General features: G+C 43.1%; 2 protein-coding genes across 2 annotated transcripts in view; one reads left to right on the plus strand and one right to left on the minus strand.

Moving 5' to 3' along the window:
- Window positions 1-1,946: 1,946 nt before the first annotated feature.
- nedd9 (neural precursor cell expressed, developmentally down-regulated 9) lies at window positions 1,947-30,310 on the minus strand. The gene is made up of 7 exons (XM_022757401.1): window positions 30,105-30,310; window positions 15,684-16,037; window positions 7,434-7,532; window positions 6,805-6,942; window positions 4,558-5,733; window positions 3,878-3,967; window positions 1,947-2,532 (listed from the first exon to the last, which is right to left on the minus strand). The coding sequence occupies exons 1-7, from the start codon at window positions 30,114-30,116 to the stop codon at window positions 1,990-1,992; spliced, it is 2,412 nt and encodes an 803-aa protein (XP_022613122.1). The 5' UTR covers window positions 30,117-30,310; the 3' UTR covers window positions 1,947-1,989.
- A 34,383-nt stretch (window positions 30,311-64,693) lies between these two features.
- Window positions 64,694-72,089, plus strand: part of tmem170b (transmembrane protein 170B) — an 11,074-nt gene continuing 3,678 nt past the window's right edge. The window contains exons 1-2 of the mRNA XM_022757322.1: window positions 64,694-65,077; window positions 70,399-70,569. Coding sequence (XP_022613043.1) covers window positions 64,906-65,077; window positions 70,399-70,569 — 343 coding nt within the window. The 5' untranslated portion in view covers window positions 64,694-64,905. The remainder of the gene's footprint in view (window positions 65,078-70,398; window positions 70,570-72,089) is intronic.

Raw genomic sequence — 72,089 nt, forward strand, 5'->3', positions numbered from 1 at the left:
GCTATACTATGACATTTTTATGACATATTATACTGTGCCATTTTTTTACATACTATACTATGATATTTTTATGACATAATATACTATGACATTTTTATGACACTTTATGACTTACTATACTTAACATCTCTATGGCATACTATACTATGAATTTTTTTGACATACGATACTGTGATATTTTTATGACACTACATGACTTACTATACTTGACATTTTTTGACATGCTATACTATGATATTTTTATAACATTTTTATGACATGCTATACTATGTCCTTTATTTGACATACAATACTATGATATTTTTATGACATTTTTATGGCATACTATACTATGATATTTTTATGACATTTTTATGACATGCTATACTATGAACTTTATTTGACATAAAATACTATGATATTTTTATGACATTTTTATGACATGTTTTATGATGGTAGTTTTTCAAAATTTTTATGACATTTTCATGGCATACAATAACATATATAATATAATATAACATGTTATACTATGATCTTTCTACATTTTTTATGGCATATGATAGTATGACTTTTTTTGACATACTATAATATGACATTTTTATGACATATTATACTGTGACATTTTTATGACACTTTATGACTTACTATACTTAACATTTTTATGGCATATGATACTATGATAGTTTTATGACATTTTTATGTCATACTATACTATCACATTTTTATGACATGCTTTTTGATGTTAGTTTTAAGACATTTTCATGACAGTTTTATGTCTTAATATACTATGACATTTTATTGACATACTATACTATGATAGTTTTTATGATATTTTTATGATATGCTATACGATGATAGTTTCATGACACTTTTAAGGCATACTATACTATGACTTTTTTTTACATTTTATGACATACTATACTACGATACTTTTATGACATGCTATACGATGATATTTTTACGACTTTTTATGGCATACTATACTTGATATTTTAATCACATGCTATACTACGATAGTTTTAAGACATTTTTATGACATGCTATATGATGATTTTTTTTGTTTAAGTATATTTTTTTGGGCTTTTTTATGCCTTTATTCAATAGTACAGTAGAGAGACAGGAAATGGGGAGGCAGAGAGAGGGGGAATGACATGCAGCAAAGGCCGTCCGATGCAGGATTCGAACCGGGGCTGACTGCAGCGAGGACTGTAGCCTCTACACATGGGGCGCCTGCTTAGACCACTACGCCACATGACGCCCCACGATGATATTTTTAAGACATTTTTATGAAATTTTGATGGCATAATATACTATGAAACATATCCATATCATATGTGAATACTGTAGTATTAGTTCCTTGCCTTTATTGATCCTTTTCTGGTTCTTCTGTATCTTTTTCTGTGTGGTATCAGTTAAGTTCATAGTTATAATCACTCGTTTAAACTCTGCATGTGCAGCTTGTTTCAGATGAAAGTCTATTTTCTTTGAAGAAAATATTCACTTCAATTCCCTCTTCACACCGTCCATCTTCCTCTGCCTGTAGTTACAGACCATTGTGCTCTGTGGGACATTTCTCTTTCACTATAACAAATCAGTTCTATCGGAAAAATGAAAGACACAGTCACGTGATTAAGAACAGTCCTTTACTTTGTGGAGATCCACACACATCGACATGAATGTGATTTACAGGAGATTTACTGTCACAGCAGTAACAGACATTAACATGAAACAGAAGGTGCTTCTTAATATGCAACAGGAATGTTACGAAAAATGTCCACAGAACCTACAGAGACACCGACGCTGCATCTACATATATATTCATAACATAATATAAAACAATCTACACAAAAATATAGCAAATATTTACAGAACAGACTATTTACAACGTCCAGAACAGACTTAAAGATAAAGACAAACTATACACACACCATCACCACATATATATATATATATATATATATATATACACATTTCTACTGATGAGTGTACACAGTGAGTCTGTGGTGGAGATCAGGACTGTGCCATCTGCAGTAACTGTTCTTTGAACTGCTGCGAGTGGTGAGACAAGTCCGTGACCCTGTCCACCATGTCCTGGATGGCGGCCGTGTTCGGGTAGTTCAGAGCGGCCGTTTTAGTCGCAGCCACCACCGTCTTTAACAAGTCACACAGCACGTTACTGGAGTTCATCACCCTGTTGGCCACCTCGGGGGCCGAGGCCTGTCTGGACAGAGTGTCTCCGATGAAGACCAGTTTGTGGGCGCTGAGGATGACGAACTTGCTGTGCGCCACAAAGATGCGAGGAGGCTGGCCGGCGCCGACGCAGCCGAAGAAGGCATCGACGGCGCTGAGCAGTGTGACGAAGTGCTGCTCGCACTGCTCCGAGTAGAAGCCGAGCAGCTGTCGGTCCCGAGTGCACACGTGAGCGGAGGGGGTGGAGAAGGAGTCCGAGGGGGGGGCCGAGGTTACACCTGAGTGCTGGTGTGACGTCCACTGTGTGATGTCATTCTCCACGGGTTTGATCACTTCCTGCTCCAGCTTCTTTAACTGATTGATCTGTGAAGGGTGACAGGTTCAGATTTGACTGTTAATATGGATCATATCTATAGTTAATCAATATTCAAAAGAATGATAATCAGCAGATGTTAATTGATTCATTCAGATAATTTATTCAGTTTTCAAGCAAAAACACCAAATATTTGCTGCAATTTAAAGACGTCACTTTGGGATGTTTTCTTTACGTTGGGACGAGCTGGTTCTTTCATAAGGAACTGACTGAATAAACAATTAGTCAATTAATCAAGATTAAAGCCTCTTACACATGGTTTCAGATTTGTATTTCTATAAAACATTAAATATTAATGATTAAATAAGCAACAAGCAAAATTATTATTATTATTATTATTAGTTTAATCCTCAAAACTCTGAAACCAACAACAACAGCTTTTCATTTGATTTGAATATCTAAGATATTTTCTCTGTGTAAGACTCAGAGCTGCTGGTCAGGTTATTGGTCTGGTCACTGGTCTGGTCACTGGTCAGGTTACTGGTCTGGTTACTGGTCTGGTCACTGGTCAGGTTACTGGTCTGGTCACTGGTCTGGTCACTGGTCAGGTTACTGGTCTGGTTACTGGTCTGGTCACTGGTCTAGTCTGGTTACTGGTCAGGTTACTGGTCAGGTTACTGGTCTGGTTACTGGTCTGGTTACTGGTCTGGTCACTGGTCTGGTCACTGGTCTGGCCACTGGACTGGTCACTGGTCTAGTCTGGTTACTGGTCTGGTTACTGGTCAGGTTACTGGTCTGGTCACTGGTCTGGTCTGGTCACTGGTCTGGTTACTGGTCAGGTTACTGGTCTGGTTACTGGTCTGGTCACTGGTCTGGTCACTGGTCTGGTTACTGGTCTGGTCACTGGTCTGGTCACTGGTCTGGTTACTGGTCTGGTCACTGGTCTGGTTACTGGTCTGGTTACTGGTCTGGTCACTGGTCTGGTTACTGGTCTGGTTACTGGTCTGGTCACTGGTCTGGTCACTGGTCTGGTTACTGGTCTGGTTACTGGTCTGGTCACTGGTCTGGTTACTGGTCAGGTTACTGGTCTGGTCACTGGTCTAGTCTGGTTACTGGTCTGGTTACTGGTCTGGTCACTGGTCTGGTTACTGGTCTGGTTACTGGTCTGGTCACTGGTCTGGTTACTGGTCTGGTCACTGGTCTGGTTACTGGTCTGGTTACTGGTCTGGTTACTGGTCTGGTCACTGGTCTGGTTACTGGTCTGGTTACTGGTCTGGTCACTGGTCTGGTCACTGGTCTGGTCACTGGTCTTGAGAAGGTCAGCAGCTGTGAGTGTCTGATGAATTAATTAATATTGATGATTGATCACAGAGAATCACTCAGAAGCTCCATCACCTGATCTGGACCCAACTGGACCGGACTCTGCTTGATGATGTTCTCTTTCTCCAGCAGCTCCTTCTGCTGACGCTCAAAGTCCTCTTTACCCTGAGGAGGAGGAGGAAGAGGAAGAGGAGGAGGAAGAGGAGGAGGAAGAAGAAGAGGAGGAGGAGGGGGAGAGGAAGAGGAGGGGGGGGAGGGGGAAGGGGAAGAGGAAGAGGAGAGGAGGGGGAAGAAGAAGAGGAGGAGGAGGAGGAGGAAGAGGAAGAGGAAGAGGAGGAGGAAGAGGACGGGGAGGAGGAGGAAGAGGAGGACGAAGAGGAAGAGGAGGGGGAAGAAGAAGAGGAGGAGGAGGAGGAGGAGGAAGAGGAGGAGGAAGAAGAAGAAGAGGAGGAGGAGAAAGAGGAAGAGGAAGAGGAGGAGGAAGAAGAAGAGGAGGAGGAGGAGGAGGAAGAGGAGGAAGAAGAAGAAGAGGAGGAGGAGGAAGAGGAAGAGAAAGAGGAGGGGGAAGAAGAAGAGGAGGAGGAGGAAGAGGAGGAGGAGGAAGAGGAAGAGGAAGAAGAAGAGGAGGAGGAGGAAGAGGAGCAGAGAGAAGGTATTACGGTTTGACCTTTGACCCATGGGTCAGCCTCACTGACACAGCTGTGGTATAAATGAGCTGCTGACTGTAACTGAGTTTCTGACTGTGGATCTTTTACCTGCAGATGGACGTAGTCGTAATCCTCCATCCAGCTCTTCACACACTTCTCGCTGGTGTTCATGTTGTCTTTGTTTTGGCTGGGGGGCACGGGGAAAGGTTTGGTCTGCTCGCCGTAGCTGTCGTTGTCGGACGAGGGGGAGGTGAGCGAGTGAATCGTGTTCTCATTGGGTGTGCTGCCGTTGGACGACAACCCGTCCGGGTGCGTCCGCCTGAACAGCAGCTCCGCGTTGCCGCCAACCGTGGAGGCAAACTGCTTGGCGTCGTCGGGGACGGTCCTGGAAACCATGACGAAGCGGTCCAGGTCGTCACTCTTGTTGTGGAGCTTCCCAGAAGAGGTGAGGACGTTCAGAGCCCAGCTGCAGCTCTCCAGGACTTGGTATATCTGCAGCAGGATCTGCTGCGAGTCCTCCAGGCGTCCCAGCTGCCGCCTCAGCTTACTGTGCAGGCCGGAGTCCGACAAAGACACGGCGTTGGCCGTGGCCCCTCGACCAAACACCACAAAGTCTCCCAGAGCGGCCCGGACCCGGTCCAGCACGGTGCGGACGTCGTTAGCGTGGCGCTCCATGAAGGGAAACGTCCTCCAGTGAGGGGAAGCCGCCAATGAATGCAGTGCCCAGACTGAGGCGTCCACGGCTTGCTGCAGGCGGAACAGCCTCTGGACAGCGGTGTCCATGTCCAGAGCGAGGCGCCCCTCAGAGCCGGAGCCCGTGGAGGATGAGGACGTGGACATGCTGCTACGTGTGCTGCCGGTGCTGGAGAAGGACAAACGGTTCACGCCGTCCATCACGTCCCCCAGCGCTCGAGCGTCCTGAGCCGGGATGTCGTAGATGCCTTTACCTCCGTCTCTGTCGGCAGGTGAGGTTCTCTGCTGGGGGGGCTGCTTGCACCGGGGGATGTCGTATATGTCCCTCTGAGACCCCGCCCCTGAGTTAAGGACGGGGGGAGGCACGTCGTAGATGCCTTCGTTGCCGTTGGTATTGGGGTGTTGATGGTGGGCAGTGGGCTCCACAGTGGGGGGGAAGTCATAGTGCGACTGGGGGCTCTGAGCGGGTTTGGTGAGGACGGGGGGCGGGACGTCGTAGATCCCCTCCTGCTTGTGTTTGAGAGGCTGCGGAAAGTCGTAGTTTCCCTCCTGGAGGACAGGGTTGGTCCTGCAGGGGGGCACCGAGTAGACCTGAGGAGGAGGAAGAAGATCATCAGCTTCGTTTGCTGTTCAAGTTCACAACCAACCAGTGCGTTTGTTTATTTACTGTGTTTATCTCAGACCCTGAACCAGGGTCCACAGACTCAGAGAATCCTGGTCTCAGTGTCTCAGTCTGACTCGTGCTTGAGAGAACATGTCCTTTAGTCCCGCCTCTCTTCAGTCTGTGTAGGAACCTTTAAACCAGCTCAGTGCTGATGACAGAAACCAGTTCTGTCGTTGACGATGAAGAAATCATCTTTACTGGAAACTGACTGTGTTCGAGCTGAATGTGGTTTTTCACCGGATGCACTTCAGCAGCGAGAGAGAGGAAGTGAAACAGCTTCTGGTTTGTGTTGATTCTATATCTTTTTGCTTCTGATTCCTTCCTCTAAACTGACTGTGCGTCCTGACATACATGACACAAAGCATGCTGGGAGTGCAGCGGGGTGAATAAAATGGTGGCCTGTAGCTGATTTCCATCAGCCTTGAAACAGACTGTAATTAGAACGGACACAAATAACAGGTCCTGGCATATTTCAGGTTATTACATACAAACGGGAGCTCTGAGCCCGGTCCGGTCTGAGCTCTGAGCTCGGTCCGGTCTGAGCTCTGAGCCCGGTCCGGTCTGAGCTCTGAGCCCGGTCCGGTCTGAGCTCTGAGCTCGGTCCGGTCTGAGCTCTGAGCCCGGTCCGGTCTGAGCTCTGAGCCCGGTCCGGTCTGAGCTCTGCTGAAACCTGAGAGGGTCTGGAACTAACTCAGTTATGTCCTTGACTTTCCTCAGAGTTCAGACACAGAACCAAAGTGATGGAGGTTTGGTTAAACCCTCCTGGCAGGCAGATCCTTCATTTAGTGCAGCCACAGGAATGTCATAAATATGACATCTGACGTATTATTCATTTATTACAGACAATTAAAGAGAAATTCTAGGAACCGTATCAACAAACATAAAAAAACTTTTCCCGCTTCCTGAACTCAGCTTTATTTGACTGAAGTAAGCGGATCGTCTGAACCATCTGCTCTTTAATCATGGTAGAAGATCGACTGTCGCTGAAATGTTCTTACCCCTTGTGAGGAGGGAGGTACGTCGTAAACACCTTGAGTACTGTGGTCCAGCTGAGGGGGGGGGACGTCGTAGACTCCCTGGTTTCTGGCAGCGCCGTGCTGACCAGGAAACATCTGACCAGGTGGAACATCGTACACCTGAGACACGAGAACAAGGTGAAATAAAGAGATGAACAAGGTGACAACTCCAAATGACACCACCTGTTCACCCTCCTGCCTCTGGTGGGCGCTACAGGACTATAACAGACTAAAGAACACGTTCTTCCCCTGGGCCATCAGAACTCATAACTGTCATCTGGTGGTCTGTTTTAATCATCACTGTATTTTAATATTCACTGTTAATAATTAGCTACTCAGCAGTTTCTATTTCTAGAAATTTGTCTCTTTAGCTGCTAAATGCTAGTGATCAGCGCAGCGGCCAATCATTACAAAGAGCTGACACTCAGAGTCAGTAATGATTTTACCACCATTACATTTATCATCATTAAAATCTCAATCAAAGACTCTTTCCATAATGTAACAAACTAAGACTAGTTTCATTAAACTGACACCAGCAGAGCCGTTCATCAGCTGAATACCAGATGACAGGATACATATACATTTATATATATTATATATGAGAAACTCACCCCCTGTGATCTGCTGGGGGGGATGTCATAGAGGTCTTGCTGGTTGTGTTGGCCTGGGCTGTAGGTGTAGGACTGTCCCACTCTGGTCGGGGTCACCACCTGTCCAATCACAGCAGGGGGAGGGAAAAACAATCAGAGCTGCTGAACACCCTCCTCTGACTCCTGTGTGTCCTCTGATGTCCTCAGAGACCCAGAGATAAAGAGACAGAGAGGGAGAGAGAGAGACAGAGACAGAGAGAGAGAGAGAGAGAGAGAGGGAGAGAGAGAGAGAGACAGAGAGAGAGAGAGAGAGAGAGAGGGAGAGAGAGAGAGAGACAGAGAGAGAGAGAGAGAGAGAGAGGGAGAGAGAGAGAGAGACAGAGAGAGAGAGAGAGAGAGAGAGGGAGAGAGAGAGAGAGACAGAGAGAGAGAGAGAGAGAGAGAGGGAGAGAGAGAGAGAGACAGAGAGAGAGAGAGAGAGAGAGAGGGAGAGAGAGAGAGAGACAGAGAGAGAGAGAGAGAGAGAGAGGGAGAGAGAGAGAGAGACAGAGAGAGAGAGAGAGAGAGAGAGGGAGAGAGAGAGAGAGACAGAGAGAGAGAGAGAGAGAGAGAGGGAGAGAGAGAGAGAGACAGAGAGAGAGAGAGAGAGAGAGAGGGAGAGAGAGAGAGAGACAGAGAGAGAGAGACAGAGAGAGAGACAGACAGAGAGACAGAGAGAGAGAGAGACACAGACCCCCCACCCCAGAGCTGCAGACCTCCTTGCTGCGTCAGACAGACAGAGGAATTCTGGGAATGTCCCCCCCCCCTTCTGCCCCCACCACACTGGAACGAGCAGGGTTCATTAACAGGCCGGGAAAATAGGAACCATACGCAGAGGACAAGTCTCCAGGGACGGGTCGGACTGGTCCCAGTTTAGTCCCGGTACCCTGACCTGAGTCTCTGCACACACCAATGAATGTCCTGGTCCATCTCCGGTCCTGTGGACACTTTCGTCTGAGCAGCATCAGGAGCCTCAGACTCTAGCAGGATTAATGTTTAGGGGGGGGGGGGGTCTAGGTCTCCTAGTATGGAAAGGAATGCCATTCATCTGACCAACAGAGTCCATCTGGTTCTCATGAGTCCAGCCTGAACCAGGTCCTGAAGATTTCTCCATTGTTGGAATTCCTGTCTGTGCATACATCATCCAACAGGGTCTACAGAGTCCACTACAGGGTCTACAGGGTCCACTACAGGGTCTACAGAGTCCACTACAGGGTCTACAGGGTCTACAGAGTCCACTACAGGGTCTACAGAGTCGTCTACAGGGTCCACTACAGGGTCTACAGAGTCCACTACAGGGTCTACAGGGTCCACTACAGGGTCTACAGGGTCCACTACAGGGTCTACAGGGTCTACAGAGCCTGTGGGTGGAGCCTGTGGCTGGAGCCTGTGGGTGGAGCCTGTGGGTGGAGCCTGTGGGTGGAGCCTGTGTGCTGATGACTCAGCTGTCACACACAGATGGCGGCGAAGTGTCAGTCAAAGACCTCGCTGACCTTTTCCTCAGGTACGTGTCTTCGCTCTGAGCTGCTGCCAGATGCACACTGCTCATTTATTTCCCATCACTCCCTCTGTTTACCCAGCAGGCCGCGGCTGCACGGCTGCGAGGCTGCGAGGCTGCGAGGCTGCGAGGCACCTAAACGCTGCCATAATTGCCGCTGGGTAAATATTTACCTCATCCAATGAGGTTGGCTCTTGAATGGCGGCAGAGGCCAGTCCTTTTACAGAGCGATGACATCACTAAGAGCTGAGGCCACCGAGCAAACACTTGTTCACTCAGTGATGGATTCCTTCATGGAGACTCAGGGACTGAAGAGGTTTAAACTCACAGCTCTGTCAGCCACTCTGTGTTTACTCTGTGTTTACTCAGCATCATGGCGGCTCAGGTGTTGGCAGGTAAGACTTTACTTCCTTTGTGAGGTGTCGTCATGTCAACAACTGCCCCATGAGACTGTTACAGACTCACTCTGACCTGATGGAGGCTCAACATGTGTCTGTGGCTCTGGAGATCAATCATTCAATCATATTATGACAATATGAATAAAGATAAAACTGATGTTAATGTTGTTATTATTATTATTACTGACAAACACCTCTGTGTATAAAATAATCAATCAACAGCAGCACAAACTACATCATCATCATCATCATCACCACCTAATGGGGGGACATCTTCTGGCAGAATGTGTTCCAGTTAAAGCTGTTAACAGAGACATGATGAACAATTACAATAAACTGAATGTTGGTTTTTCCTTCATCATGATATTTTCAGACCGGGTTCATTTCTACACACCAACAGATTACAGCTGCTGTGTGACGACATTCACAGGAAATCATCATTTCACACCTTTTCATTGGCCACACACACACACACACACACACACACACACACACAGCTAATGACCTGCAGACACAAATCAATGACCCTGACGAGGCTCTTCACCAGACTTCAGGTTACAGACGGTGACGAACTGAACTCCTCCTCCTCTCCTCTCTTTTCCTCCTCTCCACCAATCAGGTGAGCTGTTTCTACCTCTGTTCACCTGTTGATGAGGGTCACTGTAGGACACTGAGATCTCAGACTGACCCCTCCATCAGTCACATGTGAGGCGACTCTGGTGTTTTCAATGTGGGTGTGTTTGTGCTCTGTAATGACCCGTCCTCCTCTGCTCTGCTGAATCATGGCACAGAGACGTTTTCCTCCATCATGTCCCCTCCCCGCTCCGAGCTGCAGCAGCCTATTAAAGAGCCAAACTAATTAATGCAGGTAATTAAGTGCTGAATCCTGCGAGGCCTTCGGCCGTCTCCATGACACTAAAGCCAAACAGACAGGAGCTTAATGAGAACGCACTGATTTTAGCTCCAATAAGGATCATGGCTCATCAAACAGCTTCTTCTTCTGCGTGTGATGATGTGACGACTCAGAGCTCAGACTGCGAGGAAACAACACGAGATAAACCTCTGACAAAGAAGAAGAACTACCCTTCAAAATAAAACTGAACAGGGAACAAGAGGAAGAGTCACAGTCGCTCTGTGAGGTTCAGACACAGTTAATGTTAGCATTTAGCTTTAAGCTAAATGCTAACATTAACTCTGTTCACCATCTTAGTTTAACATGGCATCATGCTAACGTGCTTATTACCAACTGACAGATGGGTGTGTTTGGTCATAAACAAACTGGTTCAACCCTCAATGGAAAGTCATGTGATCACCAGAGTTACTTCAAAGAATCCTGAGGGGAACATTAAAACCAGAACCAAAGTTCAACAGAAATCCTTTTCATAGTTCTTGACATATTTCAATGAAACCCACAAATGTCGACCACGTGTTGGCACCACGTGAAAACTCAGTAGGAACGTCTGAACATCATTCAGTAATCGTTGAGATATTTCATCTACACAGCTGCTGCTGGTCTTCTGTATGAAACGAGTCTCTGGGTTTTTACAGCTGGTTTGATAAAAAGAAAAGAAAATGTGTGTCAGTAGCTGAAATGTGAACTTTCAGAGAAGCATTTCCTGTTTCGCCTTACTCAACAGGAGAAACTTCCTTCAGCTCTCACACCTACAGCAGACACTGTTTTACAGCTGATTTATGGCCCTGCCCCCTCCGTCAAATCTTCTGGGCCGGCGATTCATCACAACCGTGACAATGGCGAGCAGACAAGAATGTGAAGGAGCCAACCTGCTGCAGGAAGAAATCAGTCACTAATCTGGAGCTGGGATCAGTGCTGCTGATCAGACAGAGAAAATATGGCCGAAGAAACAAACAGGCCTTTCATTCCAGAAGGCTTATCAAGGTGGATGACCCATAAACAGTTATCAGAGCACTTCCTGGAGTTGTGTGGGAGTTTATTAAACCTTTTGTTGCCACCCCCACCATCTCTTAAGGGCACCAATGAGCAGATTGGGTCTATGGCTATGACACAGTGAACAGAGAAAATGCCCATAGAAGGAGCAGAGCTCATGAAAGCAGGAAGTGAGGAATGAAAAGGCGTCTGGTGGGAGTAGATAAGATCCTCGGCACAGGTCTTTGAACTCTGAACCCAACACGCCTCTGAACGCCGTGACCTCAGTGCCTGAGTCACAGGAAACTGAGGAGAGACTGACGGAGTGAGACAGACACTCCTTAAAATAAAGACAAGCAGAGAAATGGAAAGCAGGTCTCAAACAACAGAATGATAGATGGAGGTACAAGGTCTCTCCTGGTCTCAGCTTCCAGCTTTATCTTCCTGTTAAAACAGTTCTTTCCTTTGGGACTACATTTCCTCAGCTGCTGAACTACCGTATTTCTACGCTCTGATCACTGTATCGTGCTGCAGCTGCAGGTCAGCTGAGTGAAAGAGCTGAACTTCACTGTGTTTTGACGGGAGATGAAAATATTCTACATGAGGCTCCCTCCCCCCAGGAGGGTCACTCAAGGACAAGACCACAGCATGAAACTAAAGAGCCAGAGAGAGAGAGCCAAACCTCAATGAGAGCGCCCCCCCCCCCCCCCCCCCACAGAGAGAAAATAACCAGTCGCCAATCTCGATCTGCACTGGGGGGGTTGGCTGCAAACCCCAGGATGCAGCAACAGGAGAGTATGACTCTGTGTGTGTGTGTGTGTGTGTGTGTGTGTGTGTGTGTGTGTGTGTGTGTTTGTGGTGGTTTCAGCTCACGCAGCCTGAGTCAGTGAGTCAACACTCGCAGCCTGTCATCAACAAACTGTCACAAACAACAACAGCAGTAAACAAGACTCAGTTTGGTGTTTTGAAGACCAAAGGTCAAAGGTCAGGGTTTAGACTCCACATCAACAACAACCATCTTTTTCCTCAACGTAGAAACACAAGTCTCCTGATAATTCTAACATTTATATCATCAGTCCGAATAATTCTGTCTCTGGTTTTCTCTGTAATTTTAATGTGACTAACTTTAAATATTGAATTTCAGCTGCTGTTTCTATAAAGAAACTTGTTCTCTGTCATTGGTTGTAAACTTGAACTGAATTCATTTATTCGTCAGATATTTTTATTTGAAATGAATTCTAGTTCCAGAGGAATGTGTTGAGGTCAAAAGATTTGAGTTTCTGTGATTTTATGTTGAAAGAGTAAAATTTGTCATTTTGTGTTGAAGACAGTCAAAACATCTGGGGAATAAAGTGTGGTGTGTTGGAGAAGACTTGTGTCATTTTATTCAACATTTATGAACTAGTTGAATTTATCTTTGACTTCTTACCAAAGAGACAAATTAACATACAAAATTCAACCCAGAGTTTCACGTCCATCCAGTCAAAATGAAGGGACTTTTACTTTGTGAACCTTGAGCGCCTGAAATAACTTTCTCCACTACAACAATACTTCACTTTCACCAAAAGGAAACTACAGCGAACAGTGAAAATCTTTCTGTGTAACAGGAACAACTGCAGAAAATTGCAGCACTTTGATAACCACAGATTGAAGGGAAAGTTAATTTAATCTCTCCAATAACATGATTACACTCATTAGAAGCACATTTCATTTTCCATGTTATCACCAAAGCCTTTTTCATAGCGTTCCTCAGCTGAGCCTTCAGGCCTGTTGGTGGAGAAGAGGTGTTGGTCAACATGGCTGCTGCTGTGTGGATATATGTGTGTTCAGGGTGATTGACAGGCCTCTCCTCTCAGCCTCCGGCTCTGACTCACTTTATCACTCCCTCCTGTGCAGTGAACCGCACAGTCCTCTAAGCTCCTGGCGCCTGCTGCCTATTTACCTACTAAAATGCACCTTAGCTCATTTCTGTGATGGCTGGAGCTGATGTGTCAGAAAAAAACACCTCAAGGTATCAAAGGCTCATCCAGCATATAATTACTCTCTGTCTCCTGCAGGGATGATCTGGTCTGAGATGCTGGAACCAGTTAAACAGCTGAATAAACAGGAACATTTTCCCTCCTGTATCAGGTCACGGAGACTTCATTTAATGAAGCATCACTCTGTTTAAATGGTAAATTAATGAAATAAAAAGGAAGCTCATGTGATCTTTACAGAAAATGGCCAAAATCACAACCTCTGGATTAACAGAGAACAGTTCAAGTCAGCAAATTGCCTCAGTAATGTCTGTAAGCAATATGTAGCCCTACGCTACCATAAGCTAATGTGGCTAATGTTAGCCAATTTTATGGCTAAAGTTGGATAACATCAGCTAACATTAACTACCATGACTTCTGTTAGGGTTAGGGTAACATTCATGTTTGTAGCTAGCTAATATCAGATAACATTAGCTAACTAAGGTCAGTTGCTTGTACTGGCTAAAATTAGCTAACATCAGCTATCATTAGCACAATATGTTAGCCACTGTTAACCAACATCTAGCTTCTTATCATACCTTAGCTGATGTCAGCTAACATCCAGTTGCTTATGTTAACTAAAGTCACAAGTAGAGAAGAGTTAGCAAAACTGAAGCAAAATATATCTTCGTTTAGCTAACATCAGGTACCCTAATTTAATGTGGCTGCCATGCCGATCTCAGTCAGTTATAGTAGCTAATGTGAGCTAATATCCAGTTACTTGTGGTAGCTTATGTTAGCCAACAGACCCTTATGTTAGCTAATGTTAGCTAAAATACAGTCGCTTATAGTAGTTAATATTCACTGATGTTAGCTAATGTTAGCCAACAGTAACTTATGTTAGATAATGTCAGTTGGCATTCAGTTGGTTATGGTAACTTATGTTAGCTAATGGTAGCTAATGTTATCCAATTGTCGCATTATGTTAGCTAATGTTTGCTAACTCAGCTAACATGTTTGCACCTAAACCACCTGTTTAAAAGACTGTGACAGTCTTTGAGCCCTGAAACATTTATGCTAAGGTAAGTTATTCCTCCATTTTGTAAATGAATAAATGATCAATAAAGATAATTTATCCAGATAATTCTTCTGTATGTATCAGAGTTAAAGACTCACTAGGAAACTGGTTCTTTCTTCTATTGTAGGCTTTATTTACTAGGGCAGTCTGAGATCCTTTAACTGATCTAGACAATAAATAACACACACAAACACACACACACATATATATATATATATATATGGTATATACATACACACATAAATAGCCATTATATATATAACAGACTCATAGCTTGGAGGATTGTACATTACTGTAAATGACCAAAGCCAAGTGCAATGGTTTAGTCAGTGACTGTGTGCAGCATTTAAATGGAGAAAAACAACTTTGCGCTGGGCTCCACCAAAATTTAAAAAACAGCTCTGTGCTTTTTTCTGTTTGCTTTTCCACAAGTTGTTCCCACATTCACATTCGCTGCCCTTCTGTGGCTTAGACTGGCTCTGCTACACACAATGTGCCAATATACAAGTAATATGGGAGCTCTGCACAAAAACACTACCCTGCTCTGTGGTGAGCGCCAGGCCCGGCACACCCTGTCCTCCTTTCACATCACAGACCCACAATCTCTCTGATGAGAGTCGTGGCAGACTGCAGGATAACAGCTCACCGTGTAAATGCATAAATGTCACGTCCTATCACATCTAATACCCATACTCCCCAGTGCAGGACACGCCCACCAGAGCTGATGTTACGTTTTAAATCTGCTCTGAGCCCAAAGAACCGTTTCCAGAGGTCAGGACCGGTCTCCATTTTCTGTCTTTGTATAAACTCACTACATTTTCTGCCCCTCTATCTGTTCTCTACCTCAGTATCTGGAGAGTATTACTGTGTGTCGATATGTAAATCACCAGTAATGAGAGTTTTCAGTGAGACTTTATCAGTTTATCAGGAATCAGTCTGAAACTCTAATCACATAAAAGATGGAGGCCAAAATCCTTTGAGAAATGTAGAAATGTAGGACTGGAACATTTAGTCCCTTAATCATCTATTATTAAACCAAACATTTGCTTCTTCCAGCCTCTCAAATGTGAGGATTTGCTGCATTTTCTATTTTATATCTTTGTAAACAGAATCTTTTGAGGTTGTAGACTATGGCTCAGACATAACACCCAACCGTGAGATGTCACAGTGACCTGTCACAACGTCTTTTTCTTTTTTTTACATGTTATCGACCAAAAAGGGACGAGTCGTGTCCCACAGAGAGTCAACTGTCCACAGTCAGTCCTCAAGTCCTAAAAGAGTTCATCCTCTCTACTGAAGGAATCAGTGAAATCAGCTGCTGCAGCCTTTGCTTGTAATGTGACCTGATCGCTCTGCATGGATCACTCACTGAGACTCACTGGTACTAAAAGCAGGTAGCTGTGTCTGGTGTTCCTCACCTTGCTTGGTGTGCTGTCAGCAGATAGAGAACTCCTCGGTGGGACTTGGTAGACCTCTTGTCCAGGAGGAACCTGGTACAGCCCCTGAGACCCTGATCCAATCTTCTGCTGATAGCTCTGAGGAGGAGACTGGGCGGCGGCAGCGGCCGGCGACTGAGCGTCGAACATAGGTCCGATCAGCAGTTTGAGGCGGTTGCCAGGGGCGATGCCTTGGCGGCCGTGCAGGGAGCAGAGCCACCAGCCCTCCAGGCCTCCGGTGTTCTGCTCGATCACCGTCAGGATGTCTCCTTTACGGAAGGCCAGCTCCTCCGGAGACTCCGGCACGTTGTCGTACAAAGCTTTGGCCATCAGGTTCTGCAGAGAGAGAGCGGGGGGGTGGGAGTGTTATAATTACTGAATAAAAACAAACAACTTTTACTTTCTGTCGTATTCTGTTTTTCAGGTTGGAGTAAATCTTATGGAAGGAACAGGTTCATTTTATAAAACTCTCTTGTCTGAGGGAGTTCAGGGTCTGAAGCTCGTCCTCTGACCTGCTGACAGAAACATTCGCTCTTTTTAATTGTTTAATTCCTCCGTTAATTCACTGCTGCTTATTTGGATGGATTATGAGAAAATGGGCCCCTGGACGTAGACAAGTAAAAGGCCCCCAGTTATTTTGTCAGTCTTTAACTGGTATGAAGTATTAAATTGTATTTTTTATTTTATTTATGATTTTACTGAATTGAATTCTTTGTAGTATGAAACGTGTTTTAAATGTCTTAAATTGAATTTGGGGGACACTGTAGAAACCCTGGAGTTAAACTGATACCATTTTCATGTCTTTACGCTGAAAATGAAGCTCAGCGATTAGCTTAGCTTATTTTAGCAGACTGGAAAAAGGAAGCAGGAGCCTGGCTTTATGCTTAGCTAAGCTAACTCCGCTGCTGCTGCAGGGCTCAGTTTTCTAAAGAGAGGCCGAGGGATAATGACTCCAACCACAGATTGTGGAGATAGAAAAGCCCTGGAGTGTGGCACTTGTGTGTCTGAGCGGGGCATTTAAGACTAATTGCCTCAGTAAATGCATCAGTCTTTTCCTGTTAGCCTTCAGTTAGTTAACTGAGCATGAATTCTCCTTTTCAGCAGCTTGATGCTCCCACAGCTTTAACTCCTGGGAGCAGTTCTGCACCCTCAGCCATGCATGCTCTATAAACACAATTAGGCAATAAGTGCCTTGCTCAAGGGCACCTTCAAACTGGGTGCTGCGACAGAGGACAGTGTTTGTTGTTCAGTTTTCTCATCTTGTCTTTGTTTCATGTGAATGACCTTGTTTCATTTATTTCTGCAGCAGCAGCAGCCGAACGAGCCTCGTCAAGAAAAATCTGTTTGTTCAGTTACTGAGTCTGTTTAATAATGAAGCTACAGACACTGAACCAGTTAAACACTGATATGAAACATTAAGACATTGAAGTAAATATCCTCAGTTATTTATTAACTTAACTTCATTAATAATATGACTAGATTTATTATTATTACTATTTATTCTTTTGCCTTCTTCTATTTGTATTATTTATATTTTATCTTCGTTTGTCTTTAAGGTTTCCTGTTTAATTTAATTCCATAAGTAACTAAAGCAAATTTCACTCTTCATGTTCTTTACCATTGAACATTTCTTCTAAATAATAATAATAATAATGATAATAATAAAGAGATTGTTGTCCTGTCACTCATGTTCTGAGTTTCAGATGGAGTTTAAAACAGAAAACAGGATTTCAGCTTCACTGCAGCTGATTTTTATCTTCATGTGATCCTGCAGCATCGGACTGAACTCTGATATCTGATGGAATGAGCTGAAGATCAAACTGGATTTTAATCAGGCGACACAACGTGCTCATGTTGATCAAACTGAAATCTTTCCTACAGACTGAGGATGATCAGAAACAAGAGCAGAAAAATGGGAAAGAGACATAAACGTAAACTGTAGTGTAGTAGTGAGGTGTGCATCTCTATCTGCTGTTAGAAAGAACTCAAAGCAGCAGCTGCTACTAAAATATGTTTAAACTTGTATTAACTGAAAGGCTGGTTACTCTTCTTCTTATTATTATTATTTTTGCTGATTAAATTCATGTTTGGACTGATGGGGCAGATGTTCTGGACCATTACGTTTTTCTTTTTAGGGTTTTGGGATTAATGTCTCTTGCAGATGAAGTTGTGTTGTGGACCTGCAGTGACTCAACTCTTCTCACAAGCTTCCCAAGCAGACTGGGCTTTCCCCATTTTCACCCATTGCTTTCATCATGTTTGTATGTTTTTACTTCTACTTCTGATTTGAGTGAAATATATGAAATGAAATGTTAACACATACACAAAGGAACAGTCAGTTTCACTCCATGTTATTAGCAGTAGCTCACTGTGGGAATCAGGAAGCCCACTTTGGTCTGAGGCGTTTGTGAACCTGGGCTGGCCTTCCTCTTTCTAACCGGCCTGAACTCAGACAGTTCCCATGTGAAACTCTCTGTTAGTAACATAGTTATCTCCCACTGCGGCCCCGCCCCCTGCCTATTGTTCCAGTGCACTGAGGCCATTAGCCAGAAAACACCCGTCACACAATCACAACCCCCCCCACCACCAACCAGCCAACGAGCTGCAACCAGTTTGATTGTGACCCTGGAGGTCAACGTCATCCAGAGGGCGTGAGCCTGGAGTTCACATGTTCAGAGCTGATTATTAAAGTTTGAATATATGAGGAAATACGTCAGTGAGATCAATCAATCACAGCTGACACAATTAGTCAGTTAATCAATGAGTCCATTGTCAGTAAAACAAGTCAATCTATTCATGTTTTCTGATCCTCCGGTGATATAAACTGAAAATCTTTAGAAGAATCAGAGAATATTTGATTCACTTCAAAGCAGCTGCTGGTTTTTCTTCTGTTGATGAATTAATTGAGTAATTATAGAATCAGATTAAACAGATTAGACATCAATGTGGAGTAAAGCAGACTGTAGCTGATTGAGTTTCACACCAAAGAGAAAACTAAGAAAATGGATGACTGTCATGAACGCTGTTAAATCAGAACAGATCTGTTAATCTGAACTTCCTGGATGAGGCCTGTTGTCGTGGTTACCTGCTTCCTGCTTGAAGCTCAGGAGAAATTAAATCACCTGTCACTGCGACTCCTCCTCTGTCTCAATACATTGATCACATGTTAAGACATGAACCAACACATATGAAGAAGGTCCAGAGAAGCAGCTGCTGATTTCAGCTTCGCTTCACTGAGACCAGAGAGAAGGTGAAGAGACGCTGTGACCTCACATCCGTCCTCTGAAGCACAGAGACGAACCTCTGATGAACACCTGAACCTTCAACAAGCTTCACTGCAGAAACACTGCCTCCACTCTGAGTCCTGAGCTGGTTCATGACAGTAACAGCTGCAGAAGCCCAGACCAGAGAAACAGAAAACATCCAGAGACAAATGTTTCCGGGGGGACAGTAGAAAGTGACGGACAGTAGTTCTTCCTGTTGTCGTGACTCATTTCTAAGGTTTTTCTTTCATAAATGTTGAACTTGTGTTGGAAAGATTTTTTATTCTTTTGCATTTGTTTGACACAGTAAACTGAGCTTCAGGGCCACCGTACAAATGAGTCTCTGTTAATGTAGTTTATTAAAGTCTGTTGAGCAGGAAGTGAAACAGAGAAATGTGCAGGATGTCATTAAATTAATGTCCGTCTGTCAGTGACTCAACGGAAGGACCCCAGTCTGAGGGGGGGGGGGGTTCAGGTGACGTGTTCAGGTGACGTCTTCACGTCCATTTGTCCAGGCTGCAGTCCAAACTTAAAGATGATGTCCACTTTAATATAACAGAAGAAAAACAGCTGTCACGTGTAAGAGACAGGAAACTGAAAGATTCACTAATTTTACTTGAAATGTGACTGAAACAATAAATCTACTATCAGAAGAGATATTGATCATTTCTGTTGATTGATTAACTGATTCATCTTCTAATGTTTCAGCTCTAAAGATGTGAGAGATGAAGTTTAAATCATTTTGATCTAAAACAGGAAGATATTTAACAAACAACCCTGACAACATCAGGTAACATCTGGCTTGGAGACACTCTCATGGCCTTGTATGTTTTTGTCATTAAAAAGTGTAAAGTTGAAACTGTTCAGATTCACACCTGGAGTCTGAAGCCCCAGCTGACTGCCCCCCCCACTCTGAACCCCTCCCTATGACTCACACACCTCTACATCAACACTTTTTTTCCAGCAGCGTCTCGCCTGAACACAAACACACGTCCTCTCTGTGGAGAGCTGACCGCTCCAAAAATAAAAGGCACCTTACGTAACTTCTCCTGCTGAAAGCTCCACCTCTGCCCCCCCCCCCAGCTCTCTGGGAGGTTCTGGCTCTGCCTCTGTTACACATCAATCTAATAATACTGAAGGCGGCTCACAAACACTCCCTGCTACTGCAGCCACGCAGCAGAAACCCCGTCTCCATGGCGACGGGATCCGTCCCGCTTTCAGAGACCAGGATGTTTTCAAACTGCTCCCAAAACAAAGTGGTACACTCCGACTGTGAGACCATCAGCCTCTGCGGCGGGCCGTACCACCGTCCCACGTGTCCCGGGGGGGTTCATACTCACTCCTCTGGCCTCGTTTCACAGGGTTAAATATAGAAAATAATTATAGTAATGACGATAATGAGGACCTGATGACTTCTACCCGTCGCTCCTCAGAGTGCGGCTGCAGGTGAGAGCCAGTTCACATAAATGGGCCGAGTGAGGGGTTCTAGAGAGAGGAGGCTCATGGGAAATGGCTCAGAGCTCAGAGTCCATGATGGTCATTTCTTCATGTATTTTCAGGGAGGTCGAGCCTCTGATTCCACACCTGTGTATTAGCTACACCCTCCATACACCTGTGTATTAGCTACACCCTCCATACACCTGTGTATTAGCTACACCCTCCATACACCTGTGTATTAGCTACACAGAGAGACTTCATGTCACAAGTTTAGAGATTTTATTTTACAACACACACACAGCTGCTTCACAGTGATCGATATCTTACGTCAGCAGTAGATCAATAGAGTTGTAACTGTATCAATCAATAGCTTGTTTTAGCCTCGTGTCCACTGACCAGTTATTTCAGATCACAGCATTGATCGTTAGTTTGTTCTTGTTTTGTGATGATTGTTTAAAGTCAAACACACAGGCTCCATTGATTCTGTATGACTAAATAAAACCTCAGTGTAAACACTACGGCCTCCACCTTCATCTCATCTGATTGATGAGCTACAGCAGCAGGATGGAAACTGACAGGAAGTCGACCGCACTACAACTGAACCACTGGTGTTCAAATGTCTCAGGATGTAGAGTCAGTGAATGTTACGCCTACGACTGATTTTCCCTGAAAACTAAAATAAAGATGGAAGTTCCTTTTAATGGTGTTCTTCTATAACTGCTCCCTGCTAAGACTCATGTCAAGCGGATCAGTCAACTGTTGTTCCTTGTTCTATGATATCTTTGGATTTTAGACTGATGGTCAGACAACATTAGATTAATGAAGACGTTTTTAAACTGTGAGGGAGTTTTCAGAGGGAGAGAGGTGAGGTGAGGGGGCGGACCAACGCAGATGATCTAAAAACAACAGGAAGTTAATTATTGTAGTTTGGCCCAGTTATCAACAGCAGCAGTTCAGGTACACTGATTAAAACACTAAAACACTGAGTCTGACTGCAGCAGTTTGTGTCACAGACTTGAGAAACACAAACTTTTAGATTCACTGTGACTTTCAGAGCAGATCAATATCTCTGATGTAAATAAACTGTAAACAAGAGATCGGAGTGAAAGATGCTGCAGATCTGAAAATCCTCAGATGTTTTCTTCAGTATCACAGTGAGTCTTTGACAGTCAGTTCACAGGAAAACAACAAACAGGAACTGCTGATGTTGTGGTTCACTGAATCCATGGCAACACTAAACTATCACACCTTTAACATTACAAAAGAAAAACTCATTTAAACAGTCACAAACAAAACAACCTTCTCCATCAACACTGATCTCACAAGTATTTGGTTAAATGAATAAAAGGATTTGTCATGTGTGATCAATGTTCCTTAAAGGTTTGAAGCTGTGTGTCATGATCCAGTATCCATCAGAACCTATTGTCATCCCTGTTCCTTTCCTTCCTGTCAGATACACCGTGTCTCTGACTTTTCTCTTTTGTTGAATCACTAAAGCTCGTCAACCTTTTTTACTTCTTAATAACATGAGTTTCCTCCTCCTTCAGCTCCTCCTCCAGCTCCGCCTCCTCATTCATCACAGCTTTTATTTTTTTACTGTCACATAAACTAGGATGTAACCTGACTTGACACCCTCCTCAGTTTCCCTCCACTCCTCAGCCTGCAGCACTTCCTGCCTCCAGGCTACGACAGACCTGGTCCTGGACTCCCTTGCTCCGGCCCTGAATCCAGCTACAGCCTATAATTAGACGTGAAGCCACACTGCACATATGAGTGTCTGAGAGCTGGGGAGGTTTATTGTGTAATGCTGCCTCTCATATTCTGCCAAGTCATTCTGTGTCAGTGCGAAGCAGCAGAAGAGATGTGTCCTTCAAACTCGTGTGTCCATGCTGAGTCTACATGAATCGCTGAGGGGCTGTGTTTAGCTGCTGACCTCTGACCTCTGACAGTTTACTGAACATAAAGGAGTCGAGAACCAATCAGAGACACAAAACGACAACGTGATGATGTTCATGGAGTCCGGCAAACAGACAGAGACCATGTGGATTATCTCCAAACACTGATGCCAAACGAGGGTACGTGAACGCATCGTGGTAACCCCCCAGAGACGAGAGCTAATCCCTCCAAGGGCCAATAGCCGAGATGTGAAATATGTTTCATGATATCTGTGCGGGGCCACACTGAAAGGTTTTACATATAGAATAACTAATGAGGGGGAGATTCACTCCTCTGTCCCTCTGATTTCACGCTACACAAAGAAGAGACCAACAACAGAGGCGGCCATCTTTGAAACATGAAGCTGTCTGACATGAAAGGGACGCTTCTGTTCATTAGAGGGAAACATTCATCATCTTTAACACTCTACCCACGACGCACTCTGCTTCCACAGTTTTATATTGTGATGACGGCTGCAGCTGACACGTATTCTCAATCAATTCATTAAGTGAGTCAGAAAAGTTTGAAAAATGCCCAAGAAAAGCTCCAGAACCCAGACAGAAATATATCAATGTTCGTTTCCTCTGATAAAACGTCCAGAACACAAAGATATTCAAGTTTCAATGTGTAAATCAGAGAAAAACTGATCATCAGAAAACACATCTTCTTGAATTTGAGAATCTGGAACCAGAATATTTGGAGTTTTTGCTTCAAAACGACTTAAATGATTGATATTTCAGTGTCTCCCTGTATTTTTGTCTAAATCTTTCTTCCAGTCTTTGGATAAATTAATTTCTTCATTTTTATGGGCTGGTAAAAATCCTAGAATCCACAGAGAACTTTCAGAAAGACCTAGAGACCAAGGCGGACTAGCACTTCCCAATATGAAAAAATATTACTGGGCGTCCAATATTCAAAAAATTATATACTGGTATCAGGCCCCAGAGTTGAATTGGTGCAGACTTGAGGCAAACTCTTGCACTTCTGCCTCACTCTCTGTTTTAATTACAGTGGAGTTACCATTCTCACCATCCAAGTTCACATCAAGCCCAGTAGTGATTTCCACTCTTAAAATATGGGCACAATTCAGAAGAAGATTTCTCTGTATATAGCCCAATTTACAACAACCACCTTTTCCCTGCAGCCAGAAGTGACCATACTTTTACATTGTGGCGTAGAAAAGGTCTAGCTATATGCTATAACTTTTACATAGATGGGCTTTTTGGCACTTTTACTGATCTTTCGGAAAAATTTCAACTACAGAGGTCAGACTTATTTAGATACTTTCAGGTTCGTCACTTTATTCAGAACCAGAGTCCAACATTCCCAGCTTTACCAGCAGATTCAGGGCTGGAGAAGGTTTTGCGGGCACAAGTCCAGCACAAGAGACAGATCTCAATAATCTCAAACATAATTACTTCCCTCCATGAAACATCACTAGAACGGCTTAAAACGGAATGGGCTGAGGAACTTGGGATGGAAATAGATGAAGCAGTCTGGGACTGCGCTCAGGCTAGAGTTAATGGTACATCATCCTGCGCCCGTCTCAGCCTGATACAGTTCAAGGTTTTCCATAGAATCTACTACACCAAGTCTAAACTATCCAAAATTTATTCTGACATTCAGGATAGGTGTGAGCGCTGTAACTCCTCTCCAGCACATATGGCCCACATGTTTTGGACCTGTCCTAAATTAAGAGATTTCTGGTCATCTGTTTGCAAAACTTTGAACGACGCATTTAACACCAAAGTGAAACCCTCCGCAGACATGGCCATCTTTGGAGTATTTACTAATGAGATCTTGTTGGCCACTGATAAGAAGAATGCTTTTGCCTTCGCCTCTTTGCTAGCCCGTAGAAGAATAGTTTTACAGTGGAAATCCCCTGATCCCCCTAAAGTGTCTGTCTGGCTCAGCGACCTAATGTTTTTCCTGAAATTAGAGAAAATGAAGTACTTCACCAGATCAGTAAGAAAATTCCACAAAATATGGAACCCTAGGGGTGGGCGATATGGCAAAAATATCATATCACGATTTTTTAAAAATAAAATCACGATTTCGATTTTATCACGATCTTAAATTGGAAAAAGTCTGTCTTTAGTTCATGCGAAACTAAAGACATGTAACAGAGTGCAGAGTGCCCCCCTCCCTTGTTATTTTTACTCATTTTATTCACTTATTTACCCTCTTTTGTTTTTTTTCTCTCTATTAATGTTATTACTGTGAGTATCATTTATGTATTATCATTATTGTTATTATTATTTTTGTTATTGTGTATTCCATTTTTTTTTATGGCGGTGGGGGAGGTGGGGGGGACTTGATTGACAAAAATGAAAAACCAGTTCAAGAACACTGCACTTAAATGCTTCCTGTATTGCACTACCTTTCTTGAATAAAAAATATGTTTAATGTTTAAAAAAAAAAAAAACGTCTCAAATGACCTTAAACATCAACAGTAACTTCAGATTTTTGTACCTTTCACTTGTTTTGTCTCATTTATCAGAGAATTACTGCAGCCAAAGGTCAAACATGGAAATGTTTATATGTACTGTTGCTGACTCTCTCTCTCTCTCATGAACACACAGTGTCTGCCCCCCCTACACCCACTGTTTTCAAATGTTAATGGCTGGCTCACGGTGCAAGGGCGCAGCGGGCGGGGGGTTGGTTTGGGGGGGGGGCTCTTCATGCTCACTGGGAATCTTTCACAGGAGCAAAAAACTGAAGCAATGTTACAGGATGAAAACACCAGAGGAATAATAACAATAATAATAATATTAATAAAAAATAATAATATAAACAATAATAACAACAATAACAATAATAATAAAATGTCTATGTTGGATTCAGTCTAAAATATTCAGATAGACGACCACTGAATGCAAAAAACTCTTCACTGTGTAAAAACTTGCAGAGGAAACAAGCCACACACACACACACACACACACACACACACACACACACACACAAACATGCTAACTGTGCCCCTCTGCAGACCCACTAACCATGTGAAGAGGCACCTTGAAAGAATCATGAGCATCTTCTGAACAACGATCATTAGACTGCTCTCATTCTCACGCCCCCCCCCACAATACACCAAACTCTATTTGCCCTCTCGTTCCCCCACAACTTCCTCTCTTTCATTTTCTGCAGCTCTTTCAGCATCACAGACCCCACCCCCCCCCTCTCAGAACAATGTCTCCTCCAGCTCCCTTTGCTCTTGGACCAGAGCCTGGAACCTGAACCCATAAAAACACACACACACACACACACACACACACACACACCATCACTCCTCTCTGTGGTTGTGAAGCTATTTCTGCAGCAGTTACGTCAGACATGAAGGAATGACTGAAGTTTGTGGAAGAGAAAGAACGTTTTCCTCTGAAAAGTGTCACGACACTTTAAAGGACTCGCCTTCAGAGTTACTCTGATAAATCCTCTGATATAACTTTATAAGATATATTGATATCAGACTATAGATCACCTGATCAGTAACAAACTTCTGTAAAGAAAAACCCAAAGAATTTAACTTTGTCAACAGCTGATTTAGCTCAGTTTGTATTTTAAATTCAATTCTTCAACAAAACAAATCTAACAGGTCATTATATATAGGCACACATACATACATACACACACACACATATATATATATATATATCAAGATTGTTGTTTATGGTTAAACTAGAATCTTCTCCTCCTCAACTCAGACTAGTTCCAGGTCACATCTTGTTTATCCAGTCATAGAAAATATAAACCATTAGTGTGACTTTTGTCATAATTGTTGTGAAGACTTCAACAATGGTTAAAAAGTGTTTTTTGAGGTCACACTGAACTTGACCTTTGACCTTTAACAACCAAAATCTAATCAGTTCATCCTTGAGCCCTGATGAATGTTTGTGCCAAATTTGAAGGAGTTCAATCAAGGTGTTACTGAGATATCGTGTCCATGAGAATGAGCTGGACGGACAACCTGAAAACAAAATGGCTGCCGCTGGGTGGAGGAATAAAAATAACAATCAGCTGTTATTTTCACTTTGGTTTTTTAAACTTATTTGCCTCAAACTTTAAGCTTTGTTCTTATTTGTTTTCATACAGAGTCGGATGAGAAGATTGAACCACTCTCATGTCTGTACGTTAAATATGAAGCTACAGCCAGCAGCTGGTTAGCTTAGCTTAGCATAAAGACTGGAAACAGAGGGGAACTGCTAACTTGGCTCTGTTTAGCCTCCCAGCACCCTTAAAGCTAAAAAATTAACATGTTACATCACATTTGTTTACTCCATAGAAAATCATATTTTCATTTATGCTATGCTAAAGCTAAATTAAGCTATGCTAACCAGCTGCTGACTGTAGCCTCATGTTTAATGGAGCAGTTTTTTACAGATTAAACAAACGAGATGTAAAACATTAATGCATGAGCTGGATTCTGTTACGTCTGGACAGAGGCAGGTCACCTGTTCATCAGTCCTCTCACCTGACTCTCACTGATATAATGTTCGCCATCTGCAATGTATGTCAACAGAGTGATCTTCCCTCCTCTCCACAGGGGACACACCTGTAAATCCCTCCTCCCTCCTCACAAACACAGGATAAGGAGGATGAGGACTTCCTCTTTGTATCAAACCCCATCACCTCCTGAGTTCTGGTGTTCGTCTTGTGTCTTTTTCTTCATCTTCAATTTAAACTGTATTCCCTTCTTTCTTATTTGGGATTATGGTGTGATTGAATATTGTTTACTCTATTTGTTGTTCTATTTGTTAATTAATGAAGTAAGGCGAATTATTATTTGAAACATTAATGATTTAAAGGCCAGATCTCCAGATCTTGGATTTGTTGTTTAGAACCACGACAATCTGGAAATCATCGGGGCGTCGTGTGGCGTAGTGGTTTATGTGTAGAGGCCACAGTCCTCGCTGCAGTCGGCCCTGGTTCGAGTCCTGCATCGGACGGCCTTTGCTTTGCTTTCCCCCTCTCTCTGCCTCCCCATTTCCTGTCTCTCTCTACTGCACTATCAAATAAAGGCATAAAAAGCCCAAAAACATATATATATATAAAAAAAAAAAAAAAAGAATCTGGAAATCATCATCCCTGTAAATCAACAGAAACACTGATTGAAATCCTCGTCTCCTGGTGGCTCCAGCTAGAACCTTAAGTACAGAACAAAACGTGTCTTCTAACCATGACGAGGCCTCGTTCACCGCCTGGTTTCCCAAGATTCTTTGCTCTCCCTGCCACCTCCTTCTCCCTCCTGTGTTACATAATGCAGATCTGTTTATCAGGTTTCTTTTTTCTCCCTATCTCACCTGAACGTGTTGAAGACAAACACAGAGGTGTTCGACGTCAGAGAGGTCATCACTGAGCAGAGCTCCTCCTACAGATATCACCATGGAAACGCTGTGTTGATCACATTAATAACACTAATCAATAACACTGATAAACACAATTGTCATGGAGATCCACTCTCTGTCCCTGCTCTGGACCTGCCCCTGCTCTCTGGACCTGCCCCTGCTCTGGACCTGCCCCTGTTCTGGACCTGCCCCTGCTCTGGACCTGCCCCTGTTCTCTGGACCTGCCCCTGCTCTGGACCTGCCCCTGTTCTCTGGACCTGCCCCTGCTCTGGACCTGCCCCTGCTCTCTGCACCTGTTCCTGTTCTGGACCTGCCCCTGTTCTGGACCTGCCCCCGCTCTGGACCTGTTCCTGTTCTGGACCTGTCCCTGCTCTGGACCTGCCCCTGCTCTGGACCTGCCCCTGTTCTGGACCTGCCCCTGTTCTGGACCTGCCTCTGCTCTCTGGACCTGTTCCTGTTCTGGACCTGCCCCTGCTCTAGACCTGCCCCTGTTCTGGACCTGCCCCTGCTCTGGACCTGCCCCTGTTCTGGGCCTGTCCCTGCTCTGGACCTGCCCCTGCTCTGGACCTGCCCCTGCTCTGGACCTGCCTCTGCTCTCTGGATCTGTTCCTGTTCTGGACCTGCCCCTGCTCTGGACCTGCCCCTGCTCTGGACCTGCCCCTGCTCTGGACCTGCCTCTGCTCTCTGGACCTGTTCCTGTTCTGGACCTGCCCCTGCTCTGGACCTGTCCCTGCTCTGTGGACTGTGTATTTAAAGGACTATGAGTCAGTGAGGACCATGACCCAGACACACCCTCCAGTCTCAATCAGACCTGCTGCAGAGAGACAAGGTTAGGTTGGGGTTAAAACTCTTAAGATTACTACGAGGGACTCTGGCACAAGGTGACCATCAATGTTAAAAGCACTTGCATATTTTCTTTATTTAAACCATTCATAAGAAGTTAAAAGTGTATATCCCCATTTAAAATAACAATAAAGGAAATAAAAAAAAAATAAGAGGATAAAAAGATTAAAATTTTATATAGACAAGGAAACAAGGAGAGGACCTAGGACACAGGAAGGCAGCGGGAGCCCAGTTTCTTTAAAAAAGTCTTCCGACTGTCATGGACTCTAACCCCACTGTTGAATTAAAAGGGTAAGGGACGTTAACATGACATCCTCCTCAATAAGGGTTAGCCCTAACCCTAACCTCCAGAGAGGAAGACAGATCCAGATTACAATCGAGTCCAGAGTCTGAGCCACGGAGCAGAAAACAGTTTCTGCTTCATCAATGTGGTGAAACAGGATTCAGACTGAAGAACAAGAAGCTGACGAATGAGAAAAATGAAAATAACCCAAATCATGTTAAAAATCCTTCACAACAACCAACTCCACTGAGGTTAACGAGACACCAGATCAATCACATGCATCATCAGTTCAAAACATTACCACCAAATAAACAGTGACACAACAGAGCCACTGATTGGCTACTGGCTGAGGTGAAGACCAATCAGAGACCTCCATTAGTCCAATCAAGACCAGATCAATGAGTTCAGTGATATGATTCATTTATAAGTGACAGTCAAATGCCCCAGATACAAGTGGAAATATGACGATAAGTTTATATTATGTTTAATTTAATTCTTTCATAAAGTAAACAACAGGTGACCAGAGCTGCAATAATCAATCAATAAGTTGATCAACAGAAGTATCGGTTGATAATCAATTTATTGTTTAGACACTTTTCTCTAATAAAGTGAATCTTTGTGTTTTGTTCTGTTGGTCAAACAAAATCAGACATTTTCAAATTTTCAGATCGATTAACAACTAATCCATCAATCAATGACTAAGAAACATATACTGGATTAATCAATAATTAAGTCTGAACATTTTGATCTTCCAGGTTTAATTTCGCTTCAGAAAAACACAAACACATTTTTAAGTATAAAAACGAAATATTTTCTGGTTCCAGCTTCAAAGTTCAGATTTCATGTTTTTGTCATGTGACAGTGAGCTAAACATCTGACGTCACTCCTGCCTGTGGGGACACTGTAACAGAGACTTTTTTTCATTATTATTTTATAGAGAAAATGACTTGTTTTTTGGGGGGGGGGGGTTGGTAGCATTTTTCCTCTGTTTACGCCCCTGTGATTTAACAACACACACACACACACACACACACACACACACACACACACACACACACACACACACGATACATTCACACATCAACTTCAAACATCATCTCGAAACGTGACGACATCTTTTCTCTTCCCGCCTCTGAAAACTTAAGTGTCTCCTTTTTAAACCGGTTTAAATTAAACTGTTAAACCGTCCATTGAAATCAGGTAAAAACCGCCATAAACACAAAGAGGAGAAGTTTCAGCTCGTGTCATTCTTCCACGAGACATCTGAACACAAACTCTGACTCGACGCTTCACTTACTTTGTACTTCATGTCGCAGCTTTTCTCTGAGGCTCCGGTCAAAGTGACAAATATCCGTTTTATCGCAGCAAAGAGCGAAACATCTGAAGAGTAACTGGGGGACTGGTTCTGAGCTTTAACCAGCGTTAAGCAGCGTTAACTAGCCATCCAGACAAACACAGGAACAGGCAGTAAGAAACAGTCTAAACAGGACCGCTGCTCTCTGCTCTCCGCTCCTAACTGCTGCTCTCCACCGTCACCGTCTGCAACTCATTTAGATGCACCTCTCTGATTGGTCTATAGAAACCCCCTGTCCCCACCCACTCCTCCTTCACTCCCTCCCTCCTCTGTTGCAAAAGTGACGTCATTGCCTAGCTACAATAGTAGATGAAATCGTGTATATATGTTTATATTCACATAAAATAAAGCAGTGATTCTGTCACTAACTGATACTGATGAGAGTTAGTATTCATTTATATCATAACTCACAACAACAAAGAGACAAAACAACCACAAAGAGACAAAACAACCACAAAGAGAAAAAACAACCACAAAGAGACAAAACAACTACAAAGAGACAAAACAACTATAAAGACACAAAACAACTACAAAGAGACAAAACAACTATAAAGACACAAAACAACCACAAAGAGACAAAACAACTACAAACAGACATAAAACAACTACAAAGAGACAAAACAACCACAAAGAGACACAAGACGGCCACCAACACACACAAAGCAACTCCGGAAAGATGCAAAACAACCACAAGACTCAACCGTCGAAGACACACAATGACTATAAAGTCTCTTCAGTCTGGATGTCTTGCTGCTGTGTAAGAGGTGTAGGTTATAATACGTCCTGTGAGCAGCTAAGTCTTCGGGACAGATTGGAGGCTACAGTGAGTCGCTATCACAAAGAAGAGACGTGCCGACTAGCTGGTTAGCATGCTAACTTCAGTAATAAAGACAAGAGTTAACGTTGGTGCTTGTTTCCACCTCTGGAGACAGATGTTGGTGAGTAAAGGAATGAACTTTGATGCTGAACCCACGTTTCTTCTAGACTGGTCAGTAAAAAGCTGTTAATGCTAATGTTAGCTATGTAGTGATAACAAAACTTATAAATAGCTCCTTTAATGCTTCAGATATTGTTTCACTTTTTAAAGGGTTTAAATAAAAAACCAAGTTGACAATTAAAGTCAAAAAAAGTTTTTAAGCTGAAATTCAAACATCTACCTCCTGCTAAGATATGGCTCTGCTAGCTTACCAGCTACCCACTATATAATGGTTAAGTCAAAGATCCCTTTAAAATATTTCATTATCCAACTGCTCACTATTTACAAAAACTTACATCACACTACAAAGACATTAATGTTCTATATGATTATTTTCTCATCATGTTGGTCCCCCTGCGTGTTGTATACAGACATATTGTTGGTTGTGTGCTTTATATCTGATAGACATGTCTCAATAAAGTAAATATATTTTGTAGATTATATCAAAAAAATAATGGGTTACTAGATGTACTTTAATATTTCTTTCTAAATGTGGTTTTCTCTGGTTACAGATCAGGAAGTTCTTGCTGCTTCATGTGATGGAGAAAAAAAAGTGTTGGTTGTTTTTCTGAGAATTTACAATGAGGTTGAAGGAAGTGAGATTATTAAATGTTTCTCTTGGTTCAAAAGAAAATTGAAACACAGCTTCTTTACCTGCCTCCTGTGACATCTTCATCCTGCTCCTCTATGAATAAATAAACACTTAAAATAAGATAAAAGGCACTTTCCTCCAGCTCCTCAACTGCAGAGCTCAGGTGACACAAGCCAGTAACTACAGCTTCAGTTAGAACCTCATTCAGGACTGACTCTGGTTGAGACCTTGGGTGAAAAGATGCCGGTAAGGAGGGAAGCATTGTATTTTAAAAGACTAAAATTGTGACACAGATTCTCCTTAGACTGAAATTTAATGAATGATGAAAAGAAGTCAAATATAACAGTTAAAGTTCATCAGAAGAGAAGTTTAACACTGAGCTGTAGCTGGTGGGTGGTGGTTAGTAGGTTAGGTGTTAGGTGGTGGTACTGTGTCAAACTACCTGATATTCTACTGAGCTGTTTAAACCACATTTCATTAGCTGATCATGCATTTAATAAATAATCTTTATCTGGATGTTGTCTCATAAAACTGTAGTAAAAGTATGAAGTTTAAATAAATGAAGGAGTCATTCCCACAGACCTAAAACATCCTGACTGTTGTCATTCACTCTGAGGCTGTGGTTTGTTCCACTGTTTATTTATCAGAAAGCCAAACACAGAACTAGCAGCATAAATTTAATGTTTGATCACCACTGATGCTCAGGAGAGAAGCTGAAAATAGTTCATAAAATCACATGTGAAAGTTCCCCAAGAAAACATTATGATTTATAATAAAATCATGTGACTCTTATATTCTTTCCTAAAGACGTACAGATATTTTTAAAGGTTATTTTTAGTGCTCACCCCGACATGAAGTGAAGACAGAGCAGATGATAGATGAGATGTCACGTCCGTACACAGTTCAGTTTCTGACTGAAGTGACAGAAACACCCACTGTCTTCCTCTCTCTGCAGCACGCTCCTCACACCTCTGCTGCTCATGGCTCGTCTCAGATCTGTATCATCCGCACAGAGAAACAGTAGAAAGGAGGTTTTCGTCAGGCTGCTGTCTGTCATTTCTAAAAGTTTCCACTCACACAGACCTGATGTGGGCCTGTAGTGGACCTGATGTGGACCTGATGTGGGCCTGATGAGGGATCTGATGTGGGCCTGATGTGGACCTGATGTGGACCTGATGAGGGCCTGATGAGGGCTTGATGTGGGCCTGATGAGGGCCTGATGTGGGCCTGATGAGGGATCTGATGTGGGCCTGATGAGGGCCTGATGTGGCCCTGATGTGGACCTGATGAGGGCCTGATGTGGGCCTGATGAGGGCCTGATGTGGGCCTGATGAGGGCCTGATGTGGACCTGATGAGGGCCTAATGTGGGCCTGATGTGGACCTGATGTGGACCTGACGTGGGCCTGATGTGGGCCTGCCAAACCAAAACTGATCTACCAGGTCCCATAGGCCTGAGAGGTCGCTGTTTTACAGTGATTGTTAATATTTATTAACTTCCTGTGGCCAAAACCAACAGTTCCATTCATAGAGAAACTTCCTGCACTGACAGAGAAAGTGAAAGAGAGTATTTATTTTACAAAACTTGTGCTGACAATCAACATTGGCTTTTTATTGACATTTGTTCAACATGTCACTTTTTACACATTAAATAAATTTTCTGTTCTTACATTTTCAGAGAATCTTTCACTTCTTTGTGAAGGTGCAGAAAGTTTTTCTATAAATGTGAACATGTCTTGTTTCAAAGTCGTCGATCTTGATCAGAGACACAAACATCACAACCACTTCCTCTCAGTGTGGGGGTCCCACATAGGAAGGGTGGGGGGGCTTTTCTGTTTGTGCCCAGGGACCCAATTTCTCCACAGGGCTATTCTCTGTGATCCCGCCCTCCAACACAGCTGCTCTAAACCTCCTGTAATGACCCCTCTCTGTGTTTGTGCTCTAATCTGTGTCAACTCATTTATCTCCATCATGGAGGCCGATCGGCTCATTGTCGCAGTGAACAGTCATATCCTCAGATCAATGCCTCCTGCACTCAAAACACTCGTTTGTGTAAAATACACCATGCCCAGCTGGGGAGCCCATTCTCTGGGCCACAAGTGGGTATGGGGGGGGGGCTATTCTTCTCTGTGTATGGCATGTGATTATGTTCATGTGAGCACCTGTTTCCTCTGACTAACACCATCATTTTCCATCTGTTTATATCAGGAAGAAAACAGCTTGAAATCAGCCAGAAAGGTTGCTAGTCCCTTTTCACAATGTTGGGCTGAACTGAATGAATCAGTCTCAGAGTCAAGGTGTCTGTTTCATCATGTTTCAGCTTCATGTTTCAGCTTCATGTTTCAGCTTCATGTTTCAGCTTCATGTTTCAGCTTCATCATGTTTCAGCTTCATCATGTTTCAGCTCCTCAGATTTAGATTTAAAGATTCTCTTCAGTTCAGCCCAGCAGTCTGAATCTCAGCGGCCAGGGGAAGAGGAGTATTGGCATCCACCTCGGTCACCATGACAACTGCCACCACGGTGCAGTGTTTGTGGTTTCATACCCCCCCCCCCATCCTCCATACATTCTCCATTCCATGAGGAGATCACAGGGCTGTGTGGCCCAGAGCAGGAGATTCAGAGGATGGACAGAAGCAGAAGGTGGAGGAGGAGGTGAAGCCTGACAACAGCTCCTCTGTACAGGCTGGGGGGGGGGGGGGGGGGGGGGGTCTGTGAAAGTCTGTCCTTCAAACTCTCGCAAACCAGCTCAGGCAGATTTATGGGACCCCCCACCCCCACCCCTGTTGTTGCCTAACTCCACAGCCTGCACACAGAGAGGTGAGCCCCCCCCCAGTGTCTCCCTTTCTGTGACCTCTGACCTTGTGGCCCAGCAGCAGCAGAGAGGAATGAACAAAAAGCACAGGACAGAGAAGAGTCTGACACACAGGGGGGCCAAGAGTTACCTTAAACTCTGAAAAGTTTCTCATTAACTGTAGTCGGTGGTGGAGGACAGAAACTTGGGCCCCGTCTTTTAAGACCTCCATAGTCACACCTGAACAAGAAGACTGAACACTGGTAGAACCAACGCACTGATAGAACCAACGCACTGATAGAACCAACACACTGATAGAACCAACGCACTGATAGAACCAACGCACTGATAGAACCAACGCACTGATAGAACCAACACACTGGTAGAACACTGGTAGAACCAACACACTGGTAGAACCAACACACTGGTAGAACACTGGTAGAACAAACACAATGATAGAACCAACACACTGATAGAGCCAACACACTGATAGAACCAACACACTGGTGGAACACTGGTAGAACCAACACACTGGTAGAACCAACACACTGGAAGAACACTGGTAGAACAAACACACTGATAGAACCAACGCACTGATAGAACCAACACACTGATAGAACCAATGCACTGATAGAACCAACGCACTGATAGAACCAACACACTGATAGAACCAACACACTGATAGAACCAACACACTGATAGAACCAATGCACTGATAGAACCAACGCACTGATAGAACCAACACACTGGTGGAACACTGGTAGAACCAACACACTGATAGAACCAACACACTGATAGAGCCAACACACTGGTAGAACACTGGTAGAACCAACACACTGATAGAACCAACACACTGGTGGAACACTGGCAGAACCAACACACTGATAGAACCAACACACTGGTAGAACCAACACACTGATAGAACCAACACACTGATGGAACACTGGTGGAACCAACACAATGAACCCAAACGGAGGCTTTCCAAGTCTCTCTGGTGTAAACTGCTCTCAGTCTTTGTGTACTGAGTTAAATGTTCTCAGTCACACAGCTCAATCATTACAGAAAATATCTTATTTTATTTTATTTTATTTTTTCATGTTTTTTATTTGTATTTTTTTACATTCATTCATTCATATTATTATTATGAAGTAGATGAATTCTCTTCTGCATCACTAACTGAATCCACCACAGATCAGAGGAAACAGTCACAGCTCTTTAGCTCTTTAGCTTTTAACAACAACAGCTCCAGGCTCCAGTTTGACCAACCTCACCAACATGAAGGGTTTCATTTACGTCTGATTGTCACAGTTGTATTTCAGTGACCTGAATAGCTCCTTGTGCGCGGCTGAAGGCTTTGCTTTATTTGGCCCTCAGCTTGGCAGTGATATAAGTGATCTACTGAAAAACAAGGCCATAAAAGTCTGTATTAGACTGAGATTGTGCTGCAGTGTGAACGTGAATTACTCTTAACTGGACGCCAAGGCCATCTTTTAAAACCCACAGTTCAATGTTCACTCTGTTTTTCATCCCTCTCACTTGTTCATTCATTGTACATTGCCCGGGCACACCTTCCCCAGTGAGTAATTTGCCTCTGGATCGGTCTTGTATTCTGCTGCAGAGCCAACTGTTCATCATTCTGTCACCAGCTACTGCAGGATAATGCTTCAGTGTCAGGAACAGTTTTTAAAATTCAGACGACATACAGATCCCTGCATACAACAGACTGTACTAATGGAAACAAGAGGGGTGAAAAATCCCTGTTTTACACTTTCAATTCAAGGTCATTGTCGTCATACATGTGATATTGACACCAAATAGGCTCCGGTCTCACTCCCAATCATCCACTCCAGTGAACAATAAACCGGTTTATATGTCAATCCACAGACTTGAAGTCAGTGATCAGTATTTCTCAACCTGATCTTCAGCTCACATGAACCCTCCTCCTCCTAACATGAGTGTGATGACTGTGATAAGATGCCTTTCAGTAACAGGGATATTTATTCCCCTGGGGTATGTGGAAAGACTGTGATGTAGCATTAGCTCAATACATTTCCAATCACAACATTGGGAGAGTAGAAACGAACAAAGACCAATAAGCAACGTGAATTACAATTAGTTCCTTAATACCCATCTGTGAGAGCAGATGGCTTAGAAAGCCAGAAGAGAGGTGGACACTGTTCAAATAATTACAAGTATCAGATACATGGATGAAATAGTTAGCTGAAAAACAGATACAGCTAAACAGAAAAACAGCTACTTAGCAGAAATAGCTAAAATAGATAGTTAACAGTATGGTTGAAATAGCCTGCTCAACAGTCAAAGCTAGCAATGGTAATGGATAATGGTTGAACTAGTTAACTAAAAGAAAGTCGTTCAATTAGTTAACTAAAAGTAACATAAATGTTGAAATAGTAGCTAAAAGTACGGATAAATGATGAAATAAAAATAATGTAAAATGGTGAAAAGTGATGAAATTGATAAACAATGAAATATTTCAAGTAAACAGCTGAAATAGAAGATAGATAAAATGTAAATGGTTAAAATAGTTAGCTAAAAGTACAGATAAACAATGAAATAAAAGTAATGTAAAACAGTTGAAATAGAATGCTAACAGTAATGGCGTGTTGGATAAACATTGAAATCGCTCAAAGTAACTGGCTGAAAGTTAAAAGTAAGAAACAGCTGTGACATTTATTGACAAACTGCTGTAGTTAGCTTACCCTGAAATAGTAAGCTAACTGAAATAGACAGCTAACATAATGGATACACAGTTGGTAACATAGTTGGTGCTGGTGAAGGTGCTTAAGCCGATCTGTTGGGACTGTGGGGGTCAGACAGAAAACTGGTCCAGGACTGAGAGTGTGTGATGTGAGTGTGATGATGCCTGATAACGTGTTGACACTCACACTTGTGCTGAGATTCACCGCCTGGCTGGAAGTGTGATAAGACCTCCAGTTGGCAAGGTGACAGACAGCGTATTGACCCCCTCCACTCTCCGTCTGATTGGAGAGCTGTGTGTGTGTGTGTGTGTGTTTACAGTATGTGATGTGTGCTGTGGATGGTTGAGCACACACAGCTTTAATCAGGCCACTAATCCCAGGGAGCTTTAAGCTGCAGCTTCTGGGGAGTGAAATGAGACACTGAGCTGAGCTCCAGATGATGACGGTGTTTCTGTGTGTGTTATTTAAAGAAGGGCTGCTACTAACCTTTATTATTCCATTAACTGGTAAATGACTTTTCTGATTTTTGATTATTGAGTGTTGTGGTTCTGAGAAACGAGGAGTGACATGAAACCAGTTGAAATATTCAACTAATGAATCTTTTTTTTATTGATTTGATCTCAATGAGCTGATTCTTTAGTCTGTATTTCATCATGCATCTGATTGTATTTTATTTACAAGTTCACAAAGTGAAATATTTAATTTCTTGTTTTGTTTGACTGTCACTGTAAAAACACAGAATATTTTATTATTCTGTTTAAATCATATAAAAGAGACAAAGACAGAGTTTGAGAAGTCGACAGTTAATCCAGAGACATAATTGGTGATCATCATTTCTTTTAACAGAGAGAATAACTCTCATCATATCAACACATTCTGACATTATTGTGTATTAAAATCTCATGTGGAGACACGTCAGTCTCATCCGATCATTTTATTTTTCCTTTATTTCAGTGTGTGCCAGAGATTCATGATGGATCCAGCACATTTGGACAGGAGCTAGTTTGTGGAGCTAGCGTTTAAACAAAGCATGGAGGGAAAAACACAGTGGGTTTGGCTTCGCTCTGCTGGTTATTTATGGAGAGGATCCATCCATCCTTTGTGCTCTGCGGGCAGCAGCGATGCGGGAGGGAATTCTGGGAAGTGAAGGATCTAAACGAGGCAACAACCCCCAACCCCAAACATGTCGGTGGACGGGGAGGACTGTGCCTCTGGCTCTGAGTATATGGTGTGCACACACACACACACACATACACACACACACACACACACACACACACACACACACACACACACACACACACTTTTAAATATGCACAAGGAGAAAACAAACATGATTTTAGAGGGAGTCCTGACCTTCAGACCTTTAGTCCTCTTCCTCACCAGACGGCTCTGAGTCAGCTGACCTACTTTTAGCTCCTTCTGTTTCCTCCCTCCTGCTGTATTTATCCTGCACCTCTCCTCTTCTCCATGTTTTTCTCAACTGAAACCTCCAGAATCAGAACGAAGCACCATCACCTTCAAAAGGTTCAAGACAATATCTTAGGAAGGAAATTCAGTGAGTGTGTGTGTGTGTGTGTGTGTGTGTGTGTGTGTGTGTGTGTGTGTGTGTGTGTGTGTGTGTGTGTGTGTGTGTGTGTGTGTGTGTGTGTTGGAAACAGGGTTCTGGTTTCCTGCATTCTCTGCTGACTGAGATGAATGGGTGTAGTGTGAGTAGATTCTTAATGAACTCATAGCAGGGTGTAGTCTGGGCTGGTGGATTGCTCAACACCAAGTCTGGAGCAGAAACTCTACAAATCTAATTGTGGTTGTAGAGAGTCTGATGCTGTGATTGCTGTGTGAGCTCTGCCCAGGAACTGTGGCTGAAAACTAAAGCCAGCGTTTGGCTTCAGTGTGGATCTGGTGTTGGCCGTGGGCAGAGGAGACGCGATGAGACAAGGTGAAACCGGGGACGTCTCTGCAGTTTTCCTCAGAGGAAGCTAGAAACAAACACATTACATCAACAGGCTGGAGGGGGAGGGGTTAAAACAGCTCTCACCCTGGTCTCACCAACCAATCTGAAACCTGAGAGACATGCTAGTGCTGCTTAGCTAGATGCTAACTTTAGCATGCTAAGAAGCCCACAGTGATGTTTAGCAGGTATCATGTTTACAATAGCTGTGTCCCAATTCAGAGGATCCTTCAGATGCGTCCTTCTTCTGCTGTAGGCTCCAACAGGTGGATCATATCCCAAGGTTCATTGCAGCGGTGATTAAGATATGGCCACAGGAAAACACTAACAGTTCAGAGCGATGCACTGGCTGCTTGCCGTGATCTAGAGATCTAGAATCAGACAGAGAAAATACCTGATGATGTCATAGTGACATCATAACTGACACCTTCACTATAGTTTTTATGTCTAGTCTGAATCTGAATATGACTGACATGAAAAATACAAATACTTTTGAACCCTTGTAGCAGAAAGAAATCCAACGTTCAATGACGTAAACTCTGTAGAGACAGAGCTGCAGCAGCTCAGCGACGCAGCAGACATGCAGCAGACATGCAGCAGACATGCAGCAGCTCAGCGACGCAGCAGACATGCAGCAGCTCAGTGACACAGCAGACATGCAGCAGCTCAGTGACACAGCAGACATGCAGCAGACATGCAGCAGACATGCAGCAGACATGCAGCAGACATGCAGCAGCTCAGTGACACAGCAGACATGCAGCAGCTCAGTGACACAGCAGACATGCAGCAGACATGCAGCATGTCATGGTGTTCTAGGGTTTTCTAGGGTTTTCTAATGTTTTCTAAATGTTTTCTAATGTTTTCTAATGTTTTCTAGCATCATCAGTTCAACTGTTTCCAGACTCTGTAAACTTGTATTTTTCTCTATCATTTAAACTCAGAACACAAATGTGTTAATTGTCTTGTTTGCATTTGTAAACGAAGCAGCTGAGCCGTGAGCGTAGTGGATCCTCTGTTTGCCTGAAGGAAATATTTCTGCATGTTCATTCTGTTTCTGGTTGTTTCTGTTCAAGTGGCTGCCATGAAAACATCCAGCTACAAGTTACTAGCACATTAGTTAACATGTAAAACAGATGTTTACAACAAAGCAGCGACTGTTTGTTCACAACAACCAATGTGATGTTCCTGTGAGGAAACCTCAGCACCGACACAAAACATGTCAACTTTTATATTTAGAACCAGAGTGGGCTGCACACACACACACACACACACACACACACACATACACACAGCCAAACCTGTGGTCGACAGTTTGATCCAGTTTCTGCTCTCGACCATCCGGAGTGGTTTGGTCTCGTTGCCATGTTCCTCGTTCAGTCAGACTCGATCTGAGTGAAGCAGCCACACAGACTGAGGCCTTCAGCTTTAATATCAACTGTGTCACAGAGACTTCCTGCTCCTCATGATGTTTCACATGAACTCAGATGCCTTTCACATGTTTTTGTTTAAGCTTTTGACTTCAAGTGAAACAACAACATCAGGTGAAAACAGCTGGAGGTCTCAGTGATGATGCATTTTTGAGTCTGTTGGTTTTTAAACATTTCTTTAAAAACATAAGAAGTGAGAGAGTTTCTCAGCTCATAAAGAAACATTTAATCCTTCAGTTTATATTAAATATATACGTCTCTATGTTGGTATACAGGGTCTCCATCAGCTCATCAAAGGCCTGTGAATGTTTCTGACAGACACATGTAGACCTGTGTGTGAACACATACAGCTTTAACTGAGCTGATGAAGAATGAAATGAAAAATATCAGTAATAAAAAGTTTATGATTATCAGCCTCCTGTTCTTTAGTTGATTTCCACTAAACACTGGTTTCTATTGAATTCCATTAAATTAGAGATACATGCTTGTGTTTGTAGTTTGACTGATTCTTTATTGGTTGTTGCAGCTTGTAGCTCAAGGATAAAGATGTTGTTTTTTCATATTATGAGTTTAATATGACAGAAACGTTGATTTTGAAGTTAAACAGACTTCACCTTCTCTCCCTGAATGATTCACAGAAACATCTTTTTATAAATTCTTTGTGCATTTTTAAACCAAAATAAAAAAAACTGAATGTCATAACAAGTCACCACAACCACATTCCTCTCATTTCTCTCCCCTGATATTCTAAACCCTGTATTTACAGAATAAAGTCCTTCAGGTTTCTGCTCCGTCACGTGACAGAAACATTTCCAGAAGCTTGGACCTCCTCACACTGATGCAGGATTAAATCTGTCCCAGTAACAGATGCTGCAGAAGAGACAAACCTCCAGCAGATTGAAAACCCATCGGAGGAAGAATGTGGCTCTTTGCAGACATTTATTTTTTCTGTTGAGTTCATGTGGACGCAGGAACGTTAAGTGATGTTTATATTTGTGTTGCTCTGGCTCGGCAGCAGCTCACTGTAAATCATTTCATATTCCAACCACTGGAGACCTGATGTGATCCTGGGAAACGGAGGTTTTCATTGTGTTATCCTTGAATGAAAGTCAGTGTTTAGGAGTTTATATCATGAACCATTTGTTCCACTTTACATTCAAAATTCATTTCAGCTCGACTGCTGTAAAATCTACAGATTTGTATACATTTTTTGTTGAGATAAAAAGGTTTTCCTGCACAAAGGAACAAAGCAAACAGCTTTAGTCTCTGAGCTGTACTTGTCTGTTTTACCCCTGATGGTCAGGTTGTTGAACTGAACAGGCAGATTTCTCTCTTTAGCTGGAAATATGGATTCCTCATCCACTGCTACCTGGGGCTGAACCACTTCCAGCGGACCTGGTCCCTGACAGACAGCTGGAATGAAAAGAGGCAGGAAACCGACTCAGCTGCAGGGAATCCAGCTCCGATCCTGACCTGATATAACCTGCATGTACAAGCTCCCCGAGGCTTCGCTGCTGCTCAACTTCAGCCACATCTCAAACTGTGAGGAGGCCACAGAGCTTTAACTGGGGGGGGGGGGGGCTTGGATTGTGAGAGATTGAGTCCTGAGGACAAAGCTAAAAAACCTCCAGAGCATCGTTAGATCTTTATATTTAAAAGGCTTCAATCAATATTTACTGAATATATTCTGTATTTACTGTTTTATTTACTGTGTGTTTTACTTATTGTGTATTTTATTTACTAAGTGTTTCACTTATTGTGTTTTATTTACTGTGTATTTTATTTGACTGTATGATCATTTCTGTTCAGAGACTCTACATGTCTTTGACTCTCTACATTATAAACATTTTATGAATCAATCTGAATCTGTGTAAACACATGAAGCGTCACTCACTACATTTAAATGATGAGTCTGATATTCAGTTTTTTCCTGTTCATGAAACTATTGAAGGTGTTTTTCTGTCTGTGTCAAAGATGCAGTTTGTTCCTCTGTGACATGAAGCTGCATCTTTGTCCAGAAACTATTCAAAACAAACTCAGTGATGTTCTTCATGAACAGTCACAGCTCATTTTGAGTCAATACTCTCAAACCATCCTGCTGATGTAGAGCACTTCATGTATATTCATCCACTGCTGAAAATAGTCCTAATGTGTTATTCACTTTTGGTGGAGTTGAAATTATTTTCATTCCAGTCCAGTCCAGTCTAGTCCAGTACAGTCCAGTACAGTCCAGTAGGTCTAGTCCAGTCCAGTCCAGTCCAGTCTAGTCCAGTCAAGTCCAGTCCAGTCCAGTCTAGTCTAGTCCAGTCAAGTCCAGTCCAGTCCAGTCTAGTCCAGTTTATTCCAGTCCAGTCCAGTCTAGTCCAGTCCAGTCCAGTCCAGTCCAGTCCAGTCCAGTACAGTCCAGTACAGTCCAGTAGGTCTAGTCCATTCCAGTCCAGTCCAGTCTAGTCCAGTACAGTCCAGTACAGTCCAGTAGGTCTAGTCCAGTACAGTCCAGTACAGTCCAGTAGGTCTAGTCCAGTCCAGTACAGTAACAGCACCACACCCTGCAGTCAGCTCAGCCTTTCACAACAAAAGACCTGGTTGAGGGATTATACTGAACAGGAAGTAGTCGCCTTTCACTCTCCGTGTTTGTTTCCACACTGTGTCTCCAGTGAATGAACACAGGAGCAACCTGAGCTCTTTATTACCCTGCTGAGGGGGGGGTGGGGTGGGGGGATGGGGGGTTATTATTATATTATTATAAACTATTATTATTATTATTACCAATGACCTGCTGGACAAACATCTGTCTATTTATCAAACAGCTGATCTGAGTTTTCCCCTCATGTTACTGTCTCAGTGATTCAGAGGTGATATACAGTCTGTGATGAGAGGATGAATGGATGAATGAGTTTCTCTGGTTCTCAGTTTGACGTGTTTGTTGCTCCGTCATCTCTCGGCTTCCAACAGACGACACTTATTGAAATACATGAGAAAACTTCTGCTGCCAGTCTGAGACTCAGTAAGACACAGTCTGTCTCTTTCTCCTCTGAGTCTCTGAAGGATGGAGGACATCTGAGGTGAACTGATCTGAAACATGTTAAATGTTGTAATCAGACTGTGTTGAGGTTAATGTGATCGACAGGTGTGTGTGAGCTGATGACAGTCAGATCAGCAGGAAGCATCAGAACAGACTCATGTTGCTAACGAGCATGTTAATCACAGTGTTACACAGCTTGTTCACTTCAGTCAAACCAGTGAACTAACTGGTTCAGTCTGTGTTTATGAGTCTTACTGACTTTGACTTGATAGAAAAAGGTAAATTCAGGTGAATTCTGGATCTTAACATCACACCTGAACCTTTTAGTTCGGTTAAACCGAGCCCTGGTTCATTTTCTCCCTTGGAACGATTCATTTGAGCAGGTGTGAAAACAGTAATCAAACCGAAACATTCGCATGAGACCCTTTGGAGGAGGCGGTCTCGAGGAGGCGGTCTCGGTCTGGTCCCAGACAAACTCTGGAGCGGTTCAGAATTGGATCCGACCCACCAGCAGGTGAACTCACAGGTTTGAGCTTGATGGTATTCAGAGGAGAGAACGTTCTCACCTGGTTTGTAAAGATGTATTTTGGTTCATTTCAATTTTTGTCTGTGTGAAAACAAATCAAAGCTACAAGTTTACTACATCATCACCTTAACTGGACCAGAACAAACCCACAGGTGTGACGATGCCCTGAGACTCACCTGCTTCAGTGGAGCTTCACCTCTGACTCACCTTGTTTCTCTGAATTCAGGTTTCCTTTCACTTTCATTTCCTCGTTGGAGTGTAAATCAGTAAATGAAACAAACTTCAGTGTGAGTTAGGACCAAGTTTGATTGTTTGATCTCCATCAGGTTCAGTCTGTTTGTGTATCATGAAGATAAAACCAGCTCCACAGCAACAGAGAACTGGGTCACGACAGCTGTTTTCTAACCGGCTCGTCTTGGTGCAGACGGACTTCAGTCCCAGCGGGACGACAACCTCCAGCCTTTTCCATTGCTGCTGCTTTCAGCTCTGAGCTCTGAGGACATGATTCTTTAAACCTACTCTCCACCTTGTCACAGAAAAATCAATCATGTATTGATCTGAGGTTGAACAGGAGAGAGAAGACGAGTCTCTGTGGAGAACAGGAACATGCAGCTTTGTTTTACTGAGCTGTCAGGACCTGTCTTTGTCGTTTCTTCTTCACTTATTGATTGTTTACTTCTAGTTTACACTTCTACACATCTATCAGTAATACAGGTCACACACAACCATCAGGCTTCTCTTTATATTAATAGTGTTTTTAAAAAAACTGAGCCTGAAATGAACTTGTGTTCAGCACACACAGTTTCCTGCAGTGACGTCTTTGTTTTGTGATTGACAGCAAACACAGTGAAACATAATGAAGAGCAGTGATTGGACAATGAAACCAAATGAAGGCTTTGTGTTTATTATGCAAAACTGCAGGCTGTGGAAATTATTTTTCTTTTTGTACAATAATAAGTGATTGGCAGCAACTATTATTTTCAATATCAATTGATCTGCTGATAATCTGATGTTTAAAATCACTGATGCCCAAAGAATAATCTGTTTACTTTCACATAAAACAAAGAAAAACGGTAAATCACCATTTATAAAGTGGAATTAGAAAATGTTGATGTTGGAAGATTAGTTCTGGATTCAGACCCTGTAGACCGACACATGGATCATACCAAATCCCTTCAGCCTCAGGCCGGAGTCTGAGGTCACTGACCTTCAGTCTCAGACATCATGAAGAACACCAGGAGAACACTGAGGTCAACAAACAGGTTTTCACTGTCAACAAACAGCTGACAGCTGACGGCATCTTTATCTTCTACTTACAACAGACAGGTGATTTAAAGATCAGTTCATCCAATCTGGATCACATTGTTTGATGATGCATCAGAGTTACATCAGAGTCCTTCCTCCATGTTACAAAGATAAATCATCTGTCATTAAAGCTCCACTTCAAGGTGACAAAAGGATCAGCTGTTCCCTCTCACCTGTGCATGTTATTTAGGAAACATCCAGAGCTTGTTTCAGTGTAAACTGTGGAAACTGTTTCTCACCTGGTTGACTTCAATGATCCAGACCCTCAGCTGACCTCAGTCGACCTTTAGATCTGATGAAGAGACAGAACAACAGACACACATTTCCATTAATACTTAATATAATCAAAATTCTATAATAATAATATATCAAATGACAAAGTGAAATGTGAACCTACAGAGAATTATCACCTGAACCTGTGTAGAATAGTTCACATTATAACTGTTGTATTGTAACTGTTTGTTTGGCTAATTATCTCACAAACTGTTTCAAAACAGTGTTTTGTATGTTTAACATTAAAATAGAAAATGCTTTTAGAACGAGGACTGACTGATATGTTCAGTGAACGTAATTGTCTATTGGCTAATGTTGGCTAAAATTTCAGAGGTTTCAGAAGTGTAAACCTGCCAAAATCCAATATATGCTCAACCTGCTAACGTTAGCCTGATAGCTTCTAGCCTCCACGTGGTCCGAAAATACGTGTGAAAAGAGTCTGTTTTTGTTACACAACACAGTATTTTAGTGAGTTAATTACATTTTTCTCAGTCTTGGAAGTGACAGTAAATTGATACTCTAAGCTAGTTAGCTGGACATGCTAATGTTTAACATTAGAGTGATACAAACGTTCCTCACACTTTAAACTCTGGTGTTTTTGGTTTTAGATAAAAAGAGAAACACTTCCTCTCTCTCTGTCTTCAAGGTGTGTAGCTTAGCTACAGTTAGCAGCCATTCATTTCACCAATGATACAGTCCTGGTTTAACCAACATGTTTACACCTCTGTGTGAGGAATGTGCTTCATTCAGTCATTGGCTTTACTGCAGAATGAAACCAGAGAAGAAGCCAGTGGGTTTTATTTTCAACCTCTTTTGTCACAGAGAAGCTCATAGATGAATTAACAGGCTGGTTTTCCATGTTCCCCTCTGCTCTCCCTCAGGCCCATTAACAGGAACAAGCAGGAATCTTTCTGTTGATCCAGAACAAGTTCATGCTGTAAACCAGTTTATCCATGGCTGTGGGCCTGTGGTGGAGAGTGTGGTGTCACTGTTTCTGTAGGAGAAATCATTCTGCAGAGTCTCCTGGTTAATGAAGCTCCATGTCTGATTTGTAGCTTCACTGTCCAACAGGTTTAGATGCATATTTACTGAACGTGAGCTCATTTTCAGTTCATCCTCAAAATGAAATAAATGTAAAAACTTAATTCAGCTCTTTAGCTTTAGTTTAATCGAGTTGGAGGTTACAGTCGGTGTCTTCACATCTCGACTGTCACTGCTGCTGATCTGTGTCCGTTCAACACAGCTACATTCAGCACATCAGGTTGAATTAGAGAAATCTATTTACCGACTGATTACAATTTTACTGTCTGAAAACTATTTTACCAGCTACTTGAATACGAACATGTGATTTATGTGATAGATTTGTATCTTTGTGGTTGTTTTGTGTATCATTAGTGATCCAGTGATCCCTCCATGATCATGATGTTTATACTTATACTTATACTTTGTGTGTGTGTGTGTGTGTGTGTGTGTGTGTGTGTGTGTGTGTGTATGTGTTTGTGTGTGTGTGTGTGAATCATAAAGGGAGGCGGCCATGTTGCTCAGCACCTGAACTCGTACTGTTCTCTCTCTTGGCCTCATGAATTTCATTGACCTGCACTGGTCTCCCTCAGTCATTGTGTCCACCACTGTCCCCAGGGCTTCTTTAACAAGGGGGGGACCTGATCCTGATACCTGATCTGAGCTGTAAGTGGTTGCCTCTCAGGTGACGCTCTCCGCTGGGGGTGAGGCTGTTCCCACAGACCCCTCAGAGCTCAGGACGTCCTGTCCTGTATGAAACACTGAAGCAGACACTCCTCTCTGAGGATCAGCTTTCAGCTTCCACGTCTGACACCAGGTTCACCTGAGCAGGTCCAGGCCCGTCAGCTCTGCTGTACCTGCCATAGGTACGTTAATCCATGGCCTTTATTGACCTTTCTTCTTCTCACACACTTCACTGTTCAGCAGCATGAGGACTGATGCACTGATTAAAGGAAACTGCAGTGAGAATGTTTTTACTAAAATATAATCTTCAGTCTGAGAGAGACGCTTTTGATAAATATATTTGTTCATCAACTTCTGTTTTTCTCACATTAGTTTTGGTCTCCAGCTTCCTAAGTGCTCACGTGTTCTTCAGTAATTCATCTAGTTCATCATGAAGCTGCAGATCATAATTCATCTTCAGCTTTTGGAAATTATAGGATCATGACATTCATAAATTCTTCTGTTGTTTTGAACCTTTATTAAACCAGGAAGAGAAACATTATTTCATGGTTTGTTTTATATGGAGCAGGAAAATGAATGAAAACCAGATTAAAACAATCTAAATATATTAAATTAGTTTTATATTTGAAGTCAAATAACTATGACAGAAACCAGTGAAAGGGGATGGATCTCCTGTTTGACACACAGCTGGTCTCAGTTCAGTTCAACAGGTGTTTTCACCATCAGACAGTTCAGTCAACACTGATGCAGCTTCAGCCTCCATCTGCAGAGACAACACGTCACCTTCAGCTCAGTTGGACTGAACTCCACATTCCTCCAAACTCTCAGCTGGATGATTTTACACCTGAGAGACGCTCAGTTGGTCTGAACACTTTAAAACATTACACCTACGTTCAGTGGTGAAGCACCAAACTCACTCAGTTTACCTGAGATGTTAGACTGAAACTAACAGGTTTCACTGTTACTCTGTACAATGACACAGACTGTTTAGTTACAATGATCAGAACTGGGACGAAGCACCTTTTTATTTCCTGCTGCATCAACACTGACACTGCAGACAGAGGATTTACAACCTCCCAGTGAACAGAGACCTAATGAGTCTGACTCTGCTTCTTCTTATAACGGAGGAGTCTCAGGGCTCTGTGTGTGTGTGTGTGTGTGTGTGAGAGAGAGAGTGAGTAACTTCATCAAATTTGTCTTCTGATGTTTTACAGCTTTGATTATAGATTATAGATCTGTGATAAATCTATTATGGTTGTTGTTGATTTACTCAGTGCAGCCAATAAAATGAAGTGATGTCATTTCCTGGTGTAAAAATAGAAACAGTTCAGTTCAGTCTCAGCTCTCTGACTTGTTCTGTGGTGGTGGATATTTTCCTACAGAAACAAACTGTGACCTCATCCTCAGACTCTGGTACCTGGACTCCTTCATCATCTGACAGGAGGAGAGCCAGGTCTTCACTTGGTCCAGGTTTTAGACTCAGGGATTTGACCTGGACCAGGATGTTCATGGAAACAGGCTCCAAGAAAGAGGAGAGTCCTGTGGGTCAGTGATGGAGACATTCAGTGATGGAGGAGAGAGAAGAAGGATTGTTGAGAGACTCATGTCTCTGCTTCCATCTCTGCTGTGACCCATCCAACAGAAACCAGTTCAGATACTGACAAGAACCACCTGGACTGGACTGAACCAGCTGTTGTTTCAGTTCATTTTCACCAATTCTTTTTTTTATCATCAGTTGCTAATATTTTTTATGTGCATATGTATATGTGTGTATATGTGTATGTGTATATATGTGTATAGGTATGTGGTGTATATGTGTATATGTATATGTGTATATGTATTTATGTGTATATGTATATATGTGCATAGGTATGTGTATATGTATATGTGTATATGTGTATATGTGTATATGTATATATGTGTAAATGTGTATGTGTATTTATGTGTATATGTGTATATGTATTTATGTGTATATGTGTATATGTATATATGTGTAAATGTGTATATGTATATATGTGTAAATGTGTATGTGTATATATGTGTAAGTTGTGGCAGGACAGGACAGCAGGAGCAGCACAAGAAGTTTTGATTTCAGTGATGTGACATCTGTGTGTGTGTGTGTGTGTGTGTGTGTGTGTGTGTGTGTGTGTGTGTGTGTGTGTGTGTGTGTGTGTGTGTGTGTGTGAATTCTCACACTAGTCTATTAAAACACACTCAGACTAATGACGAGTTAATGAACTTTCCTCTTTCAGTAAACAGTTCATTTCTGAGGGAGAAGCAAAAAAGACAAAGGAAAAAACAGATTTTGTGGATAAATAAAAATAATGTTCCATCATATTTATTCTGGATGATGCTATTAGCAATGCAAAGAGGGCTGAGTTGTTGCTGTGCCCCCCGCCCCCCCCCCCAACAGTAGTAATTACTTTTATGATTTGCATTTCAAATTCCTCCCCCTCATGGAAGACAGATTCTTTCTCTTCCTTTTCACTGTGTTAATAATTCCACATCGTCTCACAGACGGAGGATAATCACATGCAAATGAGCTCAACAGAGTGACAGAAGAAGAAGACATGATGAGGAACAGATAGAGGAAAACTGATAAGTTTATTTTAATGTGACGGAGACAAAAGAAGAATTTCAGTCCAGACTGTTGAAAATCCAGTTTGAGGGTCAGGGTTAACTAATAATTAAAAAACAGAAAAGTTTCCTCACTGAATTTTTCTAAATTACTTCCACAAAAACACAGTGAGTCTGTCTGCTGAGATAAAGTCTAATAACAGACCTGCTTCTTCTTCTCCTGCTTCTTCTTCTCCTGCTTCTTCTTCTCCTGCTGCTTCTTCTTCTCCTGCTTTTCTTCTCCTGATTCTTCTTCTCCTGCTTCTTCTTCTCCTGCTGCTTCTTCTTCTGCTTCTTCTTCTCCTGCTGCTTCTTCTCCTGCTTCTTCTTCTTCTTCTCCTGCTTCTTCTTCTCCTGCTTCTTCTTCTCCTGCTGCTTCTGCTTCTTCTTCTCCTGCTTCTTCTTCTCCTGCTTCTTCTTCTCCTGCTGCTTCTGCTTCTTCTTCTCCTGCTTCTTCTGCTTCTTCTTCTCCTGCTTCTTCTGCTTCTTCTTCTCCTGCTTCTTCTTCTCCTGCTGCTTCTGCTTCTTCTTCTCCTGCTTCTTCTTCTCCTGCTGCTTCTGCTTCTTCTTCTCCTGCTTCTTCTGCTTCTGCTTCTTCTGCTTCTTCTTCTCCTGCTGCTTCTGCTTCTTCTTCTTCTGCTTCTCTACCATCAGGTTATGATCAGATTTATTGGAGGGAAATGTATTGTCACGTTTTCAGTTGTTTATTCTGTAATGTGTGTGTGTGTTTGTATATGTGTGTGTGTGTATGTGTGTGTGTGTGGGGGGGGCACTCAGGTTAAAGGTGGTGACGTTCTCACCTTCTCACTGAGGACTGAAATGGGGGGGGGGGGGTTAGGCCTGATGTTAATAAACAGTGATGGAGGATGTTGCTGCTGCTGCTCTTCAGTCTTCTGTTAAACTCAGGAACAGTATGTGCTTTTCAGACCCCCCCACCCCCCCGCCTCTCGTCAGATCACCACGGGTACTGAGTGAGCCGCTCTGAACACCGTGTGTTTATCCAATCATCTGCCTCGACCACAGAGCTCAGCTTCCTCTCTGAGTTTTCCATGAGGCGTCTGGTGAAAGTCTGTGGTCGAGGTTCAAGACTGTCATGGAGTCAGGAGGGTGGAGCCTGCTCTGAGGGGGGGGGTTAACCCTGTTATTATGGTCTGATCTGGGCAGGTAGTCACTGCACTGGTGCTTTATTAAACATGTCACTGTTGGTGTGTTAAACATGGAAACTACAAGGTTCAGGTTCTTCTGGTCACATTTAGAAAAGTTACAGAAGAAACTGAAAATCAAACATGAGACACAGCAACAGCTGATTAAGATGATGTCATCAGTGAAATTACGACACACTGTGTTACATTATCTCTTTTGTTATTCTGTCATTAATATAATTTGTGTTTGTTCTGCTAATCTAAATTAAGAGACATTCTCCCCTCCACACACACTGGCAGCTGCTGCTGTTAATGGAGCTTCTCCTCAGATCTGGAACCACAGGAACCAGCTGAGGTCTCACTCTGAAGACGATCAAAGACCCGATACTTCAGAACCTGAGCCAGTGTCTCTGTGGCAGCGTCCTCTGTCCTCTGTCCACATCAGCTTTTAAGTGTGGTGATGCTGGACTGGAAGATAAGGAGAAAACTTTCAATACTGAAGTGAACATTTTAAGGAAACCTTAGAGAGAAGACTTGAGGGTGGTTTGTGCAACTGTTTTTATTTTAAGGAATCATAACTCAGACTTTGAGGAAAATCCTACCTTAAGGTGTTTTGTGTGTGATCCCATTAAGTTAAGGCTGAAGGATCATGAGTCGTCCTTAGAGACCTCCCTCTCTCCTTCATCTGAAGCTCCACCGCTGAATTGAGACTCATCAAGTTGCTGTAATGACCCCCACTTCAACATAATGCCCCCCCCCCCGCCTGGTATCTGAAGAAACACAAAGAGAGAGTGCGAGCATGAAAACCTGTCTGTTGAATGATGATGAATGAGTGACAGTGCAGTTTGTACAGTGTTGTGCAGCTCAGGAGGAGAGAGAGCAGATGTTTGGTAAACACAGGATTAAATGGGATCATCTGCTAATCTTCTTATCCTGTAAAATTATTCTCAAAGTAGTTTAAAGACACTGTGATAACAGGGTTCACGTCTGTCTCACTGTGGGACAACAGTCTAAAAGTAATGTCTGTCTGATAGGAAAATGTTTTGAAGCCTGTGAAACTGTAAAATTAATGTCTGGTAAATTGTGTCAATACAATATTAAGAAACTTGGAATCTTATGTTTCTTTTGTATTTAGTGATAAAAGGTAAAAACTAGATAAATAGAGACACGTCAACCTGTCTCTAAAAAAGCTGTGAGTATTTCACTGTCATCTATTCTAAATATTTTGTATGAATTTATTCAACAATAACAATCAATGAAACATAAGACTATTTATTAAATATGTAGTTTGGATTCATTTTTTTCCATTTTTTCAACCTTTATTTAACCTGGCGAGAGTCGACGGATCTGAACAACACAACACAACATGCTGTAAACAGGGTTAGGGTCAGACAACAGATGAAACAATGCTAAAGACAATAATACTAAAATATGACTGAAAATGAAATATATAAAATATGACTGTATTTGCAGGATAAGACCAATTGAGAAAATTGAGCCAAAACTGAATCCAGATGTTTGAGCTGTGAGTGTTCACACATTAAACTGACTGTATCTGTGTCGTCATGGTAACACTCTGTTACTGCCCATGTGTCATGAAACACTTTTTTTTTATAGAACTTGGACGATTTTACAACCAAAAATAGTTTCCAGCATTTTTCTCACGTCTGTTTTTCTAACCTGTGAAACATGGAAACTGTTTCTTACTTTAACCATTCTTATTAAAAATGTAGTAAAATAATAATAAGTTTTAATTCTCATCACGACGACTCATTTTGTCTGGTTAGAGAAAGAAACTGAAGAGGTTTCTGTGTCCACAGATCAAAGTGAACACTGTTTGTCCTGAAGTGTCTCCATGTTGTTGGTGATGACTGTAATCCTCAGCTCAGACTGGCACAGCTCAGCCCAGTGACATCATCTCTGTGGGCACGAGCTCCAAGGAAGACGGATTTTTACTCATTGAGAAAAACAAACTGTTTCTTCTTCTTCTTCTCTGACTGTTGGTGCAGGTGTTGGGTAATTCTGGGGTTAGCTGTGCAATGACGCTTGTACAGCAGCCTTATATGGAGGTAACACTGCTGAGGGTGTTTGACTCTCAGGCGCTGACAGCAGTGAAGTGAGGGTTTGGAAACAAAGAGTCTGTAGTGTAGTTTTATTGTCCTTTAATATCCACTGCAGACTCATAAACCCAGGTAAAGGTGAAACTTGACCTCATTCAGAAACAACAGTGATGATATCTCCATCCATCTGCTCCAGAAACATGAGCCACTGTGCTTCATGAATTCCAGAGTCCTCCTGATCTAAGGTTTCTTCTTCTCTAGATAAATGTCAGTTTAATATGAAACAGCTTCTCTCTCTGTGACTTTAAGATAAAATGTGTCTGACTATATTTCATCTGATGTTTTGACACATATGCACATTTACAATGAGTCATTACACACCTCCTGCTTCTCCTGCTCTTCTCTTAGATGGTCTTTAATTATTAATGGGACTGTTCTCCTCTCTCCTGCTTCAGTGAATCCTCATCTCACCTGGAATGAGACGCTGCACCTGCCTCCAGGTTCCTCTTCTGATTAAACTGTCCGGGCATGAAACAGCTGATCAGAGCTCTGTAAAGGAAATGGAATATTTTAGACAGAAATAATACATAGCTCACACACACACGCATGCAGACACACACACAGCAGTTAATATATAACTGATGATTCTGATGTTTCTGATGCCAGCAGCTCGTTAGCAGATTCAGCCGTAGCTAGCTACTGTAAGCTAATGCTAACAGTAAATTCTATTTTTAATATCCGTCAGCTGATCAGCTGGTGGAGTTGTAGTCAACCTGAGGGACCAGACACCTGAGTGCAGGGAGAAAGGACCAGGGGCAGGAAGAGCTAGTCAGCAGAGACTGAACTTTCAACGTAAAACACTTCCATATATCACCTCATGAATAAATAACAGCGCTGACCTAACAAATACTCCGCTAAAGCTGACTAAAGCTAACTTGTGATTTGTTGTGACACAGTTTGTAAACAGAAGACAGCACTGTGGGTGAAGAACAGCGGCGACAAACATCAGATAAAAGCTTCAAAATGGCGGAAAGATACGAATCACAACTTCCGGTCGGGACTTTAACAATAAAATCAGAGCGGAAAAGTATGCGGATCATGATTAAGATCTTAAGATAGTGTGTGATTTACCAGAGGCTCCCCTACCCCTCATGAGACTGTGGACCCCAGCTCCACGTGAGCGTTGACAAAGTAAATTCCAGTTGTATTTTTATCAATCAGTTTCTTAAATTAGCCTTTAATTATGTTTAAGAATAGAAAGAAGCCGCTCAGAGGTCTGACTTACCTGTTGTTCAGTCAGATCAATGGTGAGCTGCTGTAAACGTTTGGTCAGATAATTAGCTAATTAGCTTCCCCACAAACTGCACTTTACCTTGATATCGTTTTCTGTTCTCAGGTGATGTTTTGACCGTTTACCGCACCCATCTTCCACACTGTTGTGAGGTTAGCCATGAGTGCTAGCTCCTTTTGTTATGGAGTTAATTGTATTGCGTAAATGTTAAACCGTTGGAGCTGTTGTCAGTTCACCGGCTCTGCTCTCCCTCACTTGGTGTCGAAGCTACGGGGGAGTAATTCGAGAGGAGGTAAGTCGGGGGAGTAAATCGTGGACAAGCTACCCGCGTACTTAGCTAGCTGCTAGCCGCTAGCAACGACACAGTGGTTACATTTATGCTTTATTGTTAATATACTTTACTTTTACAGGATATCCCTTTTGATAATCAATGAGTTTGGCTAACGTCACAATATTGTATGTAACTTTAGCTGGAATTGATGGAGTGTAAACTTCCAGAACTAAATAAAGAGCATAAATTAAGCACAGTCTCCTTTAGCATAGCTATAGACTCCTGTAGAAATGGATATAGCAAAATGAGTAAAACCCCCTGAGAATTCAGCCTCAGTCAGACTCAGATAACACTGAAATTATTATAACCTACTAAAGAAATTTGTCTTTGAAGGAAGCAAACATCACTGTGTAAAATACCCCAGAACCCAGAGATGTAGTTGCCCAGATATTTCAATCGATGACCCCATATATGTTGAAATCTGGACTGGACATGCTCCGATCTCCAGATATGATCCAGATTCTTGTAAGAACCTAAAAAGGATATTTGCGGGTTCTTTGGGTTTTGGCGCAGCGTCCTCTGGAGCAGTGGTAGATTTAATCAGGTATCTGAACATCTGAAAACACACAGACAGGAGATTGTGTTGGTGATGCTGAAGATTCAGTCTGTTGGAGGGACAAAGGGAGACACACCATCAATGCCCTTAAGTCTCTTTTTGTGTAGTGACCATTGAGTCTATCCAGCTGATAAGACTCTGACACATTGTCAGCTGCTGATCCGGGTGTTACTGAGCTGTTGTCCTGTCTCAAACCTCTCCAACACAAACACTAGGCTCTTATCTCAGTGCGGGTCTCTGCTGGTGGTTCAGGAGCTTCTGGCGCAATGAACCGTAGATGTCTAATCAACAATAACCCTGAACCCCCAATTATTAGTGTTGAGTAGCACTGACATGAAGCTGCTGCCTTTCATAGTTTACCTGGGCTATAATGGAAACAGCTCGCCTACACAGCAGGTTTATATGGGTCAGTGTGCCCCCCCCCCCCGCCACTGCAGCAGGATCTGTAAAGCCAGATCTCAGACTCTGATAGGCTTGTTGGGACTGGATGGTTTTGGCTGCTTGACTGACTCAGAACATGCCGGGAAAGTTTGTGCTTCTGGAAAGTTTGTCTGCATCACCCACATACCGCTGGCACCTCCTCCTCCTCCTCTGCTTCCCCCTCCCCTCCAGATGAGTTCCAGTGACCCTGGGTGGATGTGGGTCTCCAGGGGACAGTTAGAACAAGTGAAGGTTCATTGTGTGACTACAGCTCACAGCTACAGACCTGCTGCTGCTGCTGCTGCTGCTGTTGTATGACTGTTTTTTAACATCCTTTTTCTCCAGTTTGTAACATGTACAGAAACATCTGTGATTATACTTTAGAAACTGACTCTGTCTCTTTGGTTTCCTGCCACATAGTGCTACATTTACTTTAGCAGCCTTTAGCCTTGCTAGCAGCATGGTCTGTCACTCAGTTCACCACTATGGTCCAGACTTAAATATCTCAACTACTACTACATAGACTGCCATTCAAGATTTTGAACAGATATTCACGGTCCCCAGAGAATGAACCCTACTGACTGTGATGATCCCCTGACTTTCCCTGTAGCGCCACCATGAAGGTGACATTTTTGGTTTTGAGTGGAATGTTTCAGGAACTGTTGGGTCAGGAAATGTTAGCATGCTCAGGCTATTCAGGGTTATTTTCTGTTTTATTTATTTATTTATTTATTTTTTGTTTGCTGCTTTATTTTATTTATTTATTCATTTATTTTTTACAAATTGAATGAGGCTGTGGTCACTTGACTTATATTCAGCATAATTACAACTGATCTTGCAGAGTCTGGTCTTGTTGTTTGTTTGTTTGTTTGTTTGTTTGTTTTGTCTCTTAGTGTTGTGCTTGGTTATGAAAACAGTTTGTAACCAATCTGTTTGGTAGATGAATAAGTCTGTCAAAATTATATTAAAAAAAAAGAGGAAACATTAGCATGCTAAAGTTAGCATTTAGCTCTAGAGAGAGATAGATAGATAGATAGATAGATAGATGGATACTTTATTCATCCCCTAGGGGAAATTCATGTGTTCATTAGCTCATTGTTGATGATGACTGTTAATGATAAACAGTTAATAATAGATAAACAGTAATAATTAGATTAGTCCACTTCCTTTGGCTGAGGTGTTGTATAGCCTGATGGCAGTGGGAACAAAGGATCTCCTGAACCTCTCTGTTCTGCAGTGAGATGAGACGTTTGCTGCAGCTGTAGCTGCTTCTCTGTCCTGCCAGAACATTATGGAGAGGATGGTTGGTATTGTCCAAGATGGCCTCCATCTTACATTGCATGCGTCTCTCCACAACAGTCCTGAGTGAGTCCAGACTCCTGCAGCACAGACCCAGCCTTTTGGACCAGCTTGTCCAGTCTCCTTGTGTTCATGTCTGACATGCTGCTTCCCCAGCAGACTACAGCATTAAAGAGTTACACTGGCCACCACTGCCTGATAAAACATGTGAGGCATTTCACTGCTGACATCAAAGGACCTGAGCCTCCTGAGAAAAAAGAGCCGATATTGCAATGAAAGCATCAGGGTGCTGGGTCTGTACTCTCGCAGCAGTCTCGTGGAGGAAGTCACACATGACTGCAGGCTCTTTTCGTGGTTGAATGTAAACAACAATGCCGACAATGTGTGAGAACTCCCTCGGTACATAGTACAGTCTAAGACCAACTGCCAACAGGTCAGTATCTCCTTCACTGTGATGTGACCGGGGTTGCACCATCTGTTGTTTGCAAGCAGAGCCAGTCCTCCACCTTTATTCTTCCCACTTGCTCTGGCGTCTCTGTCCGCTCGTACTGCAGTGAAGCCGGGTAAATCCACACAACGGTTGGGAGTGTTGTCGTTTAACCAGGTCTCTGTGAAACACATGAGACTACACTCACGATATGCTTGCTGGTTCTTCACAAGTGCCTCCAGTTTATCACACTTGTTAGCCAGGGAGTTGACATTTCCCATGAGGATATATGGTAGAAAAGGCTTATATCTCCATCTCCTAGCCTTTAGCTTAGCGCCTCTGCATCCATGGAACAGCTTCTTCAACTCAGCCGTGTGGGATGTTTGACTCCATATCTGGTAAACTTTAAGACCAGAGGTTCTTCCTTTGTGTACATTATTTTTTCCATTGTCAGACAAAACAACGTAGAATAAAAAACGTCAATCGACAAAAAATATACTAATATATACAAATATATTGCAAAAAAACTACGAGCTACGCAGACTTGCTGCCACTTGTTGTCAGCGCATCATTAGGAAAAAAAATTTAAAAGTGCCTGTAGCATAGCTGTAGACTTGCCCGTGTCTCTATATTGTAATATATTACAATATAATTTATCCATTAAATATAATGCATATATAACATATAATTATGCATATATGTATAAGACATCTGTAACCAAGCCGTATTTACCCATTATCTTGTTTAAATGTTCAGTTTGGCTCCTGTAGAAGCTGTGTTTGTAACTTACTATAACTTTGGTGTTGTATTTCCTCTGCAGTAAAAACCCATCAAGCTAATCTTGTAATCTTCTCCAATGAAGATTAACTCTGTGTTTCTGACACTGACCAAAACAGAGAGTATGTGCCCTGAGGGAAAGTTTCCTCACTGAGAGACCAGGTCCTCCCACGTTCAGGAACATGAAGCGGCTCGTCCTCTTTGTCATGACTCACCCGTTGCTCGTGTTTTCAGCTTTAGCTAAACATTTGTAGCCGGTGGCAGAGGTTTGCTCGTCTTTCATCGCAGTTGAATTGCCTGAAGCAACATGGATCTCAGTCCGGGTTTCCCACAGTTCAACAGCGGTCAGTCAACATGATGTTTGATATCACACTTCAAAGAGACAAGGTCCCTCTAATCACATAAACCCTGATTCTACCACTGAAACTAATGCCCTCCTCTAATACTGAGCTGTTGATCATTTGTGTCATTGTGATTTCCAGGATAGAAACAGAAAACATAAGTATCTCGGGGGGGGGGGGGGGTTCTTTAACCTTTTGAGTTCGACAGATGTTTCTGTTAATGTTTGTGACAATACAGCTTAGTATTATGATGTATATGTTGTTAAAATCTGTGGACTCTCCACTTTCAGTTTCCTATTCTTGTTAGATTGTACCTGAGTCAAACAGGAGCTGGAAGGCGTGGTTAAATGTGGTTAAAGCTGACTGACAGATGAAGCTTCGACATTACAAAATGTCATTTTAAGCATTTATTATACATTTATCTACTGTTTCAATCATATATTGCTCAATTTTTTATGAACCTAAGACTTTGGTTAACACAGTTCACTTCACATCAGTAGAGGTTTGTTATTACTAGAGATTTGGAGAATTTCAAAAACAGCATTTTCAGCATTTGGGCCAAATGATCTTGTTGCACAGTGCAGAGTCACAAAGTAGCGTCATTATAGAAAGAGCTGAGATAGTTCTGAAAACTGTGATTTAAACACTCGGGCCTTATGTTATATGTAAACTTTGAAAAGGTGAATTTAAGAAATAATGGAGAAAATACCCTTGGACCTCAGAGAGTTAAAGATAGGAGTAAGAAGCTTTATCTGATAAAGGAAAATAAACAGGATGAAGTGAGGTGTTTCCTGGGGGCAGATTCTGGCAGATGCAGGTGTAGCTGTTGGTTGTGGTCAAGTGCCGGGTCTCTCAGGTGCAGCTATTTTCATGTGGAGCCAAGAGAGATCAAACCCTCATTCACTCCCTCGTGCCACTTCAAACAGAGTCGCTGTTTAAACTGTGATTGTGAACACCTGCCTGTAGAGAGCCATCAAAGGTGAGCTACAATAACCTGCTCCTGATCCTCTGGGAGCTCCTTGTTCTCAGTACAAAGACTCATGAACTCTGTTTGACTTTTGTGAACCAACGCTGCACCAAGAATCAGCTGCTGGGTTTTTAACTTTACTCTGTCGTCATAATTCAAGAACAGACATAGATTTTTAAAAGACAGTTTTTGTGTGTGTGACAACTGAAGTATTTTGAGTGAAGTTTTCATTACTCACTTATTTCTGTGAATTAAAACAGAAGAAACAAACAGCTGGAGGACGTCTGCAGGTGCGATGGTGTGGCAGCAGCTTGACTCATCACAGCCAGTTGGTTCCAGTTAACGTCCTCACTGTCACAGGGGTGTTAGAGGATGAGGGGGCTGCTGATGACTCACCTGAGTGAAGGCCACCTGCCTGGGGGAGGGCCGAATGAGTTCAAGGGGGGAGCCATCTCACCTTCCAGATTCAGTTACGGAGAGGCAAACATGAACACAATAGGCTCAATATACATGAGATCAAAAAAAAAAAAAAAACCTAAGATAAAAGGTCCAAAATGCTGCCGGTCCATACAGAACCTCAGGCTGACTCTGTGGGCGAGCACAATGAATCTGTCCAGGATACAGTGACGGCTCAGTTTACCCAAGAAAAATCCCCATGTGAGACAAAAACATTTGTCTCACATGTAAAAAGGGGGATTCACGTGTCCTTTGTAGTTTCTCTCTTTTCAGAAACACTGTCAGTTGAAAAACACTGAGTGATAGATGTGGAGAAGCTTCTGTTTAGTGAAACTGGGAGATAAAGACAAGCAGAGAGTCAGGAGTCATATACTAAAATAAGACAACGTCAGTGAGCTTCACTAACCTTCTGTTATTTTGTTTTTTAGATCCAAACATGGACGAGGTGTTGGAGAGGAAACAAGCTGTGTGGTGGAAAACTACAGGTAATGAGACGTTATCTGTGTAAAGGGCTCCACCTACTGGCCGACTGCAGGAATCATCACACTGATGAAAGCAGCACTTCTCCAGCTGGATAATATTTCAGAGCAGAGACATTTTACATGACATTTTAATCTGTCTGCTGCTCTATTCAGACCGTTCATTATGTATCTGACCTAATTCTTGCTTGGCCTTTATTTTAGCTTTCAGCCTGTGCTTCATTAAATCTGCATTTGATATGTTAATAACCTTTTTTGTTGAGAGCCTCCTCCTCCAGTAAACACTGTTGGAATCATCCTCAGTCTGTATCTGTGGTTATTAGTAAATGTTCCATGAGCGGAGACGGTTCACATCAATTTAAAGATGCAGGAACTGTGAGAGTCAAAGGAGTCTTTAATCCTCCTGCCATGACCATTGATGTGTCTGCTCCTTCATCTCCTCCACCCACGGAGCTCCACCTCCCTCAGCATGGTTCATTTTACCCAGCTGACCCTCCACAACCAGAGAACGACTCCCTGTCAGTTACACTGAGAATTCATTTTTCCCTTTGGTATAAAAGTAAAACAACAAAGAGGCTTCAGAGGTTAAAGTCTGACTTGTGATGTTGATGTGATGTGTTGATTTTGTATAAAACCATAAAACAAAAATCCTAAGATAAGATGAACCTTTATTGATCCCCTGTAGAGGAAAGTCAAATTGACACAGCAGCACAAGGGGGAAAATATAATAAAGAAATAAAATAAGAATAGCAACAGAGTCTAGAAATAAAATATCTAAAATGCCTAAAAGAGTCATGCAGAGTTGATTGTCCTCTCGTTTCATTTGAACCTATATTTCTACAGAACTTCGCAAACTCCATCTGTTGATGAAGACTATGTAATATGATCAAAAACCCCATAACAGCTACTAAATATACCTCAATAATTAAGTATAAGTTATAAACACATCTTATTATTTTCTAATTGTCACCTCCAGTGATCCCAGGTGAAGATCACTCTGCTCTTTGACTCCTTGAATATGATTTCTGCATCACTGACTTCTATGATTTTAAATGTTAGGTTCTAACCACACTGGTGGGGCATTGTTTTAATATTGGTTATTAAACGATAAACTGATATTTAAAGTCAGATTAAAGTCAAACCACAGAATACTTCCCAGTCTCAATGAATGTTATTCACTGCCAGTCATTTAGAGTTGACAAGTCCATTTCAAATGATCTTAACACACAGTGATCTCAACTCTGAACAGTATAGACCAGGGCTGCTCGATATGCAAAAAAATCATATTGTGATTTCAGTGTGAATGATCATTTTTACATTTTCACAGAAATCTTTTTTAAATGATGATGTGATTTTAGTTGGTCATGTTCCTTTACGTCTGGAGAATGTGATTTGTAGGTCAGGGCATCTCTGTAGCACCACAACACTGATGATGCTAACAATGCTAATGCTAACAATGAATAACAATATCACACATTTTACCGTTGTCAAAAAAACTGCAGCTCGTGTGATTTGGATATTGAACCTGACCATAGTGAGATGTCCTTATTTGGATTAATTGTGCAGCTGTAGTTCAGACAACCCTGATGAATGGTTCTCTCTCTGGATCAGGTGGATCCTGACAGTTTCTCTGTGAAGTAGTTCTGTCACGATGGACACAGGTGTTCTCCACTGGAGCTGGATTTAGTTTGAGTCGAGTAAAGTCGAGTTTCTTCCCGAAACAAAGGATGTCATTTGCTTTACAAACCAAACACTGTCTGTCTGTTCCCCAAAGAACAGCCTGTCAGTGTGTTACACAGTGAGGCAGCACTTCTGTCTTCTTCTGTTTAATAGACAATCACACATGTTAATCCATGGAGTTCCAGGAGTTCAAATACAAAGCAGGAATTACAGTATGATCGTTGTTTATCAATGACTTACTCATTGTCATGTGATACCGCTTTACATCTGTGGAGGGATTCTGGTCAGAGGGAACCAGTTATGAGTAACTGTTGAATCACGATGTGCAGGGAAAGACTTGAACTTGAACTCTTTCCTCAGACTCTTTCAGACCCTCAGGGCAGAGAAACAAGAGGATCTTAAAAAAAAAAAAAGTAGGGATGAAACAGGACGGCTTCAGAGGAAGAGGGAAAGTGTTCTGGTAATACTTTCTGGAGGTTGTATCCCTGTGTATTAATCTGAACACGGGCTACACAGGTGAAAAATAAAACATCATTTATACACTTCTTACATTACAGATACAAGCACACGGTTGTGTAATGAATCGGTGGTTTGTATGTTTTATCCCTTTTACTACAAATATCACATACATCACAATTAACCATTTGTTTTATAAATCTTAATGCATTTTCTACCTTTACCAGCATGTATTATTTTTTATTCCTCTGAAATAAACTATAAACTTACAACACAGAGAAAATCAGTCCAAGTGAACGATTGTGCCAAATCTGAAGGGATTCCCCTGAGGAGTTCATGATATTGAGTTCACAAGACCAAAATCATGTTTTTATGAAGTCACCCTGACATTGACCTTTGACCTTTAGCCACCAAAATCTACTTAGTTTGAGCTTGACTCCAGGTGAACATTTTTGCCAAATTTGAAGAAATTCCTTCAAGGCGTTACAGAGAGATCGCATTCACAAGGCTAAAACCATGTTATATTAGGTCAACACGCCCTTGACCTTTGACCCTCAATATCTAATGCGTTCATCCTTGAGTCCTAGTGAATGTTTGTGCCAAATTTGAAGAAGTTCAATCAAGGTGTTACTGATGGATGGACAATCTGAAAACAACATTATAACAGAAATGAATGGAAGATAATGGCTGCTGTTTCATACCTGTATATATTACATATAAAAATGTGAAGTGTCCACAATCTGTAACTACATCCCTCTCTGCAGCTTACTGATGCATCATGCTCCTGCTAACAACAACAGCTAACTGACTGAACATGAATGTGCATGAATTCCCTCCCGATCTGTCAGTCCATTAAACCCAGCTCTGTTCACCTTTGCATTTAGAGAAAACTTGACAGACTGAAACGATGTCAAATGTCAGACGTTTCCTCATCATCTGAACTGGGACACTTCTTAAAATACTGCACTCCAGAGAGAAATGTTCCAGAACATTCAGAGTCTGCATCACTCTCAGGTTTCCTTCCTGCTTTCACACATCCAACTTTATTATCATTATTTCTGTCTGACGCTCGGCTGTGTGAGAAGAAGCTTCACACTGTTTAAAATAGCTTCCATCTGTCCTCAGATCGTCTTAATGCAGGGCTGACGGAGCAGTAGGTTCTCTGTGAACAGAGGTCTGCTGTTTTATCACTTTTTTATTTGCTCATTTATTTTCAGCCACTAAGACTTAGTTTTCCTTTGTGTCCTGCTCATATCCATCCGGTCATATTATTTATTATTATGTCAGGCGTTTTGTGGTGACGTGGCAAGAGCCAATCAGCACCATGGAGAGCTGCTGCACCCATCCGTTGTCATAGGCAACGCCCCGGTAGTAGTCTTGCACGTCATTTATATTAAATTTTTTAATGAACAAAAAATAAATATATAATTATGCATGAGAGGTTTGTGTATGTTGTTGTATATCTCGTGTGTTTGTGCAGGTGTTGGTAGTTCTGACTGACTCGATGCTGTTTGTGGTCCTCTCCTCTGATTGGCTGAGCAACTTCGACGCTGTTGGAAAAGCTGGCGCCACCTGCGCTAATAGCTACCTAATGGCTCTTGTCTGTCGCATAGCAACCTCGTTGTTTGACCGCCGGTTCAGAGGCAGCTCATTGGTTCACGGTACAACAATAAAGTGAAGCCTGTCAGACAGAGTGTGAAAAAGCTGTGAGCTGATGAAGATAGTCATATCTGATTTAAACCCTGTCGTGATTACGTCGCTCATTCTGCCGCTATCTCAGCGTCTACGCACATTTTCTGCGTAAACGCCGCTGTCCTGTCTTTTGTTCCTCATTCATGAAGCGACGTCACAATCTGAAGATGTGTCAACGTGAACTGTAACCCTCCGCTGAAGAGGGACTGGCCCTTTAAGGGTTATGTAGCGCTGCTAGCCGATGTAGGACGAGCCGACAGTGCGTCTGCTGCCTGCGCTCCCGCCGCTCTCCCCGTCATGGCCTCCACTCAGCCGCCGCCGACACCACCGAGGATGAACCGACCAGACAGCGGCCCTTCCCTTCCCGGAGCGGAGACGGACGTCAAGCCGAAGCAGAGGCACCGGTAGAGGCGAGCCGCGCCGGGGAGAGCCGCCTCACATCCCCATGCCACCCCGGTCTCCTCCATGCCTTCGTCTAGAGCCAAGTACAGCTATTCGATAAAGAGGGGTGCGAGCCCGGGCGGCGGCGGCGGCGGCGGCGGAAACATGACAACGAACCGGGATTATTCCGTGAATCTGTCGGTGCAGCAGGTGCTGAGCCTTTGGGTGCAGGGCACGACGCTGCAGCACTTCACAGGTATGCGGAATGAAAGGTGCCGTGAATGTGCCGCGTTCATGTTCACAGAGTCAGCTCCATCAGCTGTAGGAGTGAAGCCTGTCGCTGTTCACTCGTCCATTTAAAGCAGAAAAAACCTGTATGTGATATTTCTGCTCACATGCTGAGTGAGCTGAGCTGCTCCCATGAAGGGGGTGGGGTGGGGTGGGGAGGGGAGGGGGGCTCTGTATCACCTCCAGGCCCGGGAGTCAGTGCTGGTGATGCCAGCCGGGCCACAACAGAAAAACCACTCCTCTGTCCAGACACAGAGTCAGTGAATAACATGAGAATAATCACACCATAGGCTCATTCATCATTCTGCTGCTGGAGATGCCTCCACTGTGTAGTAAATGAAGTGTCGTGCCCCCCTCCCTCCCTGTACCCCTCCCTTTGTCGTGCAGTCCAGTAATCTAGGGGCAATTAGAGACAGCATCCTCCACTCACTGTCTGGACTCTGAGAGACTGAGGATGAGTTAAAATCACGGGTTTTTTAAAGGGAGTTCTGAATGGCAGGGTCAGCAGATACCAGCTTTAATGTGAATATTATATATATTATATACATATATTAGTGACTGACAATAAATTCAATTCTTGCTCCCGATGACAGAGTAGTGAGTTGCTTCCCTCTGAGAAAATACCTGTTTTTGCTTTGATCAAAATGGACGTGACTGCAGGCCAGGCTCTACACTGGGGGGGGGGGTTAACAGATGTTGATTGGTCACTAACTGCCAGACCTCAACACTCATTACAGGGACCCTCTATGAGTATTCTCATGGACTTTAAGCTACAACATCCACTGTTTTCTGTTATCTAACACTCAAGTCATAGAATCGAATTACACATAAACCCATAATGTATTTAATTGTATTTTTTGAGAGAGAAATGTGCTGCTACTACACAGAGTAAAACTGAAGTTAGCTAACACTAACACACACGCAGCTAACGAGCTAACTGCTACATCTTGAAGGTGATTGCAAATGATTGACAATAATTATAATTATTATAATAATAGGCTGGTTGGTGGTTACCAGAGTTTAAGCAACTGAGTAGTGATGAAGTGAAATGATATTCTGATTATTTGAATGTGGCATGGTTATGATTGGTCAAATCAACGATGAAAAAATGAATTCTTCTCAGTTATTTTTTAATTTTGGGATGAAGCGGGACGATGTGTCGGATCATGTAAACTGTAAACTAGATGTTCTCTCAAATAAAGGTGATGATCTTTTCTTGGGAGTAGCTGTCTGAGCTTTGAGGAGAATGGATTACAGTCAAAACAGTCAAGTCCATTTGAAATAAATTAGGAACAAAAAATGAGTGTGTGAGAATTTTATCTTTCCTCTGCAGACAGACTGAACTTCCTCACAATTAAACTGCTGCTCACCATCTGTTCAAAACACTGTCGTCATTTTAGAGGGTCAGATAAAATAAAGCTGGTGTCTATAGAAACAGGATCGCTCTGGTATAAATACAGATTATAGAAAGTCTTGAATGCCTGCAGAGTGAAGTGAAGGCGGACATGTGGTCACAGCTGAGTTGGCTCAGACCCATCTTATGAAACGCAGCTGACATCCTGTGTTGAGAAACACATGGAGCTCAGAGGTGGTTAGCGATGCTGACTCAGCAGGAAGCTGCAGAGCGAGCAGAAGTTTGCGGAAGCAGCGAGTGGAGAGCTGTGAGGAGCTGACACCCAAGGTTCAACACACCGCCACTTGACACTCCCCAACCCCACAGTTCACCAGCCAGGTGAAAAACGACCTCTTGGGACATTAGACAAGGTCAGGAGGGTGGGGGTGGGGGTGAGGGGCGAGCCTCAAACAATGAGAGCAGTAGAGTCCAGAAGCAGATGTGAACTTCAAGATACATCAGCTTTTAACCTCTCGTCGGTCCAGAGGTGCTGAAGCTGATGACTTCCTGTTTTTGAAGTTTCACTTCAGCAGTTTGTTTCCTCGGCAGAAAATGGACGTACTGTATTTCTCCTGTAGGTCTGTTCATCAAACATGAACGTGAACTCCACCTGACACAATGCAGGTCAATGAAACAGCATTAACAGCTGTTTATCTACCAGCCGCTTCAGCCGTCGTTGTGTTTACAATACAAGAGGTTATAATACGTCCTCTGAGCAGACCGGACACTACAGTGACTCGGTTTCGGAAAGTGACGAGACAGGCCGGCCAGAACTGGGCTAGCTGGTTAGCATGCTAACTTCAGTACAAGAAAAATAGTGGTATAAATACAGGCAGAACAAACATGTTTGTTTCCACCTCTGGAGACAGCTGTTGGTGAGTAAAGGAATGAAGTTTGATCGTTTGCTTCGATCACTGCTCAACAGCTCTGTCTTCATTAACTCACTGTACCTGCGACCTGCCGGCAGTACAAGGCACACAGTTAGCAGCTAGCCAGTGAACATAGCCGAGCATTTAGCTGCTAAAGAACCAGACATTCTCTCACTAGCTGGTGGAGTGTTGGACTCAGCATGTGACCAGAAACATGATGGTACTGCTGCTCTGTGGGCTGGGTGTGTTCAGCCATATCAGCTTCATTAGGTGATAATGTGTCAGTGTGTCTACAGCTTAGTCACCAGTTTAATGATATGAGACACATGTGGAATGAAACCCTGTGATAGGCTGTGACCTGTGCAGGGTGGACCCGCCTCCTGCCCAGTGTCAGCTGGGGAAAAGATAAGCTAAAAGCTAGTGGATGGACATATGGAAGCTGATCGTCCAGCTCCAGGTGGAAACACCTTTGTCAGGATTCTCTGCAGTGTTCAGTACAAAGACCAGACTGGACTGTCTTTATCACCACCAGCCGGACGTATCCTAGCTCTCCCTCCCTCCCTCCCTCCCTCTCCATGATGGGACAGACCTCACGCTCGGTATTGGCTCGTGTCTCTGAACATGACACAGCATATCTCTCAGCCTATAGGTGAGCTCTCTGAGCTGTGACCACCTTGAAATTAAATGTCCACCTTCCAACATCTGCTAAATCATCATCAGTCATTTCTCTGAGCCAGAGTAAATCAGGAGTCAAGTGTTTCCACTGGAGCATTTCACCCCGATAATTCTCTCCCTGTAGTTGTTCATTTAAAGCTCGATCACATTACATCAGCCTGGTAATTCATCGAGAAGTGCCACTGAAATCTTCTGATTAAATCATTTGGATGTTAGTGTGAATGTGGCAGGTGACATTCAGCATTTATCCACCAAACACAGATTTTACTGGCAGTTAGTTCTCAGTGGTTGTTAAGGTCAGAGCCTGTTCCTCTATCAGTCAAATGTCTATTATACATTCTAATAATATATTGTTAATACTAATGCATCAATGTGTAAGTAGTATTTAACTATTGTACTCGTCAAGATTGAGCTGGTTTTAACTAGTTTATCTTATGGCCATAACTAACAATGATTTTCACCATTGATTACTCTGCACATTATTTTCTAAAACAGTTTTTTCTTTTAAATAGAGATAATGAAACATGCTTGTTACAGTTTGGCAGATCAAGACATTTGGAGACGAGACCTTGAACTGTGACAAAGTCTAAGAGACAAAGAAAAGCATTGTGTGTGAAGCTGAAGCCAGAGAACGTCGTATTTGTTCAAAAATTACTAATTACTCATCACTGCTGCTAAATCTATTATTATCAGATTATCAGAATAGTTGACGATTAATTTTCTGTCAGCTAATCAATTAATCAACCAATTGTTGCAATGTTACTTTTTTATGCACTGAAGTTTTTTTGGATTTTCGTCTTCTTTTGTGAATTATTGGATAATCTAAACTTTAAATGAAATTGAAAATGAAATTTTGGGACATGTCCTCCTGTGGCTCGACAGGCTCCCATGTTGAGCATGTAACTCCATCCAGGCTTTAGTTGGTGACAGATGCCGGTCTGCCACACATCCAGGACTGGACGAGGGCTCCTGATGGAGCGGGCTGGGACTGGATGAGGGCTCCTGATGGAGGGGGCGGGGACTGAACGAGGGCTCCTGATGGAGCCGGCTGGGACTGGATGAGGGCTCCTGATGGAGGGGGCGGGGACTGGATGAGGGCTCCTGATGGAGCAGGCTGGGACTGGATGAGGGCTCCTGATGGAGGGGGCTGGGACTGAACGAGGGTTCCTGATGGAGCGGGCTGGGGCTGGACGAGGGCTCCTGATGGAGCGGGCTGGGGCTGGACGAGGGCTCCTGATGGAGGGGGCGGGGACTGAACGAGGGTTCCTGATGGAGCGGGCTGGGACTGGACGAGGGCTCCTGATGGAGCGGGCTGGGGCTGGACGAGGGCTCCTGATGGAGCGGGGTGGGACTTCTCTGGGTTCTAAGCCTAACATGGTGAAAATTTACCAAATGAGACGTTGCATCATGTAGAGGAGACGGCAGCTACTGACACACACATCCTGAATATCAGCTTCTCTAATGTGAGACTGTCTCTGTTCTACAACTGTAAACTGTTGGATGGAAAAAACAACATTTGAAGCTGTTAATAACTCTGGGAAACCATGAGGGATGTTTAAGCGCCCACTGTCCTCCACTACTCTGACTCTTATGTCCCATCACAGACGGACGGAGACGTCTCCCTCCTCTCCTGCTGGATGGCGAGCAGCAGCGGTGGACGGCGTGTGGTGATGTCACAGAGCTCAGTGATGTAGGACAAGAGGCTGTTGTGTCTCTGGTCACATGGACACAGAGCGGCCGCCATGAGAAACTCTTGGTAATAGAATCAGGTCTCTGGGTGTTTACTCCACACAACGTCACGTTTCCTGTTTATACCACTTGGTCCAAACAGAACATTCCTGAGCTCTGATTGGTCGATCTTATCCGAGCTGGACGTCCTCTGTCCTTGTCTCTTTTCTTCTGGAATAATCTGGTGGCCAGCTGGCTCCTCCTCCTCGCTCCCACGCTGCCAGTGGTTCAGAGCGAGGCCCCTCACTGGCAAAGCGTGATGGGGGGGGGGGGTCTTTATGCAAAGCTGAGACAGACAGAGAAAGGAGGAAGAGGAGGAGGAGAGAGGTTTTGAATGGGGCTGACTCTGATGTGGTCCAGCTTCAGTAAAGCTGTTTGTTGAAGCAGCTCAGTCTGAACTGATGAACACATTCAGAGTTTGTAGTTTTACAGTCGAGCTTCCTGATGTAGAAAAGACACAAACACACTGTTGGCTGCTGATCCTCTTCACTGCTTCATGTCCAGCTCTGTGACGAGCTGCTTCCTGAATCTCAATCATCTGTTCAGTCACTGTCGTTGTTCAGTGTTTCCTGTTTGAATGTTTTCATATGATCACACACCCTCTGCTCTGCCCCCCCCCCCCAGAGATGGGGTACTGGGTGTTCCTGTGGTGTCTATTCTCCTCCCTCTTCGTCCACGGGGCCGTGGGGCTGCTCATGCTGGTGATGCTGCAGCGCCACAAGAGAGGCCGCCTCATCACCCTGGTCCTGGTCAGCGTGGGGTTCCTGGCCTCGCTCTGCGGAGGCGTCATCACCAGTGAGTCCTCCCCCACTCACTCTGGTCTCTGTTCATTCTTATTGTAGTGACTCAACAGTGTCCAGTGTCCACTCAGAGAGAGAGAGAGAGAGAGACAGAGAGAGAGAGAGAGAGAGACAGGGGGCGACAGGGGGGGGGAGAGAGAGAGAGGGAGAGAGAGAGAGAGAGAGAGAGAGAGAGACGGGGGGCGACAGGGGGGGGGGGAGAGAGAGAGAGAGAGAGAGAGAGAGAGACGGGGGGCGACAGGGGGGGGGGGAGAGAGAGAGAGAGAGAGAGAGAGAGAGACGGGGGGCGACAGGGGGGGGGGGAGAGAGAGAGAGAGAGAGAGAGAGAGAGACGGGGGGCGACAGGGGGGGGGGGAGAGAGAGAGAGAGAGAGAGAGAGAGAGACGGGGGGCGACAGGGGGGGGGGGAGAGAGAGAGAGAGAGAGAGAGAGAGAGACAGGGGGAGACAGGGAGGGAGAGAGAGAGAGAGAGAGAGAGAGAGAGACAGGAGGCGACAGGGAGGGAGAGAGAGAGACTTCAGACTTCCTCTTTTGTTTCTACATCTCAGGAAGTTTCAGCTCCGTCTGACTGATACTGACAAAATTAAATATAATAATGTTTTTGACTGGATCTAAAAGCATGATTTAGATTGAGAAGTATTTTGAGGGCGTAGTGATGCAGTCAGGGTATGTACAAGAAAAATAATCATAATCACAGTGATGGATTTATGTGAGTGCAGTGAGGTCAGATGATAAAATTCACTGTGTTTGTCTTTGTGCTCAGACGAGCTGATGAATGAAAAACATTTACAGAGCTGATGTTGGACATTTTAAACCTTGTATTGGTCGTCTCCATGGTTACGAGGACGATCGTTGATGATGTGACTTTGTCATTCCTACAGCCTCATCAAAAGTTTCTATATGTAGATATTTAATTTTAAAAGTTGAATCGCTGCTAAACAGCCCATTGTTAACTGTTATACAGTTATAACTGTGAAACCACTGGGAGGGCTGTTTATCATGACAAGTGTGTGTGTGTGTGTGTGTCATAAACAAACAGTAACATCAGGGCTCTGGATCATTGTAATGTTACCAGGCAGAGAGTCTGACAAAGAGATGCTATCCAGATGCATTATGGGAATTGTAGGATCCAGCATTTTGGAACTTGACACAACTGGAGACTGAAGGATTTTTTCCTGCTGCATCAACTTGGTAACACAGGGCTGATCATACAGGACATATTTCAGGTATTGATAAACTGAGTGTATCAGGATATGATGCATTCAAAATCACATGTAAAACATTAAAATCATTATCCACTACATCGTTACAGTTTGAATTATGATTTATTTAACGCCTCTAAAAAATCAAAACCCAAAATCTAACATTGGATTATGGCACGGCACAAAAATAATCAATGCTGTAGTGATTTATCTGTGTTACTGTTTAATTTTATCTGTTATTAGATGCAGCAGATATTATTCAGGCCTTTCTCTGTTTTTCATCTCCTTCCACTCACAGCAGCACAGAGAGATCA

Source organism: Seriola dumerili, unplaced genomic scaffold (assembly GCF_002260705.1).
Source record: "Seriola dumerili isolate Sdu_G_001 unplaced genomic scaffold, Sdu_1.0 BDQW01000273.1, whole genome shotgun sequence".
In the NCBI taxonomy this organism is placed as follows: Eukaryota; Metazoa; Chordata; class Actinopteri; order Carangiformes; family Carangidae; genus Seriola; species Seriola dumerili.

What these genes read in the sequence shown, in the direction of transcription:
- nedd9 (XM_022757401.1), bottom strand. An exon ending in TACCTCCCTCCTCACAAGGG is followed by an intron (nt 5,734 to 6,804) that starts GTAAGAACATTT and finishes CCTCCTCCTCAG; the next exon opens with GTCTACTCGGTGCCCCCCTG. An exon ending in ACGACTACGTCCATCTGCAG is followed by an intron (nt 3,968 to 4,557) that starts GTAAAAGATCCA and finishes CCTCCTCCTCAG; the next exon opens with GGTAAAGAGGACTTTGAGCG.